The 72,089-nt window shown below is 40.7% G+C and overlaps 2 protein-coding genes across 2 annotated transcripts; both read right to left on the reverse strand.

Moving 5' to 3' along the window:
• Nucleotides 1-10,470: 10,470 nt before the first annotated feature.
• On the reverse strand, nucleotides 10,471-32,508 carry vtg3 (vitellogenin 3, phosvitinless). The gene is made up of 26 exons (XM_079505533.1): nucleotides 32,416-32,508; nucleotides 30,823-31,074; nucleotides 30,068-30,235; nucleotides 29,720-29,868; nucleotides 29,466-29,619; nucleotides 27,169-27,326; nucleotides 25,111-25,276; nucleotides 24,848-24,988; nucleotides 23,004-23,222; nucleotides 22,296-22,513; nucleotides 21,309-21,406; nucleotides 21,068-21,192; nucleotides 20,850-20,954; nucleotides 20,550-20,669; nucleotides 19,290-19,485; nucleotides 19,082-19,169; nucleotides 18,462-18,647; nucleotides 17,885-18,086; nucleotides 17,587-17,752; nucleotides 17,013-17,179; nucleotides 16,835-16,915; nucleotides 15,923-16,132; nucleotides 15,216-15,364; nucleotides 13,274-13,409; nucleotides 12,638-12,779; nucleotides 10,471-11,936 (listed from the first exon to the last, which is right to left on the reverse strand). Exons 1-26 carry the CDS (start codon nucleotides 32,464-32,466, stop codon nucleotides 11,893-11,895), a joined length of 3,891 nt encoding a protein of 1,296 aa, XP_079361659.1. The 5' UTR covers nucleotides 32,467-32,508; the 3' UTR covers nucleotides 10,471-11,892.
• A 3,247-nt stretch (nucleotides 32,509-35,755) lies between these two features.
• Nucleotides 35,756-53,336, reverse strand: adgrl4 (adhesion G protein-coupled receptor L4). Its single transcript, XM_079505332.1, has 16 exons — nucleotides 53,256-53,336; nucleotides 52,686-52,835; nucleotides 48,662-48,811; nucleotides 46,404-46,553; nucleotides 45,787-45,857; nucleotides 44,799-44,978; nucleotides 43,843-44,026; nucleotides 43,554-43,667; nucleotides 43,027-43,226; nucleotides 39,937-40,116; nucleotides 39,176-39,379; nucleotides 38,428-38,648; nucleotides 38,120-38,186; nucleotides 37,902-37,993; nucleotides 37,422-37,590; nucleotides 35,756-36,213 (listed from the first exon to the last, which is right to left on the reverse strand). Exons 1-16 carry the CDS (start codon nucleotides 53,299-53,301, stop codon nucleotides 36,151-36,153), a joined length of 2,241 nt encoding a protein of 746 aa, XP_079361458.1. The 5' UTR covers nucleotides 53,302-53,336; the 3' UTR covers nucleotides 35,756-36,150.
• Nucleotides 53,337-72,089: the final 18,753 nt, after the last annotated feature.

The raw sequence follows: 72,089 nt of genomic DNA on the forward strand, positions 1-72,089 counted from the left end.
TGGGTTTGTATAGGAAGGGGGCGTGTCAGATAAAATTAATATCCAATATCTATCTGTCTAGGATGCTCACAACAACCAGAGTACTGTAGACGTAAACATGTTTCAAAGTGAAATATTCCTTTAAAGCATTTTGGTGGGGCTGAAAGCACAGCACTGTAGCACTACCATTTGGGCCATTATGTGAAAGGGAACAATGACACATGAAAAAAAGACATGTTGAAATAAAATACACAGCACAGTCCTCTAATGATGGCCGCCCTTCTGTCCTGCATTTTTGGGGAGAAACAAGAGTGAGAAAACAAGGGGTCGTTATTTTGTCCAAATAAGAAAAGAATATACTTTTAGAAATCATTAGGGCAGACTGCAGGAGTGTGTTTTGGGGGAACTAAAGGACTACTGAGATTAAAGAGGACGACTGGAGTTGCTTTAGTTACTGTTTCATTTGACCTGAATGTGATAAGGTGCACCAGTTTTGTTCCCTCTGTGTGCCTTTAAGAAATTGCCTCATAATCAGCATAAAGGACAGTATTTTATAGTGTTAAAAAAATATATACTGAAGTGTGTGCATGTGAGTGAATGAGTGAGTGTGTATTTGTGTGGATGTGGGGGGGAGGGTGTGAGAGACACAAACATTTTTATACACAACAAGAGTGCTCAGTACTATGGTCTTCGTTCACTTGAGTGCAGATTCCTATGAATATTTGACTGAATGTTGTCACAGGAAATGGTGGAATGGCAGAGCTACACAGCATATCACTGAACAAAATAGTGACTTTGAATTTTCCACTCAATTACCTTTCCCTGGCTCAATCCCTTTAGGTAGTCTGCATTCATTCATTCAGAATCTGGTTCACAACTCACCATGTGGCACATGGAGAAATTGCAGTTCTATTTTCAGCTCGCCTTATGTCTCTGAGATCCGCACGCATGCCCAAAGAGTGGCCCACCTGTCCGTCCTGTACTGTATGTGGACAAGGAGGGGTCAGGACACAGAGGGAGTGTTCCCCCCTATAGCAGGTACAGTGGGGGCCTCAGCGTCGTCCTCAAGGACGTGTCAACAAGGATGGATTTCCTTGACCTTTGCAGGAATCAAACCTATGACCTTCCTCCACTCACACTATCTATCGCTCTAATCGCCACATCATGCTGCCTGTCACCCGCTGCTGCTTACAACTTTGCGTGGATGTTTATTTCCTTGTAAATAGGCTACGCCTGACGGGGGGTTTACTTATACGACGAAACATACGGAGGTCTGGATCATTTCCCCTTGACGACACCAGCAAATCTGATGGCATTTAAATTTACAGATGATGATTGGAGACCGGGAGTAAACTCATCGCACCTTATAATGTGTGTTAATCTCTTCCGCCCACGTGTATAAATAATTATCTGTACATTCTTGTTATATGTAGAGCATGCATGCTTGCACGTGTACAGATTTTGTGTGTGTGTGTGTGTGTGTGTGTGTGTGTGTGTGTGTGCGTGCGTGCGTGCGTGCGTGCGCATGCATGTACACACACTATACAGTGGAGAGACTCCAGTCCCCTTTATTGTTAGAATCAATGATGAACAGTGCGGTTGCTATAGCAACGGTTCTTTACAAGCAGAAGGATCACCGCTCGCCCCTCCCTTTTTTATCTTTTTGAAGCGACAGGGAGCCTGTAAAGACTGTATAGACTCACTGTAAAGGCTGCACACGAAGAAGACGCATCATCACAGCATCGTAGGCTGTTTCTTTACTGGTTGAACCACTGAGGTAGCTCATAGCTGTGTGCAGCCTCTCCACTGCTTATTATCACCTATCCCCTGGCACTTTTGGAAGAAAAAAGATAAAGCTAGTTATAGGCCTACCGTATGGCCATCCAGTGCTTGCAGACCCTTTTTAAGTTATTTTTTTCATCATCTTACTTCATTTTTTGTTTCTTCTTATTTTTCTTTTCTTTTTTCTTTTGTCTTTTTTCTGTTTGCCAATAGCCCGGGCCCATCTGGAATGAGGTCGTTTGAACAGATGCGACCAACGGAATTGCCTTTGCAAAACCTGACAGAATTGGCTTAATGAAATGAACAGTGTGCTGGAGACCATGATCACTCATAAGACACATGACATTTGGATTCACATTTTAGATGGAGTAGCCTGTATGTTGTACAATGTACATGATGTCAGTGATACTACAGTACGTTGTAGGTTGCATATCTAAATATCTAGGTCAAGTGGGAACACCAGATCATGGCACTGATCCATACAGTAGCCTACTACATGCAATATTCACAAGAAGTAAATCTAGAGTGCACAGCAGCATTATAATACACCCATTATCAAATGGTCAGAGCAACATTGCCCCCTCTTGACAATTTGGCATACTGCATCATCTTCTGTTCCTTCAGACCAAAATTGGTTGGATATATTCTGGGTGGATGGGTAAGGGTAACATTGAATTTATGGCACTAAAAAGGTTTATTTATTGTTCTCTTAAGGGGGGGGGGGGGGGGTCGCATTATAACTACTGTGTTGAGCTTGCTGTGCTGTCAGCCTGAAAGACTTGGCTTTCGAGACAGACAGTAATGGTCATAAATTTCAGCTGGTGTTTGTCCAATCAGCCAAATGTGAAGGAAACTCAGCTGTTTATGTTGCAGACATGGTCCAACAAGCGTGACAGTGTGACTTAAATGTGTTCTATAGGGCCTTTCAAATAATAAGTATAGGCCTATCACCAGTAGTGTGCATATAAACAGGGACGAAAAATAGAAAGGTCACCTCCCTGGGCAGAGGCAGACTGGGGAAAGACTGGCTGACAGGGTATGTATTCATGAAAATCTGTCACAAGTGTCTTGCTTTATACATGTCTCTGTTTTTTTTCTTTTACAAAATGATATTGTTTAGGCCGTTTATGCCTCATTCAGCCTGATAAGCAAGATGCCTGATAGGCATCGTGTGAGGAGAAAGAAAAACATTGAGTTGACGTTTTAAAAGGGCACTTTGGCACCTATGCCACAAATTATCACCATCATTAGTAGTCGTTACTCAGAATTGTGCTGGCAGAGCACATCTTTATACCTCACTGCAATGTGAGGCGTCCTGACTAAACTAAACCTCGGCTGGTGTTCTAAGATAGTGTGTGGCTGTCCTGCCTCCTACTGGTGAAATCACTTTCTGACTCCAGCCCAAGTTGAGTGTAAACCCTATCCCTGCCGGGTTTACACTTAGTCTTACAAGGACAAGGCGTTTTCACACATTGTATTTTCAACTCGGGTTGAACAGACACGGACGTGTTCTTCACGATTAAAATAAACTCAAATTGACACAGGGTGAAGGGATACCCGACTGCGGACTCCGTAGCCAGGCGACATCACATCAGATTCACTGGTCCTCCTCAGCCTCAACATGGGAGCCCCTCAGGACTGTGCCCTGTAACCCTCTTCTCTTCTCCGGGCACTTGACTACGTGATTAAATGGCTCCAACCAGGGGCGGCTAACTAACTTTTTGATCCAGCGCCGCGCCGCGCCGCGCCGTGCGCAGACATCCCCAAGTGCCTGCTGAGCCTGTGTCCTCAAGGACGACAAGTGGTGCGTATGAGCAGATCATTAAAGACACTCACCACCCCAACCACAATCCGTTCATACTGATACTATCTATCAGGCAGGAAAACATCAAGAACCAACAACAGCTCTGTGTCTCTCAGTGGTTGTCGTGTAGTTTGTCTTTGTACTATGTTGTTGTTGTATTACGCTGTTGTCGTTTTTGTTTATTTGAATGTGTCTGTAAACCCTGAATAAAAACAAAGCTGAAAAAAAGAAAAGAACCAACAACAGAATAACAGTTTTCACAGCCAGGCCTGTCACAGACTACTGGGCCTCGCCACCATGTCAGTCTTGTAGACACAAGCCATCAAATTGGCATTATCACTTTATTACTGTGAATGCACATCATTGCTGCCACACTGGCATGCTTTACTCTTTGACTGTGAATATACTATATATAGTATGTGACCTTCTCCATTCTCCATTCTTCATTCCCACACATTTACAGTGTAATACATACTTGCTGCTAAGGCGCGATTCATACTCCTAGAGCCGAATAAAAGTCGGTTCGGCTCTGTAGAGCCTACAGTGTGACGTCATTTGAGGTTCGGGGGGCGGGTACCGTCCTAAAGTCGGCTCTTCGGTGTTACTGAAAAGTATGAATCGGCCCTAAGTGGTGTCTCTTAGTTATTTGCACAAGAGAGTGGGCACTGCCTTATTTCTACATATCTTACGTATATTTGATATTATTTGTGGAAGTTTGTACAGAAGTAAAGATTAGAACCTTGAAAGTAATAGTTATGGTTCTCTCACACTGCATGGCCTATCTCACAACCTATAATCCTGAAATGTAAAGTTGCAATTACAACAATTAAACTCAGAATGCTGCCTATATGCAGATTATTGGTTAATTCTACAAAATGGATGATAAATGGATTAGGATTATGAGAGCAGCTACAGGTGAAGTGAATTAGGTGGATAAAAGGGTATACTCCCTTTTTAATCAAACCATCCATATCTTGGCTGTTGCTTGGGTCGAGCATATAGTTCAGTTCAGATCTCACAGGACAGGCCCCTGGATGAACCACAACATTTTCACAACAGCAATATTTACATAAATAGTATATGGTAATTTACAGGACATTACTAATTCATTACGGTATACTAACACTCAAGGTATGCTGCTATTGTGTATGGTCATTGGTCTCTCACTGGAAACGACCATTCAGAAAGGCTCTGCTACACTAAATGAACGTAACTTAATTAGGTGACTATCATTGGCAACACCTGTAAATCATGTAACACTAACCTACTATTTTATTACAATGTGGCTGCCGTGACAAAGGCCTATTTGGATCGGTTTAAAGGCCTATGCAATAGTCCTGTACATGTTAACCACAACTTCAGGAAAACGTCAAGAGTTTAATCAAATCTAACATGAGTTTTTGAGTGGTACTAGCCAACGGACTACCAACTATGTCCGTCTGACCGTCCCCATGTTTGTATGTCTGTCTAAATGAGTACCGCAATAGCGTTGGTTGACCACCAAGTGTCACTGTTGAGCAGCCTAACACACACACGCACACACACACACACACACACACACACACACACACACACACACACACACACACACACACACACACACACACACACACACACACACACACACACACACACACACACACACACACACACACACACACACACACAGCACCACTCAGTTCAGACGGGTCTACTGTACACCAGCCTTTTCAAAGCACTCACGCCCAGCACGTTCGGAAAGATCCAATGGATATCATTGATGCCGGCAACACAAGGCGCGAACAACGCAAGGTCGCGAGCTATGTGCGAGCCGAGCCCCAAACCGATTTAATTGATTGATTGAAAACAGTTTGCAGAATAAGCACAGGAAAGTACAGTTCTTCAATGTCTGCTAAGAGGATTAAAAACATAAGAAAACACTAAAGCTTGTTTCCATTGGTCCTCCATTTTCAATTCATCAGAACATTTAATGATAATATACAGTACAATAAAAGAAAACATCATATAAACTGTTAGAAATTAAAATAAATAATACAGTAAAGCGGTTGTATTAGGAGGTTATGCATCACTTAATTTCACTTGTCATTAGGATGTCCAAAATAGTATATTGGGCCTGAGGGTTGGTTGAGGGCCTCGTTGGTTCTATATAGCAGTGGTTCCCAAACCTTTTTATTTAATGGCATCTCTGGGACCCCAATTTATATTGTAAAATCAAAGTTAATTGAACTCTCAGAGTGTTCCATTTGTACACTGTCTGAGTTACTTACTGACCCATAAGGGTCCATTTGGTTCCTAACTATCATTTAGCTGGGGACCCCCTGAAACTCTCTCAAGGATCCCTAGGGGTCCCCAGACCCCACTTTGGGAACCACTGCTATATAGGGCTTGGTGCAGTGTCATGTAGTGTGGGTGTTGTGTTGTTGAGTATAGTGTTATGAACAGGTGTGGTGTGGTTTGATGACTCTGAGCCTTCTATAAGTGCTACCGCTCACCCACATTTCTTATGTCCCAATTAGGTTTCTACATCAGAGCTTGTGGCTTGGTAAAGGCTTGGTAAAATAAATCCATCCATATACTGTACCTACCTCCAACAAGGTCTTCTTCTACATTATAACTCCAACAATCTCCAAAATGTGTATCAAATGTTGAGAAGCATTGCATTTCCCAAGTTAGTGTGCACACTTCCACAAACTTCCCCTAAAACATAACCAAAAGTTGCCTTCCGATCAGCAATATGCGCCAGCTGAGATTTGACACAATTAACAGCTCCCATGCTGGGCATAGTTCCCAGAGGAGCCTTGTTCTTGTGTACACAAATTTGCATATCCTCTGAATGTGACTATTTTGGACATAAAACCATAATTGAACTCCAGTGGTATTAGTTAGACAAGGTTATTTCCATCCCTTGCACACTGTAATCACATAAGGATTAATATAGATGTTGTGCCGTGCCATCTCTGCCCAGCTGTTCTTACAATAAAGCACATCAACATTGTGATACATTTTCCTATCCTATGAATTGTCAAAAACTGATACGGGGATCAAATGTATGACCTTCCGTTTACAAGCCAGTCACTCTGTCCACTACTTGGCCAAGCTGCAGGCCACCTGCAGTCCAGTGGTTCAGGTTTTCCACCAAAGTGTGATATTTACTTTCCTTGTAAACATCAATATCCCCTGCATGGCCCTGTGAACTGAATAAACAAAGCTGTCGTTTTTTCTTTGTGCCAGACGGTGTTCTGGTAAACACTGTCCTCTAGTGCTCAAACTGCAATACATACAGTATACACAGCTAAACGGAACACTGAATGACCAAGGACAATGAGTATTAGGTATTCTTTATGACTTGTTCCAACAACAGTATATATTTGTACTGTTTGCTATTAGACAAACAACATAAGAGTTTAATGTGTAGTCCTATCCAAATTGTAATTAAATTTCGGCAGCAGAGAGTTTAAAATTCTTGTGTTGCAACTCATTTCGTGCAACAACACAACAATCACAAACTGTCCTTGCTTTACCTTTCATCGCCATCAGACAGTGTTTGTAAGCCACTTTATTTCAAATTATAATTAGATATTCCTCATTCTGGAATAAAGCTTTTCACTCATCATGACCCTTCTTTGTTCCAGTGAAATAAGTGGCTTCCAGTCATAGTGTGCTGTGCAGAAAAAGATTGCATAATAGCTACAATTAGACATAAATGTCTGCATCCATGCTTTAATTAGCGGCAATATTCTGATGGCTTTTAGCTCGGCTGACAGTCTCCCTTAACCCATTTTGAGCGGGAACCCCTTTTGGTGGTTACAAACATTGTTATAATTTAGCTATTGAAAAATAGCAGATCTACAAGCTCATAGCGCGCCACCGAGTGGCGCACTATGAACTTGTAGGTCTGCTATTTTTGAAAAATCGTTAAAATGTGCCTCAAATCTTCCAGAAAATGTCGACGTCAGGCTTGAATGGGTTAACGAGGCTGTAGCTATCAGACAGCATGCAACAATGAAGAGAGGAGGGCGATCTACAAATGACCTGATCCCTCTAATCACTAGAGGGATCAGGTCATTTGTAGATCGCCCTCCTCTCTGCATTAGTCTAATGCTTCTCTCACCACTTGGTTTCACCTGACCACGTCACGTTGTTGGCACCAGGTCAGGGTGATCCTTGAATCCACCTTCTCCTCTGTTGTTCTTGGCATTGAACTGCATAACAGACTGGTATTCAAGTTCATCAAGTGGCAGTGGGGAAAGGCCGCGGGATACTTCAGATGTAAATAGAACATAACGGTGCCATTATAATTGTGCTCATCGTGTTCAGAGAATGCCTCTTCACTCTGATCGGACTCCATCTGGCTAAATCAGCATTGGCAGGACAGCGAGTACTTCAGTAGGCTATAACAGTTTCAGTCGGGGTGCAGTCATTATCTTGGGGCCAGTGAGTGACACACAATGCATTTGCTTTGACACAAACGTCTATATGGTTTGGCGTGGTTTGGCTTTTGAGTGCCAAATTATTTGAGTCAAATCACAGTTAGATCATTTCTATGCAGCACACAGTAAATCAAATGGACTTATATGGGTTCATTTTGCAAAAATACCTCTCTTATAGTTAAATTGACACTCAGGGCCCTATTATGCATGTCTTAAGTACCAGGTCTTATTACTTAACTTAAGACCTGGAGGCGTGATCAATGCCATTTGGCTATTCTGAGTGGCCAAACAGCATTGACCACGCCTCCAGGTCTTAAGTTAAGTCATAAGACCTGGTACTTAAGACACGCATAATAGGGCCCTCAGACTCTGGGCAGTATACCAGGTCTTTACTTAACTAGTCTATTACTTAACTTAAGACATGGAGGCGTGATCAATGCCATTTGGCTATTCTGAGTGGCCAAACAGCATTGACCACGCCTCCAGGTCTTAAGTTAAGTAATAAGACCTGGTACTTAAGACACGCATAATACTGCCCTCAGGGTTTTACTGTGTAGACTAGAGTCTGTGTAGGTTTTACTGTGTAGACCATAGCAAGATGAGATTTGCATAAAACTTACATAAACTACAGTTAAAACATTGCCCTCTCATCCCATAAACATCAGACACTTTTATAGAAGGCTATAGGCTATGTGTAACAGTGTGTGGCGACAGCAGTTAACGTTGTGACATTTCCACGTTCCTGCTACTTGGCAATCTCTCTTGTTAAATCAGTTTAACAAACAAACAAACAAACAAACAAACAGAGGTCATCCAGACTTTGTACACATGAGCCTGTTTCGGTCAGTGTTGCCATGTCCGCTTATTAGAAGCGACTTTGGGCTTGTTTTTCTGTAAAGTTGCTTGTAAATATTGGTAGTCTTTTGGGCATGTGTCAAAAGTGTAGTTGCTTATTTCAGCTTGCTTCCTTGTGCTGTTAAAACCCATTTTGGGCGGGAACCCCTTTTGGTGTTAGCATTATGTTATGCTTTAGCTATTGAAAAATAGCAGATCTACAAGCTCGCGCTACGAGCTTGTAGATCTGCTATTTTTGAAAAATCGAAGAACCACTGACATAGAAACATAGCTTTTTCAGAAAACTGTCAGGATGTAGAAGACATTTTTAGAATCTGATCTCAGGTCAAAATGGGTTAATATGTCCACGGACCCCCCATCTGAAAATAGCAGATGGGTTATTTTCAAATATCCGATGTTCAGTATATAGGATTAACGTGTGTGTCCTATACTCGCTTCTTTTGGGCTTCATATACCTGGTTGACATTTTCTCACAAAATCTGACAACACTACTGGTTTTGGTACACACATTCAACCACATGACAGGATACATGTCGGTTGGTGACAGATGGCATTTTTCATGTCATCAATGACTTTGACAATCTTACCATTCGAAGGGTATACTTTCGTTTTTTTTTGTATATATAATTTTTATCCCACGATTTTGTAACCCATTTTTCACCCCTGTGTCAATTATCTAATGTGATCCTGGGCTCTACACACCCTCCACCAACCTATAGTCCCCATATATGGGGGACATGGGGAGAGCAACGGACTTGAGTGTCCAAGTTGCTCCTTTACACCTGACAGGGGGGAGTTTCCCTGGTTGGACGTAGCGCGTGGAAGGAAGTAAGGAACACGTTATTCCAACCAGTTCCTTTCCCCTCCATCAGGCGCCCCGGATGGCCAGGGGGAGGCAGTTTAGAGACCAGGATTACTGCATGTTTTTTGTGAGGGTACCTACCCTAGGGGACACGGGGAGAACATGCAAACTCCACACAGAAAGGCCCTTTCGCCAACCCCGCCTCGGGTATGGGCACTGATGACGCGGAGGAGGAAACACGCCGCCAGCACCCACAGCGTCCCGAGCGGGAATTGAACCCCGGACCTTCTAACTGTGAGGCGACAGCACTACCAACTGTGCCACCGTGCCCCCTCTTTCAATAAAGAGGGGGCATACTATACTTTCAATAAAGCAAGTCAAAGCAACTGAAGTCAATTTGTATTTGTATAGCTGAGCACATTTCAACCAAAAGTATAGTTGGTGTGTTATAGAGATAATCTAATGTTAATTAACTTAAATTGTCATAGATATGTTATAAACTTCCCCTGCACCATACTGTACATCAAAAAAGTGAATCTGTACTGTTGTATGTTGTAATAGTAACACATTTATTGAATAAGATTACATGATTGTTATTTGAAACAAGCCTCTGATGATTTCCAGGAATTTCATCATTCACAACTGTGCTGTATGGAGATACTGAAGTATTCAGCAAATAGACTAACAGTTATAAAGTATTTCAATAAGAACTCAGAAAGAACCAAGCTACCTGACTTGAGGTCATATTAACAGAGAAAACCTGAGGGTGTAGTAAAGAACAAGAACAAAAGTTAAAGAGAAATGCAAACTGTCTGAAATTTCTTTATTAGGAACAATCCCTTGAGATGAATCATCTCGTTTTCAAGGGGGTCCGCGATTCACAAAGTAGCTACACTTCATACATAAAGACACTTTTTACAGACAATTCAACCAGACAAAACAAGACAAGACAAAACAATACAATTCATAAATAAACAAAAACAAACAGGAAAAACTAAAAACTAAAACAAAACAACATTTCACATAACATGGACATAACGTAGACATAACACATGGATCATTGCATCATGGATCTATTACAGTGATGATTAGTGAAAACATGAACAGGTAGTCTCAAGATGAGAGGACAGCATAGTTTTAAACAAATGAAAAGATGTTATTGAACGTATATGGACAGGTAGATTGTTCCAGTCACAAGGAGCTTTGAACATGAATGATTTTTTGCCAACTGATGTGGGTATGTTAAAGTAAATCTGTGAGCAATGTCTAAGTTGATGTGTAGAAGTGTATGGTATCATAAGCTGTTTTAAATACTGTGGATAATTGAAATGAATGCATTTGAAGATGAACTGCAGCCAGTGCTGCTGTCTTCTTGAGGTGGGAGATGGTATGTTGAGGTTTTCATACAAGGTACAGTGGTGGGTCAAATATGGGCAGTCAAGGACAAATCTGCATAAACGGTTATATACTGAGTTCAGGGGAAGAAGGTTTGTTTTAGTGGCAGTCTGATACATCTGCATAGTCAAGAATTGGTAGTATGAGTTGTTGAACTAGTTTTTTTCTTACTGTAAAAGAAAAACATTTTCTATTACGATATAGAACACCAGTACTAAAGTTGATTTTCCGGACTATGTTATCTATATGACATTTAAATGATACATTTGAATCGAGCCAGAGACCAAGATATTTGCATTGTTCAACTCTGTCCAGTTGTGTACCATCAAGACAGGATATATTGAATGAATGATTGTTAGTTTGTGCTTTAATGTTTTGATTAGTACCGAAGAGCATAGTGTTTGTTTTGGTTTTGTTGATAAGTAATTTATTAGATATAAGCCATGATTCAAGATAATTAAAATGTAGTTGCAATGTCGACTGAGTTTGTGAAAGGTTAGTTTGTGAAGTGTATAAGAGAAAATTGAGGGAAGATCATTAATAAAGATGGAGAATAGAAGTGGGCCTAGGGTTGAGCCCTGTGGCACACCACGTAAACTAAACTAAACTAACACTAAACTAAACTAAACTAAACTAAACTAAACTCATAGATGTGGTCAGTATTGGGTCTTTTTGATGTAATATAAAAAGCTTTGAACTTAAGAATAGCAGCTTGTCAGAAGGAAAATGCAGTATTATTACAATAATGAGAGGGAAAAAAAAAAGACAAAAAAAAGGACAATAGTCTGAACATTCATAGGCAGTGAAATTGCTGATGGAACTTTTATGGTCCTCATATCACCTGCTCATTTTTGTACATTTTGTCTCCCCTCTGGCTCGTGATGTCTTTCTGCAAGAAAACACATATTTTGTAAAACTGCATACACGTAAAGCCTGATCATGATTTATACTTAATGTGATTAATACCAGCAGCTATGTGCTGGTGTTGTGTACTGGAAATAGCAGATCTACAAGCTCACAATGTGCATTGTGAGCTTGTGCTGTTAGATCTGCTATTTTGGTGTGCAGACCTTTGCACCCCTAAATGTCACCCACCCACACAAGAACAAAAGTTACGGGGCCAAGGCTGAGTGGGTAGAGAGGCTGTCTAGTAATTGGAAGGTCACCCTCGGTCCACCCAGTCTGTGTCACCGTCTGTCTGCTAAATCCAGCTGAGGATGGGGTTGCCATGGCAATCAATTGGCTCATTTGGGCCACGGGCAGAGCCTTTTCTAGCGGTTCTGGACAACCACCTATCTGACCGACTCGACGCCGGGCACTGCACTCCCTCGGGTCGGTCGTTCGATTGGTTCTCGAGATACATGGATTACAGACAGAGTACATACATACTGTATAGAGATCCCTGCAGTTATTGTATTATTATTCTTGTTGCTATATGTACAGTATAGAAACATATATTTTTTTGTAATATTTGAAGTTTCTCAGAACTTAGGTCAGGATTTCGAAGGTGTTTTTAGAATCAGCCTCAGTCCTAAATGGGTTAAGAAACACTACACAGAAAAAAGTTCTAGTGAATATAGTTCCGCTCACTCCGCTCGCTATAGTTCCGCTCACACCGTACATCCGAGGCATCCTGCATGGGGTCCGAGGCATCCTCCCCTTCGGGGTACTTATCAACCTGGAAGTTGGCAACTGCCAATGGCATGGGCACAGCCTGGCGCTGCAGCGTATACTGATGACAAGACACATGCAAATGACAGGGGGAAAAAATGTAAATACCGCTGTCACTATCAATTCGACGCCAAGCATGGATTTATGCATAAAGATTGAGATGGAGAATATACTGTACTCCAACCCGCACCTCTGGTAATTTGATCTTCATGTCTATGCTGTCTGCCGAGGAAGCCACAACTAAATGTCATAAGATTTTAGTCGACTAAATCTACAGTTGATTTAGTCGACTAAAATGTATTTTGTCGGGCCTTGATGCCGTCGTAATGAGTGTTTTTAGTTTTTACGCTTGCTGAAAATAGCCGATCTACAAGCTCACAACGCGTCGCAACGCGACGCGTTGTGAGCTTGTAGATCAGCTATTTTCAGCATGCAACCAAGTGTAAAATGACTTATACTGGATCTCTTGTCCACTAGTCCCTTCCTAACAGTTTAGTCTAGTTTGATTTATGCATAAAAATTGAGATGGAGAATATACTGTACTCCAACCCGCACCTCTGGTAATTTGATCTTCATGTCTATGCTGTCTGCCGAGCAAGCCACAACAGCAGAGACCTCCTGTCTGGTGTTTGCGCCGTCTTGCTGGTAGAAGCCAAGGAGGTAAGCCATGCCTGGGATGTATCGTTCAATCCTGGGGGAAGACAGAAAGCTCATTTAGCCATAAAATGCATGTGCATTTTCTGTCAGGAATGTTAACGCTGAGTGCGTGTGTGTGTGTGTGTGTGTGTGTGTGTGTGTGTGTGTGTGTGTGTGTGTGTGTGTGTGTGTGTGTGCACTAACTATACTGGGGCCAAGAGTATGGTAGAATTTGAGAAATAGGCATTGTGAGGACAAGATTCCTGCTGGTTCTCGCAGGAGAAATGGTTGTTTTATGGTTAAAAACTATTTGGGAAGTTAGGCTTACAATTTGGAAAAGATTTCAGGTTGGTTTAGGAATAAGATGAGACATTTTGAGGTTTCGTTTTGGGGTTGGGGTTCGAATTACGAACCCCACGATTTATACTTAGTTAGCACTTCACGACGCACCCATTCACGACGAGTTACACAAGTTAATTGATTGGAGAACAGCTTCCCTCCCAATAACGAGTTACATGAGTTACATTTTCATTGTTTAATTTGTGTTTTTAAGTTTTAAGACGGGGTTTCTATCGGAGTGGGATAGGTGACGCGTTCGGATGACATCACCGCAACATTTTCAGTCACACTGGCATGCAAAGGCTTCTGGGAATTTGCGGCCCAATGCATTCCAATGGCGGCGGTGGCGTGCAGCGGGGGCGTTCCTCCTCCACTCTTTGTTGTTGATGGCCACTTTCTTTGGATTATATGACAAAGGATCACACCATTTTAAAGCGGATTTTCATGAAAAGTGTGGCCTCGCGTAGCCAGCCTTCATCTGCCTTTGCAATGCATATTGCCCCAGGCAGATTAAGTCTGGCCCCTCCCGATTGTGGGAGGACTTCACGATCGAAATGGTGATGGCCAACCAGATTCGTCTGGAACCATGCTATAACCAACCAGGGCCCAATATTCAAATATGGGGCGGGACATTGTGAAAAAAAATCGAACACTGAGAGGGACGAGAGACTAACATCCACGCAGTGATATTAGTATCGCTACGCGAGACTAGTGTGTGTGTGTGTGTGTGTGTGTGTGTGTGTGTGTGTGCGTGTGTTTTATATGCGTGCATATAAATTAAGTTCTGCTTCCCATCTCCTCTGCTATCTATACTACAGTTGGGTGCCACCGATATTGTCCCTTATCATTTGACCCCTAAAAAAATCCTTCTAAATCCTCCAGTTTTCTGAAATAAATATTTTCACGATGTATCAAAAATAGCAGACCTACAAGCTCGTAGCGCGCCACTCGGTGGCGCGCTATGAGCTTGTAGATCTGCTATTTTTCAATAGCTAAATTATAACATAGTTTAAAACACCAAAAGGGGTTCCCGCCCAAAATGGGTTAACTGTCCTTTTGCGCAGATCACGCAAACCTCAGCAAAAAGAAAAGGACAATATCGATGGCCTCCAACTGTAGTACATACATACTGTAGACGTCCTTCATCTGTCTGCTTGTCATTCTTCTCCCCAACTCCCCACGTAAGCCCTATACATTGTCGTACGAAGTACCGTCCGTATACGATGCGATGTGACACGTTCATTAGGCCATGTATGTGATGTAACAAAAAACGATAATGACATGCCCGACATAGGGATGCCAGGCTGAAAGTGGTATAACTTCATCATCACAACACAATCATCCAGAATGACGTGTGTGTATACGTTCCACATCCGTCCTCCTTCTCACCAGCCGCAATTCCCTTAATCCATATTTACTCTTCACCTCCCATGGTTCCTACTTCTTCACTCTTCATCAACGCTCTTCAGAATAAAATCACCCAGAACAACTATACAAAGTAAAAGCCCTCCCTCTGCTGTACCGTCTGCCCAGGGCGACCATGGGGTCTGGGATCCTGGCCCAGTGGACAGTGGCCTGGACCGTTGGCTTGGAGCCTGGCAGGTGTGCAGCCCTGCCAGCTTGCATGGTCAGGTTGTAGGTCTGGCATTCGGCTCCCCATCTCATGTGGGCCTGTTGGACACAAGAGAACATCATGGATGAGAGCCTGCGGGAAGAGTTTGTGAATTCACCCTGCATGGTGACCCTGTTTTGGGCATAAGGTGAATCAAAAATTGCAGTAGCTTGAGCTAATAGATCGCCATTTGTTGCCATTCGTTGTACAATTTGACGAAGTATACCGTTTATGGTGGTGGTTAAATGAAATTAATTTGATTAGATTTCTTTATTATTGTTAGCATAGCCTATAACACTTCCAAGACCCAATATGTTATATCCCAAAGCAACAGTATGGCTCTGGGACATACTGTATATTTGAATGATATATTTCATTTGATATGAACTATGTTAGTTTTGGCAATGTCAAGACTCTTATTATCCTTATCCTTTCAGAAGGACCCTCATGGGTTTGTGGTCAGCTGATAAAATAGAGCAAGAGCAAAGTGCATGTTGAATCCTATAATCTAAGCTACGGTAAGCGTTGTAAAAGACATACCTATTACCTACCCACTATTTCTAAATAAATAAAATCCCCCCCGAACTCACTGTCCTTTCCTGTCCTGTATTATTTACCGTTACTTTGGCCCGGCATGTATCCACTGTTGCATCTGTGCACATCTTCCAGTTGGCCTCATCTGCCACCTGGGAGACGATCATCTGAACCACCGGAACCTTGCCCTCGTGCATGTAGTAGACCTCTGTGTGGTAGCCATCAGGCTTCGCGTTGCCACTCAAAGCCATGGCTTTGATGTCGAACACAGCTTCAGATGTTGACTCCATACCCTTTGATGGAGTATTAAATATCAAACAGGTCACTGAGTTGTTGTGGCGTGGTCCTGGCATAGTGTTATATAACTTTGTCATAACTTTGCTTCGGAACTGGAGTAAATTGACTGGAGTGACATCTGGCATAATACTTCAACTTTGCTACAGCAATGATCCGGTATAATTGGAATATGTGTCCGGATTAGGGATGTGGATTATCGATGAATGCATTAATAGTTAATTGATATGTTTTTATATGGTTATCGATCGATTAACCGGTTGATAAGCGGCGTTTTTGTAAAACATCTGAGAATCTTAATTTCCCTCAATGTCTAACATACAAATATTTTGCTGATATACAGAAATAATACAAAAGGCATATAATATTCCTTCCATAAGGATTCAATAATTTTCGATTAATTACGATTAGTTATAAATTGTTAACGACTACCGACTAATTTCTTAACGGCGATTAATCCATTAACGATTAACTATTAATATCCCTATAGTCCGGATAATTAAGCTGCTCGGTTGAAACTACTTTAGTCTCAGTAAAATAAGTCTCCCCTTGTAATATTGTTGACAAAGGCGTTCAAGCTTTTTCTTGGTGACTAAACTACTGGTACTTATTGCCAGACATACAGTAACATCTTAAGTAAAACCACAGCTGACAGGTCATTCTTTGCCAAGCATTATAAAGGAATAATTTACTTCTCTTACATGTATGTCGTGTTGGCTTTGATGAGACAAGACCCTGCTTGTGTGGTTGCTAGATGAGACACTTATCTTCCTCATGGCTTCCTGTGAACCAATGGTGGTAAAAGAACACAAACATTGATTAGTTGTGGTTGAAGAGGTGTGCTGGTGATAATAGCCATGCGAGTGCAGCCATGAATACCTCGGAAAGCCTCCGCAGTGTTTTCAGCAGTTGGTGCGTAGACTGCTTAGGTGGCCTAGTAGGCCTAGGTGTGTTGTTCCGTCTAGGTGGCCTACTCACTGGATGTGTGTTGTTCGGTCTAGCGTTTGCCTCAATGTGGATTTTGTCAACAGGTTTGATTGCATGGGCTGATGTTTGAAAGAGGATATGGAACAAGTTAAAAAGTTAAAAAATTAAATCACATAATTGTGATAGTATTCGAGTGCTGCTGCTGGCTGGGTATGTACAGTTTGTTTCATTGTATTTCATATACTGCAGCTCTCTTGTCTCTCACATTGTGCATTAAATGGTCAATGGACTGCATTTATATAGCGTCTTTTACCTCACATTCATCCATTCATACATACAGCAACAGCTGAACACCGTTACACATTGTGTGCTACAATGAGCCGGGGATCGAACCAGGAACCTTCAGATTCCAAGACGGACGCTATTTCCTGAACGACTGCCGCCGACATTGTATCTGTTATTTGACTTTGCTGTGTGTATATTGTCTTGACACCAAGATTGCTCACACTGTTCATTCTATTCCTACCTGGAACAAGTTTAAACGCAACGTGTGTGTATCCCAGGAAGTAGCACAGGGGGTACTCCTCGTTAAAGTCTCGCTTGAGCTCAGACTCCACACAGACGCCTGCACCGTAGATGTTACTCTCAGCACACATCTTGGCATGATGGTTCCAGGGATGTGATGTAACAATCTGATAAAGGACAAGCACCAGAGCATACTTTATGTTCTTATCACATTCCTCACATTTCCCTATATATACACCTTGATGAGATTTGTATTTCTATTCTTTTTATTATGGATAAGCTGATAAGTATAATGGTACCGTTTCTGACGGTTTACCGCCTGCAGTTACATCTGACCGTATACCAGGTATACCAGGTATACCAGGCCGGGGGGGGGCCTTAATGTCAGGCAGGTGGGGGGGCCTTGGGGGGGCCTTAGTGTCAATGGCATTGTACATCATTGGGGTCATTTTGGCCATAGCAGTATCTTCAATGTTCCTAGACACTGCAAACACATTGGAGCTGAGGGGTGGAAAGAGAAGGCAGCAAGTCAACATGGCTGTATTTTAGTTTGTTTGCTTATCACTGCACCATAATTAACCAATAACCATACTGTACCATAAGTAAACAATTGAAATCCTGTCTGTCTGTCTGTCTGTCTGTCTGTCTGTCTGTCTGTCTGTCTGTCTGTCTGTCTGTCTGTCTGTCCTGCCTAGTCCACAGGGGGGGGACGAAATTTAGGTCACATTGCACTTTCCATTTTTTAAGCCATTTCACAGAAGGGGAAGGCACAGCCAGAGGCCATGGCTTAGTTTAAATAGTTAGTTTCAAATTTGCATTTAAGGAAACTATATGATTTAGCCTAAAAATATAAAACCTGTCAATTGCACACCATACCTGAGTGAGATGATCTCAATATCTTTTTTGCAAGGGGGAAAGTCAAGTTCAAACTTCTTTTCTCTAATGTTGATCTTGGTTGCAAACTTCCATGGAACAGCGACTGGCAATTTACTCTTCAACTCTGTGCCACACTGGAAGAGCTCTGTGTTGATTCCATGGAAGCCCCACAAATCCAGTGTGAAACTGTAAAGACAATGGATGTATGTTTTGTTTCAAGTATGTTGGCTTGTATTACAAACAGAACCTTAATGAGAGACATACAAGTGAGGTCAGATAAGACAGCTCAGGAATAAATCCATAGCAGGATGTTACAGCTATGTTTTTGGCATATCCCTCAGGCATAAATCCAGGGCCCTGGATGGAGTCTACACAACAAGAATGCTACGAAGGGCACTAGGTGACAAATGGGTGGACCACATCAGAAATGTGGATCTCTACGGCCTGGGACCTCAAAGAGAGAAGGATGTGGTTAGCCGGGCACTACATCAGGCACGAAATAATTACCCTACAAGTAATTAGCTGCTACACAAAACATGGTTTAAGAGCACTGCTTTCACATAATGACACAATACAAATAATGCCACACAACACAGTGGCAGAACATTGAATATAATTACCCAATGAAACCATCTGTCTCCAAAAGAATTTCTGAATCCATAAGCTGACCCAGATTCTCTTTCACCGGAGGATTGATTGTGGCCTTGGCTATACGGAAACAGAAGAAATAGTCAAGATTGGTCCAGGTCAGATTTTCCCAAATCAGTTAATATTGTTTCTACAATATCTTTGGGGATTTGTTTCTTGTCTTGGAATTTGAAGCATTACCATTGACTGTGATGGCATTGACAGACTGCAAGTATTTACTGATCTCCAGTGGGAAACCCAGGGTGGTGGCTTGGATATATCGAGTCTCCAGGATCAGCAGTGCCTTGGTCTTGTGCCATGCAATGCCCCTCTGTAGGTCTTCTATCATACCCCACACTGGGCTTCCTTTGACTGCAGAATAATTAGTATTGTAAGCCTGCAAACAGTTGATCAATGACATGTCAGGATAAATAAAATATGTGACCTTACAGACATGTACAGTAGCCTACTGCAGTGGCTCAATCTTTTTTAGCTGTGACTGCCCAAAATAATATTTGAAATTGTGACACTGTGTTCACTGTCATATGGGGGGATCCCCCAAAAATCATGTGAGGACCCCCCTGGGGTTCCCGAATCACAGGTTGAAAACCACTGGCCATAGACTTTATATTCACATGAATGTGTATTCATGTTCTGTTCCTAAAGTTGTAATTGTCTTAATGTTTTTCAATAATTAACATTGTGTGTTGTTTGAGCAGCGTGACTTACTGAAGGCCGAATTGAAACATTTTAAACAATTAAGCATAATACATATTGACCTTTCAGAACTGACCTCACTGTAGAAACTGACCATTATTAGTAACTGGCCTGTTTTCTAATACACGATATAGGCTACTTATCATCTTCCGTTCCTATCAGAGCTGTTCGATTTCAGCAGAGAATCAAGCAAAATCATAATAACACAACGCAACTTCTAACTACAGTACCAATATTTGTGTCCATCCAGAAGAAATCCCAAAGTCACTTATAACAACTGGAAGTATGGATCCTATTAGAGCTGCAGTAGCCTCGGTACCCAAGATTTTATTTTCTTTCGCATTCGGCGAGCTGCAGCTGCTATTGACCAAATTAATACCTCCAATATTTACGGTAATTAGTCATGCGGATTGGATATGATGACCAAACATGTAGAGGCATTCATTGTTCATTTCACTCATCATGAACAATTATGTCTTTACTGTATGCAGCCTTTTAATTAAGGCCTTTAGAAAAGTATTTAGGCTATTTTACAACATTATCTCCTAAAGTCGGGTCACGATATTGATACCACCCAGCCTTAGTGCCTACAGACAGTAGGTTATAGCTAACCACATTGGAAAGTGTGTAGCATGTGTCATAGGGGTTACGTTTTGTTCAATATTAGTTCCAAGTCTCAATACAACAAAATAACTGGGATGAGTACGGTCTCAGATCCATTGTGAGAGCAAACCTTTGTCTCACCTTAATGACATTGTCAATGGACTTTTTGTTCAAATCAGCAAATAACATCTCTTGTCCAAAGGCCCGTACAAAGACAGACAGGAGATGCTTGTCTTCCGGAAACTGCTCCCATGCTTGTAGCTGAAAATGGCACAACTTTATCAGTCACCCAAACAAAAAATTATCAACAAATTATCAATTAAGCAAATACGTTTTTCTGATAGATTTTTTTTCTTCCTTTGAAAATTTGTTATAGCACTTATAAAATAGCACTTTTATAATTATATTTATATGAAAAATGTTTTGTGTAGAATTGCATACCAGATGGATAATATCTTGCAAATCACTGAAGCTGAGATCTCCTCCTTTGAGTCCAGCCATGAGGCCATCAAACAGTTCTTTGATTCCTTCAGCACGGATACCAAACTTTAAAATGAATTGTAAATAGATAAGTCATATGTCACAGATGGTAGACACATTAACTTAGACATAACTTACATAATGTTACTGTATAATATGGTTACTGAGCTCTACTGTACCTCCAAAAGCTGCACAATTCTTCCAATGAAATGGAATTTTCCTTTCATCATGATCTCTGTTGGTAAGATGCTTGTGGCACTCCTCAACATGAAGATCTCTGTGGCTGTGCCAACTAAGAAGTTGTCTTGATTGAAAAAGACATTTAAATGGTCATAAAATGACTTGTGAGAAATCCTGAAACTGACTTGAACTAGTATAGCATATTATGCTCCACTCTATGGTTCATTCATTTGAACATACCGTTAAACCAATCCAGATGAACAGCTTTGCTGTACCGATAGCTGAGACGGCCAAATTTAGGGGCCAGGATCTTCACAGCTACACTGCAGGCTGTTGAGCTGAGGGCAAAAAAGAAAAGTTAATGACAAAGATTTGTAGCCAGACTCATACAGTAACTGTCATCGTCTGCTCTTCTCAGCTCATTCCCTCTAACCTAGTGGTTCTCAAAACTTTTAATCTCAAGGATCCCCATAATTCTGAGAGTAAATGGACTGAAGAATGCATGGACCGTTTGCTGTTTGGTTCCATGTCTACACACTCGCACTGTAACAGTGATGTAAATAGGTTTTCAATGTAATGAGTCCCGGGATGCAGGGATGGTCTTTTAGATGAGTCCCAGGGACATTTCATGAGTTCCACTTCAACGACAAATTGAAGCATTTAACTCCCATTTCATTTTATACTGTTATAATGTGGTTATATTCATGTAGAAAACAGAAGAAGAAATGATTATTATAACTAAAGCTAGCAAAAATAAACTAGAATAAAAAACAGTACAGTAGTACAATAGTGCATCCCGTGGATGCAGAGGTCGTTGTTTTATTGCGTCCCTTAACTATAAACTACGTTTTGGGACGCAAAATGCACGCTATTTTAATCTCTGCCGTAAGGGTCATTTGGAATCCACTCAACGAACATTGAGGGTCCCTGGACCCCACTTTGAGAACTGCAGTTCTAACCTACCCTGTTGCCCAATGTTCACTAGTGTCACGTTAAGCCTTGTGTCTAGATGCTCCCTTGTGTTTCTGTTCCTTGTCAGTCCGTTGTGTCCGAGGTGTGCTATGTTTTGGCTACCAAGCCTTCATGTGACTTTAGAGTGACTTTATGTCCAGTGTTTTGACTCTTGTCTGTCCCTGGGATTTAATTCTCTCCTGCTCCTCCTGTGATAGTATTAAATCACTCATGAAAAGAATGTAAAATATCAGTCAGTTGCATTTTCAAGCTTACAGGAAGTGATTGTCAGGAGTGCTTGATTGTGCCAAGCCCCTCATGAGAGAATACGCAAAACTAGCAACATGCTGGTTGTTCTCCTCCTGTAAGAATGCAGCCACTGTGGACACCAGGGCCAGTGGGGGCTTGGTTTCAAACAGGATCATGAATGCAAGCATGCGTATCTCAGCAGGAAGCTCGGACTGCACAAACAGGCTCAAGGTAATATCCTGGACCTAGAAACAAGAGCACAGTAATGAGAAGAAATCCAGCACAACTAGTCTACGGTTGATTGTGCAGCGTCCCCCCCAACAATTTGATGAAAAAATGCATTAAATCGTCATTGTGTGGTGCATGGGCCTTTGGTCTGCACATTATAAGTAAGCCTAAATCTAATTCTAACTTTACACTAACCTAACATTTTTCAGACCATGGACCAAATCATCATGACACATTATATATGGAAGAACAGGACTATGGCATTATTATTGACTATAGAAATGTATTATTTCTAATCACAGGTTGACATACAGTACTAGTCAACTAAACCGCTATATTAAACAACATTTTCAGCACTTTTTCTAATCTTTGTGTATCTTTCACACATTCGAATCAATTCATTATTGGGACAGTTGATTCTCCAGTAGTGATCTTGCACCATGCACATTGAAATAGAAAAGTGATGGTATAATAAAGTTGGTGATTACAGTTTGACAGTGTTCTTACATTATGAGGGTCTCTGGCAGCTACAAGCCTCATAGACTGCACAGCAGCACTCAGCACACGAGGGGGGAGTTCCACAGGGTTGGCAGCCACTCCAGGGAGGAAGCGCATGATGGTCTTAAGGCTGCCTGGGTGACCTGCATTCCCTATGGCTTTGAGAGCAAGGACCATGTCCTGCTCCGAGCGGTTCTTCAGGCCAGCCTTGGCCATGTCCAACAGAGGCTACATCACAATAGCATATGCATGGACAGTAAGCAGATAATAACAATTCGTCACTGTCATTTTGGCTGATGCTGTTCAGAGATAACCACTTGAACCCTCCCTATTCTAGAACTATAACATTCTGTGAAAATAGCAGATCTACAAGCTGCGCTGTTGTCCCTTGTGTAGATTGGCTATTTCCGGCAAAGAAATGTAGAGGGAAGTACTAGCGGACCTCTGAGAGAGCCCTCTGTGGGACCCCGGTCAACTAAAAGTAAGGTTTACGTGATTAATTCCAACAGCTACTTGGCAGATTAGATTCAGATTACAACATCATGCATGGATCTCACAAGCTCTGAAAATATAGTGATATGCTTTAGGAACCACATGGCGCCACTTCTCCATTGAACGCAGCCACCAGGCCCATATTTTACTAATTATATTATTATATTTTTGATATTTTTATATTATATTATTATAGGCCTATGTGTAGATTTCCCAGAACATCCCACATGATTTTGAGTTTGATAGAAATTGTTGTATGGTAGCCTCTATGGGTAGCCTACTCTAAAATAAATTATGCAATGCAATCATAATGTTAAAATTCCAAATAAAACTGACACTATATAGCCTACTACAGATAGTACAGAAACTGTGCTGTGGTAAACAAGAAAAGACTATTTCCTCCAGTGGAGGGTTTTTTTTAAACCTGAGAACTACCTGTGGCTATGCCCGAGGCGGAGTAATATCGAACAGCTCACAGCTGTGTGGACCAGAGAACTCCTCGATCAGAATCGCGCCACTTTAAATACATATTTCCTGTGTGAATAATGCAGGACCGCCGGGATAGTGGCCGCAAGAGCAGAGCAGATCGGTGAGTAACGTTTGTTTAATTAATATTTGTATTGTCTTCAAGACTGTTAAGTATATTTCCATTTTGGCGTAGAAGACAACAGGGTATATTATTACTAGGCCTACACTTATTTTCCGCTGCCACCTTCCTAAATTCCTCCCACTGAAAAGATCTGGCCAGGTGGCAACTATTAACTATAATGAGTCAGGTTGCTTACCGGTAATTTGCTCGAGCAAAGTTAGGAACATTGATTAAGTATTTTATGACAATAAATTCAAAAATTATAATTATATTAAATGCTGGCCTATACTGGCCAGCATTGCTGGTAAAGTATTAACTAAAGTTTTCATATAATTGTAGAGTCAAAGTACAACATTTTCTCTGAGATGTAGTGGGGTAGAAGTAACATTATGGAAAATTGTAAATAGGCTACTGAAGAAAGTAAAACTACTTAAAAATTGTAGGCCTACTACTACTACTACTACTAATAATAATAATAATAATAATAATGGATTTTATTTATAATGCACTTTACATTCCATGGAATATCAAAGTGTACACTTGAGTTGAGTACATTACACCACTGCCAAAGGGGAGGCCAAACCTAGTGCAGTACTGTAGTGTAGTTAGTAGTTCACCAGTACAGTAGAGTATAAGTTTACACTCAACCTCTACAGTGAGTATATCCTTCCAACCCAATCCAGACATGTTTATAACTAATAATGTCATTCATCATGGTTCATGAACAGTATTTCAGACAGCCTGATTGAAAGAAATGTATATGTTTAATTACCTGGACAGCGGCCGATGGGCATGGTGCAGAATTGGCACAGAGTTTGTTCACCAGAGAGCCATATGAAAGCACCGCAGTGTGCCACAAATGCCACTCATGCCATGCATAGGACGCCCCAAAGGGGATGCCCCAAACGATGTCCTAAAGAAAGACAAAGATATCTGTTAACTATTTTGTCACTTCTTTCTATCTGGGGAAAAAAAAACTATGGTAATATGGTAACATGTTTCTATATACTGTGCAAATGTCTTCTTAGAGCTCACTTTGGCCTTTTCAACCAAGTCGGGGACTGCCTGCAGATGGTTGAACGCTACCAGAACAGTCTCTCCAGCTTCAGTGGGGGTCAAGTCTCCAGTCGTGAACCTCAGCCCCAGGAACCTCAGGATTCTGTCGTCGTTGACTTCAGCGATCATGTCTAGAAACCAGCGCCTAACCAACCACAGGGAAAAGGTAATACCATGGATTGTATAGAAATGCTTGCACAGATTTAAATCTTGACTCGGTATATGCATACAAACCCCCAAAAAGAGCAAGCAATCTAAAAAAAACTAAACAAAAAACAAGTCAAACACTTTTTTCCGTACAGTATATTACTCCTGTACTGTGTGAAATACATGGGTAATTCATTAATTGGTCTATTACTCTTCTACATTGAGAAATAGCCTAGTGTAGTGGTTGACTCATTGATTGGTTCAATGTGCACAGTTGCACACCATGAGCAATGAAAGCATCCCTTAAGGCCTATTCATAGTCTGGATTTTCGGTGGTGAGGTGACCACCGCACCGGAGCTGGAATAACGTTGAGCGGTGGTGAGTAAAAACAGAGAGAAGGGCTGGAGCGGTGGCGGTGGTTTGCTCTTCACCGCGGCTCGTGACGTCATGTTGTAGTTCGGTGGTCACCTAACCACCGAAAATCCAGACTATGTATGAGCCTTTAGTATTCACGCAATTGGCATTATGATTTAAATGCTAAGAGGACATTAATTAACTGTAATGTAGTCACTAATGTAGTCACTGTAATGTAGTCACTCACTACATTACAGTTACAGTTAGCATTGTAGTGAGCTGAAGATAAGACTGACCAATTGCACAGTCGAATGGCTCATTCTCTGCTCAAAGCAGAGCCAGGCTTGCGTGCTTCCTACTAGCCTCCTTCCACCACAGTGATTTTCCAGAGCTTCTGTCTGCCAGTAACGTAGCCGTGGCGTGTACGGAGGTTTCTGTGCACTGGCAACATTTGGCAGACAGGAGCTCCAACAAAATGTCATTTCCAGCAGCACCGTGTTATTTTTAGAGTTAGAAGTTCCACAGGTCTGTGACATCATCTTTACATTCTACAAATACAAGTATGCCTCTTGTCTCAAACTACTGGATGAAATGTAGGATAACCTTCTGCTGGACATGTACATATCTGGCTCCTCATGTCAAACACTGTACACAGTACACACAGATCAGGACCACTTTGACGTTTTATAGTGCCCTAATTGTTGTTTTACAGGGTACAACTCAGGCTGGGATGACTTAGACTGAGTTATGTGAATCCCCAAAAAGTGTCTTTTGTTTCACTTGTAAAATAAAATTTGTTGCTGGGCATATGCGGCATTAAGGTCTTTACACACCGGCGAATTAGTGACACAATGTTTTCGTGCGAATAATACACTTTTTATTTAAAACCTGTTAAAGTCAATGCAAACTTGCACTGACATCGGCGACAAATTTCCATGGAGCGAGAATGCGGCTGTTATTTATTCGCTCTGCTGTCGAATTTTGCGTGTATTAAAAATGTACCGCACAGTTGTTGTGAACATATCTGCCGTGATTGTGAACAGAGCAGCAGCCGGCCCGCAGCTCACTGCGAGGTCGGGACCGAGAGCCCACTTCACCCTCGCCTCTTGACTACCTCCACGTTATTAATCTCCAGAGCTGTTGGTGCACTTGCACTTGTGTGCCAGCAACAGCCACCAACGGGCTCCGCCAAACGTTGGTCAACTAAAAACTGCATTGCATCTCTGCATGTATTTATAATTCTATTTTAGACGCCATGGGTGGGCAGCCGTGGACCACAAATGACCCATTTATAAAGAAGCAGGAGGAGTGGAGTGGTGAATAATCAGAAGCAGGAGGAGGAGAGGAGATTAATCGCATATACACATCACATTTAGATGTGTATTAGGCAGACGTGTCAAAATGCGCCGGTCAAATATTTCACATTTTCAGGTTGTTTATTCGCATCGCCAATTCGCTGGTGTGTAAAAACATTTAGAGTGGCACGTTGTCTAAGAGGTATAAGTGATCTTAAATTGAGGATGAATTGAGCTCACCTGTGTTCATCATGTCCTTTCAGCTGCTTCCACATGGCCTCCAGGCCTTCAAAGGGGACCATGCGTAGGAGCTGATACACTTTAATGATGTCCTCTGTTGATGCACCGTCAACCTGGTAAATATTAGCTTCAGCCAGACGCTTGATCATTTCTACAGCCTGTGGGAAGAAATATGACACATTTTTATTAATTTTGTTTTACAACACCATTTAATCTCACAATACCATGTGTGAGTTCAATAAAATAAAGTAAAAAACAACAACCAGAAATGCACTCTGTCGAGGTGCCAACTTGTGCCTTGCACACAAGTAGGCCATACATGGCCTACTTGTGCGCAAGCAGAGCACGCAAGTACTGCTACTAACTAATGTCTATTACAACTGCTGTTCTAAATCCTTTAGACCCGTTATTGACCTTATACCAACTTTGAAACGTACCTCAGTTACGTCACCATCAACAGCCAATAAGGGACCACCAATCTTACGCCAACATACATACATACATACATACATACATACATACATACATACATACATACATACATACATACATACATACATACATACATACATACATACCCAGCCGATCACCAAACGTACCTTAGTTACCGGTACGTCATTAACAATGGTGGTCCCCTATTGGCCGGTGGACACCACTGACATACCCAGCCGATTACAGTACTTGCGTGCTCTGCTTGCGCAAGTAATAACATTGGCATTATACAATCTAGCTAACATAATATTTGACTAAAATAAAAACAATTCTCTAGGGCCATGATGACGAGATGTAGACAAATCTGCACCGTTATGGATACCATGATGAAAGAAGCAAGAAGAAAATCAAGGTAAGAACTATAGCCTTTCACACTGAAGCAACAACGTGGATAAACCCTCTGTGTTTAGAGAGGTGACCACCGAAACAGTGGTTAGTAAAAACAGAGATGTGCGGCGTGTCATGTTGTAGTTTTCGGTGGTCACTTCTTCACCGAAAATTGTACTATGAATAGGCCTTAAAGGTGGCCTTACACTAGCCGATTCTTTTCAATCTGAAATCTGATAGCACCACACACTACAGGATAATCGGAGCGGGGCAGAGCAAATATCAAACATGCTTGATGTTGATCGGGTCGATCCCGATCGCGCCCCGAGCAGATCGATTGAGTCGGGCACCCCCCGAGCGTCAAAAAATGCCCGATTATCGGCTAGTGTAAGGCCACCTGTAGTGTGTACACTGTGTGGGTGGGTGCGTGCGCCATGCCCTCTTGCCATATGCTCTGAATTTACCTACTGTCTGCAGCAATAGATTAATATAGAAATGCAGACCATTAACCTCGTTCTTAGTGTGCTTGTCCCACCATGGCTGTTTTCATTATTTTGTATGCTATAAATTGAGATTGATCATCTGAGATTGCCCAGCCCTGGTTCTCTATAATTGCTTGAGCTCGGTGATGAGGACAAAATCAAATATCACAATATGTTTTGCGATATTGTGACGATATGTTGTTCTATCAAATTTCTTTTTTATGTTTCAAACATTCTCAAAAATAGCAAATACTGTAGCCTGTGAGCTAGTCAAAGGCTATTGTAACTATAACTATTGTACTATTGTACTACTGTAACTATTCGTATATACCAGTAAGACGCCCTGAGGGCGAGAAGCAACCTCGCCATTAAGGGTGAGGTCGCGTGCACGCATCGGCCTGGGTGACGGAAGACTAGAGCGGTGCCCGTTGGAGCCTCTACAGTGGTGGCTGTTGGGTGAAATGGATGCCCCACCCAGATATTATGTCTGTGTCCCGTTTATGCCTATATATGGAGTTCTTTGTCAGGCATGCCTAAATATTGAGTCTATGCAGACGTCAGAATGATGTCAGAACAGGCCAGCTCCATATATGGACCCCGGGCAGGGGCCCTGTCTAGAGCCCAGGCAGAGGCCGTTTTGGGGCGGTTCTGGACAACCGTCGGTCCGACCGACTCGACACCGGCCACTGTGTGTCGAATTTGAAGTCTGTGGGGCGAACGGTTCTCGAGTTACGTAGATTACACACACACAGACAGAGCATGCATTTATAGATAGATATATATTACCCAGCCCTATATATATTTACAATTTACACAGCATTTTCTTCTTGCATTATGTCCTGCTTCATTGAAAGTATTTTTGGCACTCTGCACTCAAGATTATTCAACATGCTACCACTTTATTATTATTGTAAGCTGACGGAGGACTTGAGTCCTTACTCAATTCCTATTACTACGCAATTACTATTGTAAACAAAGCCAAAATATCATCAGTACCTTCAGAGCAGGGTCTGCTATATTCTGCATCACAATGGGGATATTGGCATCACTGATGACAAACTTGTAAACCAGGTTGCCCTTGTTCACCAGTGCTGTACCAACGGTGGGGTTAACAACGGTGTCGTTCACACCAAGCAGCTCTATTTCCTTCCTGTGAGACAAGCACATGAACCATACACAGTTGCCATTTTGTAGAAAACTATAAAGAGCAATAGAAACAATACTGTATGCACACATTTTGTTTGTCCTACGTTGCTTGCATCTTGAAGGTGCCACCCTTCACGTTGAAGGGGGTGAAGTGCTGTTGCTCCAGGGCGTTCGCCTTGGTGAGAAGTCCTCCCTCTGCTGTTGCTTTGACTGTGTAGATATATCTTACAGTGGAAATGATCGATTCACCTCTCTGTTATGGGAGACATAAGCAACTAGGACTATTGGCGCTTTTGTCTCATTCACAGAATCATGCCTGATATGTATACTTTGTGCATGATGTTGTGCACCGAATAGGCTCACAACTCACAAGTTTGTAGATCTGTATACCAGTATAAATCATGCTTCACAGGCGTACTACATTATAACTATAATGGGTGAAATAGACTGACCTCACTGGATATTTTGTCAACTACGGCATTGGCCATTCCTCTGTAGATTGCTGCCTTCTTGCGGCAGTTACTGACATCGACAACTTGAGTGATGGTCATGACCTTTGTTGTTTTGTTGTTGTTGTCCTCAACTATGTAGTTACTCTGGCATATTCCATGGATGCTAATCTGCAGACACAGACATATCCTACATTTTTCTCAGATAAAGGGTTAGGATTATACAGTACACTGATTACAGTATAATATAATTGCATCTTTTGTTATATTGTATTTGGTATTTTCTGTAATATCTGTAAAAAAGTATTTAATTGTGTGACCAGATTTGACTGAGAGCCTGCCATCGTGCAAATTCCAGCTTTTCACCAGAGGAGAACAACTTTTTTGAATGAGTTAATAGCACAGGCAGACTTTTCACATACTAGAGCATGTCTGAAATAAGTGTCAGAGCTGAAATCGACATGTAAATATGAAATAAATGCCTAAACATGTAGCTAGGTGTAATGTTAGAGACCACAGAAGTGAACCTTTCAAGCCTGTTTTCTCAACTCACTGTTTTCTGCAAGACATTACTCTATAAGCCATATCTCCAAAACTGGTGGGTCAAACTGAACAACCAATATGCCAATTTGAGGCTATGATTCCCTGCTTTCATATGACATGAAAAAAATGAAAATTCAAAAAAATACAATGGCAGTCCCTCAGTCAAATTTGGTCACATGTCTAATATAGGAACTTTATCATATACTGTACTGTACCTCCTCCAACTCATAGACTCTTTGGTTGGTCTTGACAGTGACTTGGAAGAAGCCAAGTATGCCTCTCACGATGTTGACAATGGTGTCAGAGACATCAGCAGGAGCGCGGATGTTGTCGACATGTCCGTGGGCATACTCGAACACGAAGGGCTTGACAAGCTGGGCAGCCAGGCGTTTTGTGAGCTTTGGAGAGGCCTCAAAGGCATTCTTCTTAGGGAAGCCATTGAACTCCGCGAAGGCTACATCTGAAACCTTTTAAACAGGGGACATAATATTCCACATTATATACATAACTGACGTGTTTAAAAGATGATCTACTGTAGTTGAAAATGAATGCATAATTTAGATATGCAGTAACTGGTACATTTCTATTTTATTTATTAGTTAGATATGTTGACTAGAAGGTTTAGTACTAAATCAAATCTCCAGACCAAATTGTACTGTATGTTGCCCATGTAAACTAATAGAATACGCACATCACTTAGTTGAGGTGCTGGGTTGGAAAATTACATAAGAAAAAGAAAAAACCCTCACACTCATCTGCTCCAGGGTAATTTATTGACAACGTTTCGAGACTCTTCATCGGATCAAACTTGGGAAGTGTGTGTCTATTTAATAATAATAATAAACCTTTATTTATATAGCACCTTTCAAAACAGGGTTACAAAGTGCTTCACAAAGAATAAAAACAAATGCAGTGCACGCCATAATCATAACAGTTTATAATAATAAAAAGATAGAACAGGCAATATACAGAAATGCAGTAGGACATTAGAACATTAAGGAATGTTTAGAAAACATTTAGGCGTTAAAAGTAGCTTTATAAAAGTGGATGAGGTACACACTTCTCAAGTTTGACCAGATGAAGAGCCTTGAATCGAAACGTCAATAAATTACGAGTTACAGGTTTATTATTTTGCCCATGCAAATTCAATATTCCCCAAGTAAAAAAAATAATCACAAAAGTATGAAATGTTAAAGGGATATTTCACTTTTGGTCATTTTAACGACTACTCAGGCTTATGTGAACACCCCGAGCAGTTCTTAAGTTGCTTGATTCAGTAATTAGATATTTGATATTCATTTTTGCTGCCCCGCCCCCTTCCTATACAAACCCATTATAACTTAAAACTTGACTGATATTATCCTTCTAATACATGAGGGGGCTGTGTTTTTTCATTTACTGTTTTCATTTATTTTTAATAATTAGTTAGTAAAAATTAATTAGGAAAAGAACCTCCTCCAGCGTCGCTCACAAAATCAAAAAGAATTATTAAAACGAAATGAAAAACCACGCCCCCCTCACGTATTAGAAGGACATTATCGTCACCAGAAAATAGGTCGGGTGTTCTCGATTAATCTATCATGGTTCAAATGGAGTTTTAAGTTGGGTTTGTATAGGAAGGGGGTGGGGCAGCTAAAATGAATATCAAATATCTAAATACTGACTGAAGCAACTTAAAAACTGTCTGGGGTGTTCACATAAGCCTGAGTAGATGATAAAATGACCAAAAAGTTGAAAGTGAAATATCCCTTTAACTTTTATTACTTTGAAAGCTATTGCTTTAGTATGAATAATGAGGAAGCTCCTACCTGAAGCATGAAGAGTTGTGCAGAGACACCAATGATCTTGACCTTGCACATCAGTCTCACTCCTGACTCAGCAAGGTTTGGCCTGCCTCGTCCAAAATTCACCACTCCCTCATATTTGTACTCGTAGGTTTTCTGATGGTTCAGGCCTAGGTCTGAAATGCATTCGCACAGTATTGAATCATTATTTATCCGTTGAATTCACAACAGCTATAAATGTTTTCCACAAGAGAAATCTAGTTTGCAATCAAATTAAAATGACAAAAATAGAAATGCCACTCATCACATTATAAACATGTAACATGTGAATTATAGTGCACTAGCCTTTTCACATATAAGACGGTGAATATCATAATACAAAAATATTGAAAAATGTAAATACTCAGCTATGACATCATTCAAGTTTTATTTTATATATATATATTATATATTATATATAATATATAACTTATTATAATTTATCACAATGTTCTGTTTTTTCCTTTTAAAAAAAAATATATATAAAACATGTGATCAGTCCTAAGCCCAAACAGACTCACAGACGGACTTACAGAAAATATACTTGTCTTTGTATATTCTATGTACAACAAATGAATTAAGCAACCACACTGCAGTGACTTACTGTAGTTCAGGTCAGTGAATTATTTTGATGAAAGCAAACTCACCATAATGGATGCTCTCACATGCTTCAATTGTCCAAAAGGAAAAAAGAAAAAAAAATTACAATGGTTATTTTAGAATGTTGGTTATTTGCGAGTGAACTAAATCATGGTCAGAGTACAATAGTGTACTAAAAAGCTATATTTGGATCCTGACTTACAGATTCCCTTTTTGGTTTTCTTTAACCCTCATAAACTCGGTATCCATAAATGATCATCTAAAGCTGAAATTACAATACCTATACTAATAGCTCTAGGATGAAACATACTGTAGAAATACTTTAATAAAAGGCCAGATATAATGATAAAGAAATATAGGAAGGGAGGTGAAAACTAGTGGGATTACTTATTATTGACATTTTACATAAATAATACCAAAAAAGCATATAGATATAACAGTATTAATGCAACAGCAGTACAAACTTACTAGCCAAGGCCACAAGGCAACACAGTAGTAACCCCCGCATGGTCAAATCCAGGAGTGGGGGCGTGTCATTCAAAAGGTTCCTTTTATATACAGTACCACCATTGTAACCGGTGTGTAAACCTTGTATGTCCAAAACAAAAAACATTTTTTTTTGCAGGAAACAACAACCTGTGTTCCAATGGATCCAATGTAGTTATTTACTCACAAGGTCTTGTTAATAATTATGTTTCATTGGTGCAATATTAATAATAGCCATAGACACTTTTTTCAGCTATTTCTGCTACTTTTGTGCGGTACTGTTGTATGAAGAAGTAGGGCAAATTTATGAAAAAGTTGACATATGGAGATGCGAGGTTTCTACCTGACAGCAATGATTTGTTAACAATGGGGAAATAGAGCTGCATGGGCCCTTGCGGGCAGAAGACAGCTTTGGCTTAGACATAAAGTAAACACAACGGGGACAAAGGTATGCAGGAAAGTATCCCCGTCAAGGCCATTCTGACCAGTGACATTGTCGGTACGACATCAGTGACATATGTGCTGGATGTGGTGAAAACAAAATGGTCAAATATAAACTAAATTGCATTATGTTACAGTCCAAAACTGTTACTTTTCACAAAATGGAAAAAGCTCATGTTAATACTTTTCATTCGTACTTATTTATACAATCCACAAACGGATATAACCACTTTCAACCTGGCATCCCTATTTTGGGCATGGCATTATAAGCAAGATATTTTTACATTACATTTTTCAAAAATAGAGAAACGCTAATTTACAAGCTCACAACATGACACATCACAATGCATTGTTAGTTTGTAGAAAGTTATTTTATTTAAGGATTTTCTGCTTAGTTTTTCTAGGCAAATGAAACTAAAGTAGATTTTCCTGGACTAAACCATGGGGATATACAGCTTGATTGACTTCACTATAGATAAAGCAAGGGGGAAACCTTTTTTTATTTTTTTTAATTGGTCACAAAACCGAGTAAACAGATTTTTCACGGTTTAATGGACCATTGCACACGGTGGGCTGTTCTCCGTGCCGATCGTTTCCCCATGCGAGGCTCAGTCAGGTGGAGTGAAGGAACGTAATGTGCTAGAAAGCTGTGCCTGTGTCCCCTGGCAGTGCCGCTAAGCTCCGCTTCCAGGCCACGACACAGTCAAAAAGTGAGGTGAATTGTCCCTCTTAGTGCCAGCTTTTTTTTCAGCCTCCAGTGCCCACTAAAGATAAAGAGAACCCGGAGGGCCAGAGAAGGAGACGGCAATTTTGAAACATGGGGGCAGAAGGGTGATGACATCAGGAAGCAATCAGCCATGTATGAGTGCCTATTCTTACTGCTTACTGTCTTTCTGGGTTACTTACTGATTGCATGAGGCAGCAGTCCCTGGTGTGATTATACTCATGAGCCGGGTCTCTCCACATTCATACATCTTTCTTTTCTAGGCCTCATTTTACTTAATTATCCTCAACGCTCATTTTTGGTTTCAGCTTCAACCAATAATAGGGTGTTCTATTCTTCTTGCACTTTCAGCTTCACTGGTGTGTCAATGTTTTATTTTTTGCAATAACCACAAGGAATGTTGTAGACATCATATTATGTGAAATTATGGACAGATGGAGTAATATTTAATAGGCTTTATTTAAGTAGGCTATATGTGTGGGGGATTACTAATTTTGTATGTTTATATATACCAGTAGTCCAGTAGCCTACATATATTTTAATTTTTAATATTATGTATATTATTAACATGACATAATAATTTATTTCTATCTGGACAGAGGTATTGATGTAATTCAATTACTAAATTGACCTATTTACTTATTTTTTACTGTGGCTCTAAGCTAGTGCCTCATATTTGAGCAGTTGAGATGAATAACCATAAGTCCATACTAATTATCCATAATGTATAAATGATGGTTAAGGGTTCAGGACAGATTTGTGACATGAGTCATGTTAGTAAATATATGAATTATGGTTCTAGAGACATTTATTCGTAGTCGAAATGTGGCTATGAAATTAAGTCCTTTTAGTGCTTAAATCCAATTTCTCGGTTCCTGGGATCAAGCTGCAATGTAGCCATGGTGTGCCTCTCTGTGTCCACTAGATGGGGCTGTTTGCCTTGTAATCAGTTTGTGATTGTAATCCAATGAGCTCATGTATTTCATAATGGTGAATTACTGTAGAGGTGATCAAGGAAGTTAAAAAGATGCACCATAAAATAACAAATGGCAAATGTTTTTTCCACATTTTTTTTTAATAATTTAGAATTAAATTTCACAAACAAAGAATCAACAAGTAGAACTGAAATGGGCTGGATGCAAAAACTGAAATGCAATGCAGATAATTGCAATGTAATTTTACAACCCAGAAATATACAATACCTTCTTTCGCAAAGTTAGATAATATCTTGAATCACGAAGCAACGGAAAAAATAGTTAAACATTACATTTTGATGAAATTGTGTATAGAAAGGCAGCTTTAAAATAACATTTAATATTACCAGTGCTACATAAAATTGCTCAGAGTAGAATCTGTACTTTTATTAATCTCTTCAGCTGTATGATGTGTTGAGATGCAGGAGATAAAAACTATTGCAAAGCTGTTGACTATTGTGCAGTGGAGGGTGAAGGGGCTTTGATTGCTTCAGTTCATCTTAGGCATTCAAAACAACACGGCACATTTTTGAAAAGCCTGTAATACTCCTCTTGAATCTGGAAAGACACAAGAAAGATAAATACAGAGTTAAAGACACATGGGAGAAGAAAGATAAATAGTTTAGTTTTTCCCAATTCCAATTTATGCACAGAAGTGTCCCGTCGCTCACAAAGCGGTAATCGGCCTGTTTCCCCAAACTGTCGCTGCCCTGCTCAACAATGATTAGAATGGAATTCTAGGATTATTAATAGTACAGTTATGTTTCCCCTTAAAGTTAGGGCTACAGATAAGGGACAATTTCAGATATTTAAAAATGGAAATTACTTCAAATGAGAAAAGTTCTCTGCAACGGAATGAATAATCATGATGTCATGAGTGGAGAAAGTTGCTACATAGTGTATTGTACTTGATATAATATTGTCCTTTAAGTGTACTTTTTAAATGTATAGCATTCAAAACAGCTATGCTCTGGAAACCTCTTTCTTCATGGCATAATGAGTTTCAGTAGAATTTAAACAGGTGCCATGTTATTATCACGTTGTAGTGTGTAATGGGGCATCAGAATAGTGTGTGCCTGTGTGACTCGCGAGTGCCTATTATTTTCTTTTCCCTCCAAATTGTATGCACAGGCTTGGGGTTGGCAGTGGCACTGACTGTACAGAGTCTGATAGAATATGCCGTGTGTGTGTGTGTGTGTGTGTGTGTGTGTGTGTGTGTGTGTGTGTGTGTGTGTGTGTGTGTGTGTGTGTGTGTGTGTGTGTGTGTGTGTGTGTGTGTGTGTGTGTGTGTGTGTGTGTGTGTGTGTGTGTGTGTGTGTGTGTGTGTGTGTGTGTGTGTGTGTGTGTGTGTGTGTGTAACATTCTCTCTTTTTTATTGATTTGTTGTTTTACATATTATTTTTCATTTAGTTTATATGCAGACAGCATTTGTTGTGTTTATCTTCTTTATATGAGGTTTAACAACATCCAAATAAATATATAACAATTTAGTTTATGATACATACTGTACACAGCTTACAAATACTTGCACTTTCATAGTCTGTAAAGAAAAAATGGCCGTGCCCTACATATGTCTACAGTCCCTCAGTGCCATCAGACGTCATACACAGTACTGTATATGGGGGCAATTGGCATAATGACTAAATTGGGGAGAAAGATTCCAATGAATTCCATGTCGATAATGCATTTATAATCGTCTAGTTGCATCCCTAGTTCAGGTCAATGTAAAAACAAAAACAAAGTCGTTAGAGAGTAGGCTTGCTTACCTTTCTGGACAAGACACAGAGGAAGATGAAGATGAACATTCCCTGGAAGGCGTTGGTGATGGTGAACAGATAGGCGGTGAGGGTGGTCTCATGGAGGATGTGCAGCACGCCAAACGTCCAGGTGGCCCCCAGCACGAACAGAAGGGCCAGGGCACCTCGGGCACATGACCTGGTGATCAGCAGGTTGCTACAGGTCAAACACTTTGGCTTGCATGATGAAAGTGTCTTTCTTCTAAAAGCAACAAATGACTAACGACTAATTTGGTATCGCGCACATGCTACTAACAAGATGATGCCATAATAATCATCAACTTAATTTTTCAGATATGCATTTGACCTGCTGTACTATACCTTGACTTCAGTATAATATTGATAGATGCTAAATTGTCCTTTGAATGCAAGCAGTTAATATAATGCCCTAATAATACAACGACACATTTATCTGGACACTCCTTTCATACAGCAAACACTCAGACCTACCTGATGTTTTCATAGTGGCTGATCTCTGGTTTCTTCACAGCAGTATGACGGTAAACTTTGTAAATAATTACTCCAAAAGCCAATAGATTAACCTGAGTAGAGGATGAACCAAAACAAATCATGACGAACACATTCAAATGATTCATTCTCTTTGAAGCAATCCGTTCCTGATTAATTCTATAAATGTTTTAGTATTCAACCGAGGCTTCTGATCTTACCAGAATAATCAAACATGCAGGTCCAATGAAACTCCATATGAAGTTGTTTTCTGTGCTCAGCCAACATCTGCAAAAACAAACAAACAAAAAGAAACACGTTGATTGACAGAGGATGTGGCAACAAGTTTAAAAATATCATAGGGATTGGATTGGATTTCCACCTTGACTAAAGTACTATATGCTGTTTTAGATTTTACACCAGTGTACCTGGAATGGATCCAGAGACAATAAGGTTTTTAGAGAAATAACCACTGATATAGAACAACTCGACAGAACATCTTTAATAACTCAAACATATTTGTACCTACACTTTATTGGTACCATAATACTTGGAGCCTAGTGTCGCTGAGATGGCCACCACCACTGCCGGGCTTCCATAGCCGAAGATGTAAAAGTTACGATGCAGGAAGCCTTTATTATAGATGACGCCGACCACTATCAAGTACAGATGGATCCCCTCGATGCACATCCAGGCAAAGGCCGACAGGAAGAAATAATGGAGCAGCCCGGCAATTATTGAGCAGAAAAGCTGGAGAGAGAGAGAGAGAGAGAGAGAGATAATGAAGGCAAGAGTGGATCAGTAAGCCAAGTCCATAAGTCACAATAATTTCCCTTTACAGTTTATATAAGCCTACATCTGTATTTTGTGTTTGTTAATTTGTGCAATCTATGTTGATATTGGATGTGCATTTTGCAATTACTGTACGGTTTGAAATGATATCATAGTCTGTTAGAGGGAGAGAGAGAGAGAGAGAGAGAGAGAGAGAGAGAGAGAGAGAGAGAGAGAGAGAGAGAGGGAGAGAGAAAAAAAGGTCTTTATCTCGCCATGCTGCCAGGAGACAGTCCGACCACTATGAAATATTACAACAAGGCAAGGATGACTGACCGCATAAGTAATCAAATGCAGAGGAGATGGAACCATACAGTACAGCATGCACAACACTTTTACACACACACACACACACACACACACACATGCACGCATGCTCGCACAATCACACTCTTACTTTCCCCACAGTCACAACCTGTGTTCTCGTAGCGCTCGGCTGAACTTACTTTATGGGTGTTCCAGTTTATGCCGACCAGGAAGATGAACTCGGCCATGAAGAGGCTGCAGCACAGGTTCTTGTGGATGGTGGTCCTGGTGCTCTGGATCTCACTGAAGAACCAGAAGGTGAAGATGCACATAGACAGGCAGATGATGGAAATGATCATTCCCAGCTGGGTGATCTTTGTCAGGACGTTGGTGTCTGCCACAAACTGAGAACACAAGCAGTGGAGGAAGAAGTACTCAGAAATATTTAACTGAACTGAACCCATTTATACAAAATAGTCAAATAAAATTCAAAATGACTTAATTAAAAGTCCAAAAGTATTGGCATCAAAATATTAATTAGGCTACCAAATGTGAAAGCATTGTCCCAATTTGTTTTCCAACCCTTTCAAAAATAGCAGTTCTTCAAGCTAGGAATGCATAGCATTGTGAAGTTATTACTTGGCTTAGAACCATTGTGACTTTTATGTGACTTTGGTGGTTTTATTAGTTTATTTACACAATTATCACATGCAAACAAAGTGATAAAACACCAATAAGACGAAGGAAAAAAAAGCCTTCTAACGCCTGATTTACACTTAGTTGCGTGCCGGTGTCGGGTGCACAACCGAGTATAAATTATGCATTAAACAGCCAACCTTTTTAAACAAATAAAAACTAAGAAACAAACAAGACAAATCAAGATGATAGGCAACCAGCCACTACTATTATAGCCTCAGTGAAAACAGAGCAACTATAATATTTCTAAAACATGGCCACTTACATTGGCCCGCCCCGAGGACATTAGGATGACAAAGTGTGTGAGGTGATTGCAGGAGCATGTGGTAGCAGTGCTGTTGGCCTGGACTCGCTCACAGCCTTGCGTGGCCCACTGGCCCTGTAGGCTGGTGGTGTCATACTTCCAGAAGGCACACGTCGTCATGTCGGCCATGGCGTCTATAGCCTTTGTAGGGATGGGGAATGAATGAAAAAGCCTTCATTATTTTTTGCAATTTTAACAGTGCTAAATATATTAAAGCTGTTGTTGTTCTAAATAAAGTCTAGATTGTTTAAGAAGGATCTCGATAAAGAGATGTCTGCTTTGTTTAGTTTAGACATGGCCCTTGATCCTCTGGTATTGCTGCAGTTGTACTAGTTAAAGAGAGAATATACATTTTGCTCACTGCAGATCACCCAAAGCGCATTTAATGCACAATAGAAATGTCACTTCTTTCTATGGTGCATTACATAATATGATGTTGGAGCCCTGCAGTTTGTTTGGGATTTGTGTGTCTCTTACAGTATAGAGCTATTTCTTTCTTTTCAAAATATTTTTATTCAGGTTTTTGTAACAGTAGCCCAGGGGCAAGTATTAAACAGACATATAAAATATAAAAATAAAACTCAATCCCCTATCCCACCCTCCCCCCACCCACAATCCCAAGGATAGTCGGAAAAACAGTCTGGAGGAAATACAATAGATACATATATCTATATACACATACACAAAAATACATGCATACATAATTACAAAAAATAAAAATATAATAAAATAAAAAGCAGATTTTTCATAGCAGAGCAGATTTTGTTTCTGTTGTGGTATAGGCATGGCACACTATGCAGTTTGTGTGTTGTGGTAGAATGTCATAAACTGGCCCCAGGTCTTGTAAAACTTTTTCTCAGAGCCGGCAATTGAAAACCTTAACATCTCCAACTCGAGACAGGACATTATATCACGAAGTCACTGACGGAGCACGGGCGGGGCAGCATCCTTCCATTTGAGCAGAATGGCACGCCTAGCGAGCAACAAGGCAAAGTCGACCATACGACACTCTATGCGTGTTAGAGGAAGGTCATCCCTTCCAGCAGTGCCAAGGAGAGCCACTAAGGGATCTGGGTCTAGATTTTGATGTAGAATGTTGGATAGAGTATTGAACACATTCCCCCAAAATGGTTGTAATTTAGGACACATCCAATACTGATGGATCAAAGTTGCATCACCGCTCTTGCACTTGTCACAGGTAGGAGTTACGTCAGGATAAATACTAGCCAGTTTAGCCTTAGACATATGAGCTCTATGGACTATTTTAAACTACACTAAGCAATGTAGTATAGAGCTATTTGAATAGAATAGCAGTTTAATTTCAGAAGTTCCCGTTTTGAAACCTTCCTCTTCTTTGTGTCTAACTTGGCTGAGCCTGACCACCTGCCGTAATTAAAGGAATACTGGTCCAGCTTTGGCCCATTAGATCAGCCATGATGACTCAGCTTAACAATGGGGAACATTTAATAAGTTATTAAATTAGCAACAATACCCCTGCAAAGCTTAGACCCCCACGGGTACAATAAGGAATAGATTTTAATTTGACTAGTACAGTTCATTACTGTATTATGATCTCTAATTAAAATACCAGTACTTTGTTGTGCAAAATATTCCTCTTTTGTTAAACTTTTACACTGGATTGACAGAAATGGCTGTCAACAGGATATGAGTTTTCATGGAGTTCTAAACTTGGTAGCAGTTCTAAACTTGGTAGCAGCATGAGCAGTACAAGATAAAATGTTTTACAAATTACATCATACAGCCACTGCTTTAGCCCAATCCTAATATTATATGAGCTGTAACAGGCAGCACATACAATATTAGGATTGGGCTAAAGCAGCGGAGAAGATACAAGGCATGCTCATTTTCTTTTAGTTTACGTTATTATGTTAATGTACAGAGCAGTTACAAAAGTCCCATGAAAGTTACTGCAGACTTTGTAGACCTAGAATGTCTGTGATCATTCATATACTGTCTGTGATCATTCATATTCTGAATCACAGGCATAGATCCCTTGCACCCGCTCCTGGTAGAAATGAAAGATGTGCGGCATAAATGTGATAAATGCTCCGTTTGTACTCGCCCATTCAATAATTCCAAAGACGTGGAGTGAAATAGTGTCCTCTAGATTCATAACCATGTGAAAGTTCTGGCACAAAATGTGCATTTTGTCAATTATCTCCACTTTTTCACGAGCTGCACCCAGACTCTTTCTCTCCGGGCAAAGGGGCCCAGAGCTGGACTTCATTTATCAAAACTTCCTCTGATCACCACAAACATCATCACCAATTGACCAGGGAAGCACAAATGTTTGAGACACACAATTGGCAGGTGCATTGAGATAGGTGCTGGGTAATTAATCACACCAACTGCCAATTGTGTGACCCAAACATTTGTGCTTCCCTGGTCAATTGGTGATGACGTTTGTGGTAATCAACAGGAGATGTTGGTAAATTCAGTCGATCGATCATTCCGGGCCCTTGCCCGGAGAGAACGTCGTCCGTGTGCACCTCGTGAAAAAGTGGAGATAATTGACTAAATACACGTTTTGTGCCAGAACTTTCACATGGATATGAAACTAGAGGACACTATTTCACTCCATGTTTTTGGAATTATTTAATGGGTGAGTACAAACGGAGCATTTATCACTTCTACCAGGAGCGGTCGCAAGGGATCTATGGCTCCTGTATGTGGAATACTGTGCCAACTGTATGTAACAACGGAGACATTCTAGGGCTACAGACTTTGTTGATTGTTACAAGGTAGGCGCAAATAAGTGCATTGTAAGAGAAAACCCTAATGTCTCTCAATGGACTAGTCAAGAGACCATCTCCTTCTAATTGATGGCAGCCGAAACAGAGAGCAAAACTTGATTTCTCTCCTACCCCGTACAATTTCTCCTGGGGTGGAAGGAAAACTACAGTGTTGGCTCAGCAAGCATGTGGAAAAAAGTGGACTCTTGCAGTAACTTATGTACAGCGCTGTACAGGGAGCGTTGGGAGAAAAGAAAATCGATGTAGTCAGCCCTGAGTGCTATGTATAAAACCTCACCTCATTGTGTCTCAGAGTGAAGGTAATGTGGTCAAGCTGGTACACGTCAGTAGGTTTGATGGCTGCTGCAATGACTTGGGAGTTGACAGTGATTTCCCCTGTTGCAGCAGAGTGCGAGTAGTCAGTCACACCTGGGTCAGTGCCTGGAGTCAGGATGTCACCGATGCTGTCATATCTCACAAACACCACTGTCACGCGCTCTGACGGACAGGAGGAGGAGGGGAAGAAAATATGGGCACAGGGGATGTAACTTTTTGGATTTTTATCAAACTTTGTATTTGTCAGACATTGTGAGAGCTTAAGAGTAATTGAGCTATCTATCTATCTATCTATCTATCTATCTATCTATCTATCTATCTATCTATCTATCTATCTATCTATCTATCTATCTATCTATCTATCTATCTAATCTACAGATTATATTGTGTCTTTGTCTACAGTGTGCATATTAATAGATGTGTTTAGTACAGCGTCTGTCTGTCTGTCTGTCTGTCTGTCTAGCCATCCAGCTATGTTTTAATTATTACCATTTCCAACTTCCTCCGTTGTAGACTTTGGAGTTATATTTATATGATCTCCTCCCATGGAGACGGACAGCGTAGGCTTCATCTGCACAACATCAAAGGTGAAGAGCTTCAATTCTGTGGGTGGGGATGGGGATGGGGGGGGGGGGGGGTTGATACGATGACAGGATATGATAAACGACAATCATCCATAACGCACGTAACACCACAATCAGACAGGGCAACATCAGAAATGGCAATTTAATATCGCCCGTACGGCTGTGAGAACTGTCCGAACTGACGACGAGCTCACCCATTTCGCTGGCTTTGATCTCCAGCTCGGCAGGAGTTTTGTAGCTGCTGGCCAGAAGTAGTGCACTCTCCTCCACTGTGTGCAGGAGCTTGGTGATGGTGTGATCCCGTTGCTCCGCTTTCATCCTGTTCCAGGACACCAGCTCATCCTTCTCCACCAAGTTGTTCACGGCGTTCACAAGTTGCTGTCGAAAAACTAGGAGATAAGATAACATGCCCTTCTGGAAAAGTTGGAGTTTAAGTATAGCATGCGCACCCGTGCGCGTGCGTGCGTGCGTGCGTGCGTGCGTGCGTGTGTGTACGTGCACGTAATATTATATAGCGTAACATTAGTGTATTAGGGAGCCCCTATCCAAAGACAATTATTTTTTTATTTTTTTAATCTTGAATATAGTTTGTGGCAGAACTTCCCAGTGAAAGGAAGGGACCTGAGTGTGCAGTCCCTTCCTTTCACTGGTATATAGTTGGCATATTAACAGTATATATAATGTTCTTTGAGTGAATAAAGGAAAACATAGCATTTAGGCCTACCATTACCATCTCAGTTAATTGCATAGAGCAGTAAACCACAAGGGTAGTACTACTGATTGAAAAACGAACTAAAAGTACAAAAGTATTGGCAACAAAATGTTCTTAACATAGTTTTGAAGATATTGTGTGAAAGGTTGTGTAAAAGTTCCTCAAAGTTGTACTTTAGTAATACATTACTGGAGTAAATGTACTCCACTAATTAAAATGGTATGCGTAGCAATGAATAGAACGAATTGCTTTATGGAAATGATCAGCACTTCAGAACACATCTTTGACCAATCAGAGAGCTAGGCTGAAACTTCTCAATGTGTAATCATATTTGATGCATGGTAATCCTAAACCTTAAATCAATGTGTAATCACGGGCGAGGCAGCATTCCAAAACGTCGCCGTATGTGACCAAGAACAGTAAACAAAAAAAGATTACAGTCAGGGTCGAGTTGAGGATGAATGGTTTGGCGCCGAGATCCTTCCCCCCTCGCCTCAGCAGGGCTGTGGACAGAGACAAGGCCTCCACGTATGAGATCACCTCCACCGAGGTCAGCGCGCCGGATGTCTGCTTGGCAATCTCCCCCAACAGACGCTGGGGCTCCGTCATGTTGCTCATCTTCAAAATCAAACACAGGCAGTTTTGTTTTAATCAGCGTCTACATTCTTCTAGCGCGACTCGAGTTGTTCTTGTTCAGACCTCATTAAACCGGGCAGGTCATGAACTGCAAGAGCATGTCCTTTTTCTCCCATAATGGCTTGGCAAAAGGCTACTTTTGCCCAGGGGACAAACATAAGACTGAATTAAATCTGAATAATTCAACAGACATGCAGACCTCCCCAAAGAGGAAGATGTGTATCAACGTATAGGCACATGCTGGAATAAAACTCTACAGATGTTGATGCATCCAAAAAAGGCAGAATTATTACAATGGCATTGAACTTCTTTATAGTTTCCATCTGCGTGGTAATACATTATAGTACATACTTTTTCTGGGATCCGCAAAGTGAAAGGAATCATTGTCAAGCAAGGCCCAACATAATTCCTGCCAATAGAGGGCAGTGTCAGAATGTATTTTCTTTTGTTTGGTTCTACCATGGTGCTCAAAGACTGCTGTCTCAAATACTGTGAACATGTTTGTGTGAATACTGGTTCACAAACATGTTCATGTCAATGACTCCCAAATTGATAGGTATTAAGATCTTGGCCCCCATTTGAAAATATTTTTATAGAGATTTTTTTTTATAGTTAGATTTGATGTAGTGCACAATTCAACAACAGTCTATACTCTACTGTAGTAAAGGTACTGGGCAGATACCAGATCTGAATAGGGAAATTAAACTGTTTTTCCACCCTCCTGGGGACCCCCTGGAAGTCCAGGGGGTCCCCGCACTTCCAACTGCTACAACAGAAGAGAGGTTCTCACATATTCAAGGGTTTTGTTCACAGTCTGTGTGACGCATCTGGTGCTGTCATGGCAGTTTTTCATGGGATGTTCTGGGAATAATGAAAACAAAAACAATTAATCAGAACTGATTCTTTGATATTTAGCAACTAGATTGTTCGGAAAGGACATCGCAATGCTGTCACTGCTGCCAATATTCATGGATTCCACTGATAATCATATATGTCAGATTTAGAATTTCACCTCACACATTGCGTCATGGGGCAAACCTTTTAGTGCATGTGTGCGTGTGAGTGAGTGAATGTCAGTGATTACGTAAGCATCTACAGATGCATTGTGTGAGTGCTGGATACAGAAGGGAAAGAGAAATAGGGCCCTATGTTGACTAAATGATACACAAAGTGTGTGTGTGTGTGTGTGTGTGTGTGTGTGTGTGTGTGTGTGTGTGTGTGTGTGTGTGTGTGTGTGTGTGTGTGTGTGTGCATGTGCGCGTGCGTGGCTGCGTGTGTGCGTGCGTTTTAGTGTACATTTGTATGTGCAGGTCATTATGTGTCCAATCTGTCCATATGTGTGTGTTTACAGTATGTTGCAGTGTGTGCGTAATGTTATGCATGCATGTACTGTACATGTGCACCCACCTTTACACCGTGCACCACTGTCGGGATGAAAGTACTTGGCGCCTGAATCGGGGACATAATCTCGTTGGCAGGTGCAATAGAAAGATGCCTTTGTATTATGGCACTGAGAGAAAGGCCCACACACCTGTTCCTCTGTACATTCATCAATATCTGAAAGACACAGGTGAAGAGTGCCATTTCAAAATGAGAAAACTGCTAGAAGAAAGAAATATTCAAAAGCATATTAACTGGGATAGTAGGTATGGTAACTTTAATCCTCTACTAGAGATCATGCTACCATCATGGTGATCATGGTGATCCTCAAATTTGCTTCAGGGGGACCGCCAAATCTTTGATAGGAACTTCTTTCAGTATCTCTATTAGCATAAAATGGCCACAATACGTTGTGAGCTTGTAGATTGGCTATTTTTGAGGAGGTTTGGTGTAGAGGGAAAAAAGAGCAGACCAAGTGCATGTTTTGAGGGTATAAGTGGTTAACCGTCTGAAAATACACATTAACATGAATCCAACACAACACTACACAATGATAGAGCTGTCAAACAAGTTTATGAAGCTATCTCTGAAATCTAATCTGCAACACACTTTTATACAATATATAAAGGAGGGTCACCTGCTTCATCTCTCTCAGCTAAGGGGTCATTGGCCTAAAACAGACCTAGCCATGTGTCCGGGGGGCACAGGGACTGCGGTTAAATTCCTCCACAGTGCTTCCAGCTTGGCCTGGCGCGCCAACTTGACTCAGTTGGCCATATTTATGGGTAGGGAGTCAGCAGGGGAATTAAGGAAATATCTGTTGCTGCACTAGTGCCTCCTACAGGTTGTCCAGCAGGGTGTGGAACTAGGAGGTGGAACTGGGAGGAATCGCATGTTACGCAAACGCTATGCCCTCCCAGTGAAGCTCCTAGTATATCACACCCAAGTGAAAATAATAATTGTTGTGACTCCATGTGGACTGGTGGAGACATGTTGTCCCCGTCAAGCGGGGGTTGGCAGAGACAGGGACTATACACTTAGGGTGAATTGGCAATGATTAATTGGGCCGAAAAGCAAAGAAAAAACACTCAAAAAGAATGGGTCCGCTATATTTTAGAATTATTCAATAGGGAATGAATTTTGAGTGTTACTTATTATTGTTGTGGATTTACACGTTTTCTACTTGGAATTGTTCTTCCAAGTAGAAACGTGTCAATCGACCACACTCTTACAGATTTATACTATTACTGTTTGTGTACTGTGTAGTGAATATGATTCAGCATGCTGCTCTGTCCAGTAAAATATGTTAACTGAATGATACAGAAACAAGCCCCACATTTCTTTAAACAATACTGTATGGGTGTACACTACAGTATTGAGTATTGAGAGGATCGCCTACAGTAGGTCATAGGACCTGATAGTACAATCCCTTACATGAATCATCATTTGTATTGAGTGGGGTAGGGGTAAACGTTTCAGGTTGAAGACCCATGCAGACTTATACACGGTTCACAAGGAAAAGATTGTGCCATATTAAATATGCGCTGTAACTAAAGACAGATGTCTAAATACATATAATGATATATATACCGTATGGTCTGCTGTCTACTCATGTGTCTTGCACTGTCTCTTGGACCTGTACATCTGATGTGTTGCTATGCCAGTACAATGTGTGTCACTCACTACTGTTACTATACCCCTGCAGTTGTGAAAATGTCTCTGCACCTTTGCCGACAAGTCAAAACCATACGAGTACTGCCCACGTACTCGTGCAGGTCATTGTAATAGACTTTAGTGTTGTTAACATGAATATGCAATAATATGAATATATAGTAATACATATGTATATGCTAATCGTCTTGAAATAGAACCAAACATTCGTAAATATTCCCATGCTCCTGTACTGTACATGGTTTAACCCATTCTGTGTTTTAAACATTATGTTATAATTTAGCTATTGAAAAATAGCAGATCTACAAGCTCATAGCGCGCCACCGAGTGGCGCGCTATGAACTTGTAGGTCTGCTATTTTTGAAAAATCGTTAAAATGTGCCTCAAATCTTTCAGAAAATTGTCATGATTTAGAAAACATATTTTTTAAATGTCGACGTCAGGCCTGAATGGGTTAAATGACAAGTGGCGAGTCTTGGTAAAAGCTGTCATCATCCAATGTCCTTAACGCTGTAAGGGCCTCTGGCAGCCAGATATACTTCTAGGCTGCATGGCAGCACGGAGCATCGTTATCCAACAAATCAAGTTGGTTCTGATTGGGATTGTGACATTACCAATGCATTCAGTGCCATCGTTGGTCTGGAACATGTCGGGTCCTGTTGATTTGTAGCCAGGGACACAGGTACAGTGGTAGCTGCCGACCGTGTTAGTGCAGTTCGCCTTGTCCCCACAGATATTTGTCACATTCTGGCACTCATTGTCATCTGTAGTAAGACGACGGGGCAGTATACAGAAGATAAACGGTGTTAGTTGTTAGGAGGAGAAAGCCTTGTAGAAACAGCCTTCAAATGAATAGTTCTCATTCCAGAATGATATAACCCCAATTTGGAAATAAAATGATAACTATTATTACAAAAATAAATAAAAAATGTTTCTTTTTGCCTTCGCTTTCTTGCTTTGCTTTATTGCGACAGGAAAGTAAGAGCAGAGAGGGGGTGTGATATGCATTGCAACGTGTTACAGCATAAAGGGTTGTAGTCTTTTGTAACTAATAAATAAATAAATAAATCTTCCTGGGAGCTACAACTCAGTGTGTGGACATCCATTCCTTTTTCATTGTAGTCTTTTGTACCAACAACTTGAGAGATGGCGTTGCGACTCCTGTTTAGTTTAGGGTTTTTTTTAGCAATGGGTTGGCACTCTGGCACCGCAACTGGTTTGTACACATACAGTACCACATAGTATTTCTGATATCCAGGGTTTGAGTTTGATTCCAGACCAAAATCAAATCCCACCAGAGCCTGTTCTCTTCTGTGTCCCATACAGTCACTTGCTTTCAGTTTTTCAACTGTCTCAACAACATTAAAACATTACATTACAGAATCTTAAAGGCTTACAGGTGTAAAGAAGTGGGTGAAATGTGTAGCTTTCAGCATAAAAGAAACTGGTCAAAAATCTGAAATCTGATTAATGCCATAACGTATGGAAACCATAGTTACATGATGGAAAAACCCATTATTATGGGTCTCCCAGGGTAAAGCCCTTTCTTCCCACACCAATAATAGCCAATCTGAATGATTGGCTTTTTTCGACAATTATAAATGGTTAGCCTATTTTCACCAAAAACAAATGTGTATTATGACATGCCCAGTTGATTTATATTAAAATGTAGGACTATAATCAGCTTTCTGTAATGAATTACTTTTCTAAAGTAAACTTGCCATCTGTGTACATTGATCTTTCTTCAGCACATAACATGTTGCAGGGCTACATTGATTCTACTAAAAGCCCACTGTGAAGTGTTGTTTGACGAAATACTAAATACAAATACAATTCAGCTGTGTTATTCTGGTAATGGTCTCAAGTAACACTTACTGTAACTTTCTTCAGTGACAGATTAGAAGCCCTTTGATCTTGACTTGGACTTTTGTTCTTTCCCTGGCTTTTCCCTATGGTGTTCTGGCTTGTGTGAATGTGTCTTAATTTAACATTTTGGGATTGTTCAGTTGCTTGTCATTGTTTGATTTATAGGAATTAAAAGCTAGTACAAATCACTAAGCCTCAAGTGAAAAACATAACAAAAACAAAACAAAAACAATGTTTGTTGCAGATGCTGCCTTTTTCTCCAATCAGCGTTTGGGAGGTTTAATAGTCATTTGGGAACTGCTGCTCTAGTTTCGTTTTCAATGCACCTTCATTTTCCAAGTTACTGGAAGTGACCTGCTAAAACTTTCCACTGTTGTGTTCCCTTGTCATGATGGACACCGCGCTCTTCCTCTCCACTGCACCTTGTGTGCAAAAGTGCATCCGGGAAGGGATTTCCTCTGCCCTCGGAATGGGACGTGACAACAATATCCAGCAGGGGAAGTAGCGTCTGACATTCCAGACCTTTGAACCCATCGTTGTTGCACACAAACACAACACCTGCAGGAATTTCATAATGTAATGGATTGATGTTGTCCTTTTTTTTTTTTTTTTTTTACACATGTAGACTTCACTGCTTTTGTAGTTCATTGTTTGGGGAAATGAAATGGAGTGTTGACCGAGTGTTGATCTTCTGCAGACAGTCAGCTTCTGTCTTGGAGTAGGATATCAGAGCTACAGTATACAGTTTCCTGCACTGGTTCTCAACGCCGGGTCCGGGGACCACCAGCGCTCCAAATGGTCTGGAACTCCCAAAGCATACAATGGGTTATCTCTGCGACGCCCAAGCTATACTGTAAAATAATCTGTTTATTTAACTCTGAGAGTGCACAAATGGAATCAAATGGACCCACAAGAGTCCATTTGGTTCCATTTGTACACTCTCGGTTATAGACTGGCAAGGGTCCATTTGGACTCCCTGGTGGTCCCATTGAGAACCAGTGGCTTATTCTACATTTTAATTCTTTCAACAGCAACCTTTTAATAGGGCACTTGCTGCTTCATGACCTGAACAATTGGTAATGCAATTAACATCAAATAACACAAGGTGCAATATTTAAATTTAAAGTGTAATTGCTTAATTTGAAGGTCTTGTACATCACATGTACTTCATTATTGTCAAAATAATTCATTTTATTTGAGAAACTTGGGGGAAACGACGACTATGGGAAGGTCATTCATCTCTACCAGTACCTTAATAACACGACGGCTATGCTGTTTATATTACTGACAGTTTAATTTACATTTGGGCCCTTGAAATATGTAAACCCCATGATTGTGATCAGGGTCCGGAAATTTAAAAAAAAAGTTCCAGGAATTATAAGCCAAAACAGGACAGAAACATAACAAAGAGTAACAATGCTGGCTGAAAGACAAAGTGAAATATAGCTGACCCACCGCTGTGAGGAAGGGGTATTCTATGCTTTCTCTCTTTGATTAACGCACGTTGAGTTTTTGGAGCCAACATCTTGTCATCGAATAGAAAAAAGTGTGAGTCTGGATAGTTTTGTGGTTATAATTAATGATATACAGTACCACCACAGAACAAAGAACATGTCCCCAAGAAACCATGTACACAATGTGACATGAAGGAGGAAAAAAATAGAGTTGGAAGAAAGATTTTGTCTAAAGTTACATTAAAACGTACATGAACAGGATAGTGTAAAGCAGAACGAGAAATGTGAAATGAATCAAGTTTTGCTACACATAAAATTATATTATAGCCTACAAAAAAACAAAACAAAAAAAACAAACAAGAGATCTCTAGTCCTTGTTTTGTTCATTTCTTTTGCCATCAAATTGCTTAATCCAGTTAGAATTCTGCGTGTATAGGGAGATGTTGGATTAACCACAGCTTGCACAGTGTACACACACAGTACACACTAGTGTTCAGAGCAACATCTCAGTACCTCACTAGCTCTTATCCAATTAACATTGTAAAAAGGTTTCGTGGCAAACGCACACAGAGGAACGATTGATTTGTGTTGCCACAACAACCATAGAACATTGGTTTATCTTCAAGTGTCCTGATGTGGCTTAGCTATAAAACATCTTCTGCTTATTATTGTTGAGTTGCCTGCACCACAGCGTTGTACTGCACAATACAAGAAGCTTGTTAACAATCCTTCATGTTATAAGAGCCTAGTTGTTTACCAACCGTTATTTCATACAGAAAGCATTTTTGCCTTCCAGGTTCCTACTCACCATAAACAGACAATAATAACAAATTCAAACGAACTCATTATAATATATCTGGTAATAATTTGTTTTACAACATAGCCTTATATCACTGTGTGTTAACCAAGAAAATATATTTTTGGGAAACACAGCTCTGGAGTACTCGCAATTAACAATACTTAATGCATACCAATATATGTCATATTTGTTATGCCTTTGAGTGTAAAGCTTTATTATTCTGGAGCACCTTATCAAGTATTCATGCTTTAAAGTTGCTTACTGGAATAAGGCCATTCTAAAATGTAACCTATTATTACCCTTTTCTCTATGGCAATCATCTGGTTCATTTTTCATTGTTGCATTTTCTTTTTTCTGTGTATGAGCAACCCTGCATATTTGTGCCATGTGTGATGATCTACCAATCAAATATTATAGGACGATATATAGGCTCCCACAAAAAAGTGTGCTTAGCCAAATATACGTATAGAAAACAGCAAACACATGAATTCAAAAAAGTATATTAATATTTATGCTCACCGTTGCAGAAGGTGGTTCCATCCCCGGTGTATCCATGGTTACAGAGGCAGGCATCGTTGGATCCATTCAGGGCCTTGCATGTCGCGAGTGGATGGCAGGAGTCACAAATGTCATAGAAGCTGCATGGGTCCACCAGACTGGAGAGCCATGCTTGGTGAACAAAAAGGCATTCGTCATATAACATAACATAACATTAACAACCGCTGTCTGGTGGGCCGTCTTATGCAACATGACTAGCGATGTCGATGGTGGATGTATTTATTTTTCCATTTTGATCTTTTAACGGTTACAATTTTACCTATATTGAGAATCCAATCCTGGGAATGTTACTGACATGCTCTGTACATTAAGCTGTAGGCCTGTAGACATTTTTGAATATGTCTCGATCACAATAAAAAGCTAATTTTCGATCATCCATAGCAGAAAGGCACATCGGTTACGTTCACCTAGAATAAAAGCCAAATAAGTTAAAGCGGGAAATGCTAAAGCAACGACATGTACTTGTTAGACTATAGGAGGCCTGGCATGCTACAAGTACGGTACTAGAGACTGATGGATAAGCGGACTTACCTGTTAATAATACAAGTTTCATCGGGGACTTGAGTAAAGACTCCATACTTTCGCTGGGACAGGATTTTACTTTTAGCAGAGGCTGTGGGGGCTGGCTGGTGACGTGGGCCGTTTCCTTGCATCAGGTTTCCTGTTTCCCTAAACCTGGCCCTTTCCTGTCCTGATCTTTAATCAGCTTTCACAAACAAAAAGCCCAGTGCACACGCCACCATCCCACCACAATGGATACAAAAAGAAAAAAAAGAGAAAGTTTGCTGTATGAGGTTTCTTCATATTTTGACGCAAGACATAAGTGGAGACATGAGTTCATGTTGAGCTCTTTTACACTGTTGACATAGTGACTCCAGCAGCCATTTTGCGTTGCCCCTGCTATATTGTTCTCAGCTGAACGTGTACAGTAGGCTAAGTAAACATGGGCCAAATCAGTCCTCAGTGACTTCACTGAAGGCCGGCTCCCTCCCTTCCTCAAGGACTGTACACAAAGCCGCACATATTCCTGTGTGCGTGCGTGCGTTTCTCTCAGTGGCCATCTTAAACTCTTCAAAGGAGATGCGTCCGCCGTTCATCTTTTTAATCCTTCCAGGAATCTTTTCAGCACCTTCATCAGGCTGATAATGATGGTGATTTGCGGTCTAACCAGTTAATTAAAGGCCTAATGTGGTCTCTAATATGTATTGGAGCATTTGTTAGATGTGGGCTCTCTTGGGATTTGCATCATGTAATGCTTTTGATAAGCTGTTGTCAGGAAGGCAGCCACAAATGAGTGAATATAGTGAAAAGTCAAGGTGTGAACTTGTTTTAAAGATATCTTTTGGGGTTTGTCTGCTTGTATTGATAGTATACACAGCATATAGACATTACATGGGGAGAGAGATACGGGGATGCAGCAAAGGTAACCAGGGATCTGGACTCGAACCCGCGACACGCTGTCAGGATGTATTGGAGCATCCTGACCACGTAGACAGTGTTCCGGGCTAGGTGTGAACTTGTTTTGACTCATATGGTTATCATCACACTAGCAGAACATATACTATAATAACCACTTCATCCCTATATACTTTATTGTACTTGACAAGAAAACGCTGCACTTTATGAGTGTGTAGATCGCCATTATAATAGCTATATTTCACCTCTTCATGCTACATGCTGTGTCCTAACTGAATTCTTCACATCGCATCACAACCAATAATATACTAACTACAGTACAACCATGAATAGATCATGTGCAAATGTTTCAAAGCTGTTGAAATATTGTTCACATGCTATGCCAGCACAATGCCCCAAAGGTAGTGTATTTCTCTCAGCATGACTGTAGTAATAGATCGATGTATAAAAAAACAGCAATGTAAACCTTAGGATATGGCCCTTTGTGCTGTGGGTCCATACTGTGTGTCTTTGAAGATAAGCTGTATAACAACATGGCTACGGCCGGGTTTTATTTTTGGTCCTTTGATACCAGCTACAGTATGTAAAAATGAGTTCTCTGTGGAGGAAATGAGCGTGGGGGGGAGGCACCGTAGCAACACTCATGGTGGAAAACTGACTCACCAACACAACCAAACGATGTGATAAGAACAATGAACCAGCAATTTAGAAGGCAGTAGTCTTCTAAAGGCCGTTTTTTCAGGCCCGTTCTTTCATCCTAACTTCTACTGCTGGTTTAATACAGTCTACTTTCAAGTATAATCCCAGTTCAATTAAATTAGACTAAAATCTATTACTAAGTCTATGTAATGTGATATTACAAGTAAGACGCGTAAACGCGGGAAGCGAACAAAGCTGTTGTGGCAGTCTGACACACACACACACACACACACACACACACACACACACACACACACACACACACACACACACACACACACACACACACACACACACACACACACACACACACAGAGAGAAGTCTATGTAATGTGATATTACAAGTAAGACGCGTAAACGTGGGAAGCGAACAAAGCTGTTGTGGCAGTCTGACACACACACACACACACACACACACACACACACACACACACACACACACACACAGAGAGACCTCTGTATCGTTCCAATCTCTTCTCTGTATCGTTCCAATTTCAGTTGCCCTCTGGTGGCGGGCGGGTGGTGATACAGCGTGACACACAGACACACAGACAGACAGACAGTTTTGGCCAGCTTCTATAGTTATTGCTCACTTCATTCGCAATCATTGTATTTAAATGAACTGTATTCTGGGTTGTGAATTCACTGAATTTCAACAGTGGTACTTTGCCACTGTGCAGACTGCAGACATTTTCCTCATCACATTTGTATTGCTTGTGAATCATGAGAATGTTAATTGTCACTTCAATCCAACACCCACCAAAAGCTTAATTGCTGGATCATTTGCCTGTATTCATGAACAAATAACTACGAACTTGTACAGTACATAGCATTAGCAACATACAATAACATTTTCACAAGTTCTTGAATTGAGGTGTTTGTTTACTGCCAGTTAAATAACCTCTTACACCCAGAATGCTACTTGATATTCTCAATGATTGATATTCACGTAAAACATTTTTTAACACTATCTGCAGTTTCTGCACCCCAGAATTGTTGCTTTTGAGATTGAATTGAATTGGTCAAGGCAGTTGGCAAATAGAGGAATTCAAGAAGTAGAAAGAGTCATAAAAGAGAAGTAAGTATTCAGGTGTGACAGAGGTCTATTCATGCCGTGTCCCACTGTGTCTGGCACACACAAACACATTCATCGATGAATGGTTCCACTTGGAAGATACGGTCTTTGTTGTCTGTATCACAATCTGTGGAGGCAGATTGAATTGCTTAGGCAAGGCATTCAGTGTTTATGGCTCAGAGAAAAGTGGCTGTCCTGGGAAAGTGTTTGGTGGTGGAAAAGCAAGCGACACATCTGAATGTCTCGCTTTGACACTCTGCTACAGCGAGGAAGGAAGAGATGTTGTCTAGAACAAACCTGTGGCTGATTGCACCCTTCCTCCAATGCTTCTTGGACTCAGGAAATCAGAAATTTATTGAGGAATTCTTAAAGCTCTTACAGGAGCCTTGCTTGCTACACAATGACACTGTAAAAAAAAAAAAAACGCCTAGGCAAAAGAGGTCTCAACTATGTCGAAGCAGTCTTGTGTAAATGTTTCCTCGTTTCCTATGCTCCCGCATGGGATATGGAAATTTCGGCAGTCTGTGCAGCAGCAGTTTTGCATGGGCTTGTGCGCGAGCTAAACTGAAGGTGATGTTTATACTATTCAGCTGGATATTGAGATTTGTGGTGTGTAGCACACGGCAGAAAACTATTTTGACACCTCACACATTTCTGCTTTAGATGCTGGCCTTATGTTGAGCCATAACGAGAGGGCTGAACAGCGGGGCACAGATGGCAGCAATTGTCTCATGAACTTCTTAAATATTTCAGTGCAAAGCTCTGGATTTAACAGACAAAGCAAGCACAGCGCTCAGGTTCAGATGAGCCAGCTGGCATATAACTGGGGGGGGATGCTGCAACATCATTATATACCCAAAATAGTGCCACCCATCTTTCTTTGACACTGGCTGCGACACACAACCCCCTGCTCCTAACTCAAAGGGGGAGAAGTCACCCTAAAACAGAAATACACGCCTGTCATTCCTGTGATCTTCAGCAGTTACAATTATATTTATGCACATGAACGGCTGTCTTCCACTCTAAAAAATGCTTTTTTACTTTTCCCCCAACCAACCAGTCAGTGTTTGCGGACAATGTATTCAAGTTTATTAATACCATGCAAGGGATACTTTGCTAGAAATTTGTTTGTTAGTCATATTATTAAAAGAAGGCCGATGCACACCAAAGGTTAGTGTCTTAGTGACACGTGCATAGGTAATGTCTAGGCAGTATTTTCTAGTTCCACACTTATAAATCGCTACTTTATAACAGTTTTTCTTTGTTCTTTTATTTGTACATTTTTAAAATAATATTGAATGAATTCTAACCCAGTCACGTCATTTCAGGGAGAAAAGAAACTAGAGGGTGGCAACAGTAGGCTCGCATGCGAATCTCGAGTCCTACAGACCTTTGCTCCGTGTCACTCCATGACTCCCCGTTTACTGTCAATCTCCACTAGTACCATCAATAAAGGCAAAAAAGCTTAAAGAATAAAAATAAAGCTGTGAATGTATGGTTGCTGACAAGAAAACACGTACAGTACGTGTCTATAACATGTGTGACATGTCACATAGATGCAATTTTTGGGCATGGATGGATAGACACTCAGAAACGGAGCAGATATCCATAAAAGGACGGACTTTGAGGTTAAATGTGAACGCTAGAGGGTGGTGGTTGCCATCCTCTCAGTGGGACCCCAAATCACTGCTCACTACTGCATTGTAGATATTACAGAACCCTGACCCGGGCAGTCCGTTGAGTGATACTTTACATGCTCGTCAATTCCAGCAGGACACATGATGTACAGTATAATTCCTGCTGGCTATAAGTTTGTCTTCACCGGTGGGGGAAAGTAACTAAGTACATTTACTCAAGTATTGTGCTTAATTCAAATTTTGAGATAGTTGTACTTTACTTGAGTAATTACACATTTCTCAAGTAAATTCCTCAAGTATTTAAAAAAAAATACAGGCCTTTTACTTTTATATATGTTCTTCTTTCACCACCGCTAATGGATGTATGGTAGCAGACTAAATAAATAAATAAAACTACATATTTTCAGTGAAGTGGTAAAAGTCTGGTATTCAAAATGTACGTATTGGCATCAAATTATAGGCTACTTAAAGTACCAAAACTAATAGTATGCAGAATCTCCCATTTCACAAGTTTGAAAATAAAGTATAAACATCGTTTGAAAATAGCAGATCTACAAGCTCAAAATAGAATATCAAGATAGATATAGATATAGATTTTCAAATAGCCAATGTTTAAACAGGGCTGAAGTGGTGTGTAGAGCCAGGGGGAACAAGGCGCAACTGGCAAGTGGTTATGTTTTCTAATGATAATCAAAATATACAAAGTAACCAACTAAAGTTTTCAAATAATTGTAGTGGAGTAAAAATACAACATTTGTCTCTGAGATGTATTAAAAATTGGAAGTATTGGAGAGAAAAAAAATCCTCAAAAGTGTACTTAAGTACAGTGCTTGAGTAAATGTACTTAGTTACTTTACACCACTGCATAATATAGGCCCACATCTGCCGACCCGGGCAGTCTGTTGAGTGATACATCACATGCTGGTCAATTCCAGCACGACCCATATGATGTATGCTGGCTATAAGTCTGTCTTCACCACCCACGTCCTGCTCTGTCCCCCTGCAGGCTCTCACCCATGCTGTGAAAAGAGCCGGCCAGTCGTTTCATGACCTGTTAACAGCGCTCAGGAGTCAGGGCAGGGCCCACTTCCTGTCACATCCACACAATGGGAGCGCAGCTCGGGGCCACGCTTCACTTTGTAGCGTGGAAGTGCATGATGACGCAGCGGCCATGTTTTATGTCGCGGTATCAAAGCCGGATCGTTCTGTGAAATTCACCCCCATCATTAAGGCTTTTCCCATCCAAGGTTATCCTCTTGTCTGTGTCCGTGATGGACTGTTCCTGTACATTCTTCAGGGGAGACCTAGTCTCGCGTAGCCAGACAACTATCCCACAATCTCCGAATGCTATATACAGTTGGGTGCCACCGATATTGTCCCTTATCATTTGACCCATTTAGGCCTGACCTCAAAATTTAAAAAAAATCCTTCTAAATCCTCCAGTTTTCTGAAATAAATATTTTCACGATTTTTCAAAAATAGCAGACCTACAAGCTCGTAGCGCGCCACTCGGTGGCGCGCTAGGAGCTTGTAGATCTGCTATTTTTCAATAGCTAAATTATAACATAATGTTTAAAACACCAAAAGGGGTTCCCGCCCAAAATGGGTTAACTGTCCTTTTGCGCAGATCACGCAAACCTCAGCAAAAAGAAAAGGACAATATCGATGGCCTCCAACTGTATAGTCTGGAACTACACCTCCCAAAATCATAGTAAGGAAGCTGCCATTTCCGTTTACGAAAATATATTTTAAAATATTTTTTTTTAAATTTCCATTTCTGCTAAGCAGCAAGCCATATATGCTTAGGTGATTTCTATTTATATTAGGATAAATTTGCGTGACCTAAAGATGAAATGGAAGTGGGGAGGAGGCTTCACTTCCGCTTTATCGCTTACTCATGATAGAGCTTCCGTTGCTCCTGACTGTAATGATGGAAGCATTTGAAAATTGCAAAAGGCAACAGTTTGGCAACGTGAGACATGGGGACTGGGAGACCCAATGCCACCAAAGTTAGCATCTGTAGGTGATAGTGGTGTTACAATGTTACAATCTTCAACCGCTTATCCGTAGTCGGGGGCAACAGCTCCACCAGAGAGCTCCAGATTTCCCTCTCCAGAACATTAGTAACTTCCTCCTGGGGGATCCCGAGGCATTCCAAGGCCAGTGAGTCGACGCAATCCCTCCATCTCAGTTATTATTCTTACTCTAATTATTTTTGTATCAATATAATATAAAATAGAGCTTAATGGTTCATCAATTGTTATATAACAAACACTGCTTTTGATTAATCAAAAAATTATCAATAGAATAATTGCTAAGGAAATAATAGATAGTTGCAGCCCTAGTAGATGATTTGTCAATCGATGAGATGTTAGGACAGACCCCCATTTTTTTGATTAGTTTATTACTTTAAGTGTTAGTATGAGTTTTATTTATTGCAATAGCCTATGGGGTATAGTAGTGAGGGGCGAGATTTGAAAAACTCTGATCTACAAGCTCAAAACGCGTCAATTCACGTGCTGTGAGTTTGTAGATTGGCAATTTTCACAATTTAATATTCAGTGAAGTGAAGATACACTGTTAGTTCTACCTTATTAGAAACCAGGTTGCTATGATATGTTGTCTTATGCCCCATTATTTGAATTAGTTTCCCAGTATATTGACATTGAATGCATGTCAGTGGAAACATACAATAGACACATGTCCTTTTGACAGGATACTGAGAAAGTGAGTGTCGTTTATACATTGCCATCCTGTGAAAGTGATTGTCGTCCGTCCATATATTGCCACCCTGTGGTTATATTAAGACACTGACTAAGCAGAGATTGAGCCAATTCATTAATGTGCTCAACAGAGCAAGGTTATTATACTAAAGCATGCAGAAGTAATTACATAATATGGTGTGAATGGACCATGAAATCATATAATGCAGCCACATTAAACAAAGATATATTCTATATTGTTATACTGTACTTTTGGCCTCACAGCAAGGCTAGATGAATGACTCTTGCTCACGCTCATGACTCACGTGACTTTATTGCTTTGACACTTTTTTTTGCTCTTGGCCTCTTTAGAGGCCGGCTAAGGCAACTGCCATTAAAGTATTTTTACTTTGGTTTGACTATTTGTAGGCTACTGTAACTCAGTCATAACTGTCATCTATCTGTTACTGCCATCCGGCCGTGTGTCTGTCTATCTAGCTATTACGCTATCTTATCTACCTATAAGTAAAGACTCTAAGAATGGCAGTGTGGGTCTGTTCACCTCTCCAACAAACAAGTTCCCAAACAACATCTCACCATGACTTTACCTGTAGCGCCACTCATCAGGATAAAACATCCGCTTGTTAACTTGTAGCTTTGTGTTACCTTCATTTCACTTTAAAGCTTGTGGTATTCTTTAGAATGTGTGTTAACCATTCTGTGAATATATAGCATACAGCAGTGGTTGCCCCAGCAAAATTAGTTCATAGCAAGCATCAAAATCAGTTTAACCACTATAAACCTATGTACTTAAGCTTTTTTTTATTTTTTTATATACTGATCTACAAGCTCACAATGCATTGTGATGCAACACGTTGTGTGCTTGTAGATACCGATATCCTATTTTCAAAATCTCTTTAAAAAATCTCTTTAAAACAACATTTTGAAACATTTGAACCCCAAAAAACACAATATTTTCTGTTTGAAAACCACACTGGCATACAGTATACTCCCACAATTCTGACACTAAAACAATTATAAATGTTCCATTTGTAGCCCCTCTGCTGAGAGGATGTCGATCGGTTCAAAACCACTTTGGTCTGGTTGGGGTAAGCAGCAGCACGGCCTCTAGGGTCCGCTAACAGGGCTTTTAGACTCTCATATCAGGGCCGTATTTTGGGGCAGGCCGTTGGTGTGAGGCACGCAGCGGATCTGGGCAAACTGACAAGGCGTGGTACAGTAGCATATATATTTCCTTGACTGCGTGTGTGTGCAACTGTGCACTGTGTGGTATTTGGGGACTCGCCGTGATGTGAGAGGAGAGGTGCTGTAGGGAGTGTATCGTTTGAAAATCAGCAGCACACGACAATTGTAGAGAAAATGAGGATCTCCGGCATATACAGTAGCAATGCACACTATTTCCGTCAATTTAGCCGGCGGAGTTTACTTTATATACACTTGTCAGTTTCACTTTGATATGAATTCCTCAAGCTGGTAAAAAATATTTTGGTACATGTTTATGCATTCTAACCAACATGTACATTACCAGTATAAGCCAATGCACAAGAGTGCAGCACGCTTTTCTTAACCACTTAAAAACCCTATTTATTGATCGGTGGGTCCCCTGGGGTCTATTAGTCCCTCTACTTTTTTTCTCTGCACCAAATCTCTCTGCAGAAAATGGCTGATCTACATGCTACAACTTGTAGATCGGCTATTTTTTGGCAAAGGTTCTACCACGAATAGGTATGCTGGGTTCATCTGGCTAATCTGGTAATGAAAGGTGGTCATCGATTGGCCATGCACTGAATCACATGTACACATCTTGCGACTGTGCTATGTTACTCAACTTCCTATCAATTGTCCTGTCCTGAAAATGCCAAAGGTCTGTCGCCATTCCCCACCCGCCACGCCGTTGACTGTGCTTTGATCTACCTCACCCGTTCTCCCAAAAGCCCTTTGTCTTGTTATATTGTACACAATTCCACATAAGATGTCATAATATTTGCATCGTTTGTGTAGCTGAGGAACGATGCAAGCATAATATCATCAACCAACCCAAATGAATGGGATCCAATGCGAGGGGTGCGACAATTTTAGAGTGTCTGCCCTGAAACTGGGAGGTCATACCAAAGACAAATGGGACCCAATGCCTCCCTGCTTGGCACTCAGCATCAATGGGTTGGATTGGGGGGTCAAATCAACTAATCAAATGCTTACCGAGCGCGGAACGGCTGCAGCTCACCGCTCCTTGGCTGCAGCTCACCGCTCCAAGAGATGGGTCAAATGCGGAGAACAAATTTCACTGCGGTAACGTGTGTGACAAATCATATAACTTTGACTTTGAACTTGATTAATTTTCAAAAATAGTGAAAATAGCCGATCTACAAGCTCACAAAATAGCTCATCTACAAGATCACATTGCATTTGTTTCTTTCTATCTATCTATCTATCTATCTATCTATCTATCTATCTATCTATCTATCTATCTATCTATCTATCTAAGTATGTCTCTTGATTATTCGATGAATCAAAAGAGTTGTTCTAGAATAATAACTATGAAGATAATGGATGGTGACAGGCTTCATACTGTATCTTCTTGCCCATTTCCATTTGGTAGACTCGACTGAGCTGCCTGAGGTTAGTGTAGCTTCTGTTTGTCACATTTCCAGGGACAGAGTAGGACTGGCTTTAATTAGTAGCACACCTGAGACAGGTGTCAGCATTGTTAAAACGTATGATCAGAGTTCCTGTGTGTGATTATGATGGAATGTTTTGGGAGAGGAATTGGTTCAACCATCTTTGGTCTGGCTTATTTTAGAAGTGCATCTTTAACTGGTCCATGTCTTGTGCAACTGACCAGCTCACAAGACCAGAATAAAATGCTCAATTCTCAATGCTCAAGTTATTTTAAAGGTGGCCCAGAGTTCATGTGGAGTAAATAAATAATAATTAATTTGATTTATCTTGCACTTCTTTGCTTGATGGTCCTTGGAACTGTGTTTGACAATGTCTGGTGATTGCACAGGACTTTACCTAATTTTCTGAATGTTTAAAAACACTTCTTGCCTCAGTTTTACTAAGTCGGTGTGTATTTCACCCAAATAAAGGTTATATATAACCTAAAATGTATATATAAAACCTAATACATACTTACATACATACTGTAAGTATAATATAGGCACAATATTATTAAACTGGGGAAAATTAGTGTAAAAGTAAAATAGAGTGATTTAGGTCAGACCGGATTACAATATTGACAAATATTTAATTATGTTTAAATACGAAGTGCCAGCCATGTGGAAAAAGCAGCCATTGCACTGTGGCAACTCAAATCTGTAGCAAAAAAATAAAACAAAAAGGAAAAAAGACCTGTGTGCAATTTACAAATGAATTTCCTAGTACGCTTCACTGCCTCATAAAAAGCGTTTGTCCTGCGTGAGATTTATCACAGCTGAGTGATCTTATCCATATTCCACACATCTTTACATGACAATGTTTTCCCATTATTCTCAAACGGAGCGCTCTCCCGCACATTTCCATGTTCTCAGGTGCAACAAGTGTTACTGATTGGCTCTCTCTTTGTCCCCTCGCTGTCAACCTCTTGTTAGGTCACCGACTGGAACTGAGTGGCGGCGGAAGCCGGCTGCGTCTGTTCCGACGGGAAAATGAACAAAAGGTTCCGTGCGGCTTTTGGGCCTGATTTCGATCTAGTCGTACGGCGGTGTCGCGCGCCGAAAATGGCAGACCTACAAGAGCGCCACAATTTGTCGCGCGCGCTGTGATGTGTTTGTGAGCTTGTAGGTCTGCTGGTTTCAGCATGTGACGGTGGATATATTGCACGTTACATTGCCAGGCTTTACAGCTTTGTGAAATATAAACATCGATATAAATGTATAGACGTTTTAGATCCAACTTGCCAAATAATAACTTGCCAAACAATTTTTATATTTATTTAATATTAGTAGTATAGTAATATAATTGTATAATAATACACAAAATGTTAACAACCAGTATGTTATTATTTTACACATAGACACACTTACATGTACATGCGCAGTTACGTGCGCACGCACACACACAATCCACAAAGCAAACAACAAACGATGACTTCATGCACCTGCCATTCACACTTCCCAACATCACTGCTCGTTTAGATGTTTTAAAACAGCACTGCTATGCCTTGGCATGACGTGTTCCAACCTTTGGCTCGCTTGATTTATGCAAAGCTAAAGGTGAAACCATTAGTTTGTCATACGAGGCCCCCGGTGCGAGGCCAATTCTGAATTTATAAAATTTCAAGGAGACCTGATAATTCCATTTGGAACGCCCTTTTATAGGTTAGGTCACCTGCTGGGCGCTCCGCAAATTGAATAAAGCTTAGTAATAGAAAACAGGATGTCAGGTGGACTCCCTGCTTATAAAATCATTAACAACAGTGTGTCCTCTCTCATAAAGCGGCCCATTCATTCTGCCAGGCAAATGTTATGAAAGTGTTGGGGAGGAACTCAATTTATTTTTCATTAGGAAATAGAAATTAACTGTGAAGGGAGAGAGCCAAAGAGAGGGTTAATGTGTGTGTGTGTGTGTGTGTGTGTGTGTGTGTGTGTGTGTGTGTGTGTGTGTGTGTGTGTGTGTGTGTGTGTGTGAGTTGTGCAAACTAATAACTATGGCCTGTGTGGCCTCTTGGGAGGAGTAGGATTCTTTTCCCCCTTTTTTTTTTAGAACATGGCATCAGTCTATTGGGCATGACAATATTGGTGGAAATATTCAAAAATGTTGTTTCCTTTCTTTTTTTATTCCCCCAAATTTCCAATAATGTAAAAAAAATTGCCAAGACATTTACCAAAAATGTGTTTGAGCTGTAACACATACGCTTGCAGATCCGCACATTTCCCTATGAAATTGAAAGTGGTCAAAAGGATGCATATTGCAGTATCACATACAGTAGTATGGGATTAGTATAGAAAAGTATGCAAATTCAGTTTGGAAACATATTCTGTTGTCCTTGACATTGTTCATTATCTGTTTTCCCCGTGAATTTCAGATTAATCTGCTCCCTTGTTAGACTGTGTAAATGGAGAGGGAGAGAGAGAAAAATACAGTATAGCGGAGACTGAATCAACCACTGTACCCCCTACGCCGGTCCCATGCTGATGGCTTTGTTTGGGTCTTATCAAAATAATGCTGCTACGGGCCCAAATCCTCTCCATCCTTAACGGGCTTCCATGGGGCCCCTGGTGCTACGTGTGTGCGCGCTCGCAGCATGACACAGGCCCAGTACCCCCAGGAGGTACGAAAACCCTGCCTAATCCCCTCATGTGCTTTCACAAAAATATCTGTATTTCCTCACGGGTTAGATTGAAAGATTACTTCCACTGCTCAGGATGCCCTGGACAATGAGTTATTATTGTGGTGATGGTGGTGGTTTTTCATAAGGCCCAGCCAGGCTCCATCCAGCGAGCAGATCCCCTGCCAGGGGTCCTGGGATTAAATGCAGTACAGTACATGATGTGCCTGCAGCACGGGCCCGCCACACCATTCCCCTTCTCGCTGTCAGTTCAGAGTATATCGTCGCTGTTGGCTGGAAACCTTAAAAAAATAACCTGTCTTCCAATGGATCCAATGTAGTTATTATTTAGCCACAAGCTCTTGTTACTACTTTTCGATTGGTTCAATATTTGTAAAACCCACAAACAGTCTTTTTTTTTTACAATATTTATTTTATTTGGAAAAAGCAGTACAATAACAGCATTTCTATGTATACATAGAAATGCAGTGCATGCAATGCAGTTCCCAGGATTTCTTTTTCACCCCTCTTCCCTCCCTCCCCCCTCCAAGTGACTCCATCTCCAGTGTCTCTGTAACATCCTTGCTTTCTTTATGGCATCAAGTCAACACTTAACAGGGGCAAAGGGCAATATCGCTTCAGAGTGTACATTTCGGAGGAGAAAAAGAAGAAAGAGTGGGCAGACAAAAGAAAAAGACAAAAAAACAACAACCACAAACAGTCTTAATCACTTTTAGTTTCAAAATCGTTTCAAAATAGTAAAAAAAAAAAATAGCTTCACCCTGACTTGTTGGGAGCTTGTAGATGATGAGATACTTTCACTATTTTTGTGCGACATATAAAAAGGCAGTTGTTGCAGACAAATGGGGCAGCCCACGGTTCAGGTGGTACAGCAACCACTTGGAAATCAGAAGGTTCCCGGGTGACTAAAAACACGTGACTCCTGATGAGTCAGTGTGTGAATGGATGGATTTAATGCACACTCTGTAAAGCTCTTTGAATGAAGGTGGGTGCTATGCTATATAAATGATGATCCATGTATGTTTGGTGTGCATGTAGATCTGCTGTTGTCTGCCTATAAAGAAATGCCTCTAATGTAGTGACACAAGGTTAAAAGTGGTTAATGGTGTTTGTTAATTAGACTTAGAAAGCACATTAAAAAAAAACACACACAGTTGAAAATGCTGTACAGAATGTGAATAAAATCCACATAAAATATAACAAATCAAAAGAAGGATATAATAAAATATTAAATTATATAACCGATATAAAATGACACAAAGAACAGAAAATAAAGAGTGGGTGTGCATGACATGGTATAAATGGTAAAGGTTCATTATCCATGGGAGAAATGGTGTGTTTTGTTTCTTGGTTTAAGTGTCCAGAGAGAGAACGCACAATCACCATTTTGCGTCAGCCAAATTTACGGGACTGTACACTCAGAGAGGGAGGACTAGCATTACCCCATGTGTAACAAATATGGTCCCTAAGAATTTCAGCCAATAATATATAAATAAATAAATAAATGGATTGATAGACACACAGACAGAAAGAAAATAGATATGTCAATATGAATATAAAAACTATTAAAAATACCGATTCATAAATTATATAAATATATAATTGTATTTATCTATTTTCCCCCCTAAAATGTAAGTCAACTACAGGGCAATTGTGGATGCTAAAATGTGGAGAAAGCACTACTATCTCCAAATAACAATTCAGCGGGAATTATGGGTAGTTTTTTGATTGACCAGCAGTGTACCTCTTTCTATTACATAATGGCGTTCATGCAGAGGCTTTCAAAACCCCTGCGGATGTTATAATTTACTCCATAAAATATGTTGCTGTCCTTTTTCCAGTTGATGAAAATTCACAACATTAGAATCGTGAGGGTTTCACCTCACAACAGTGATGAGGGGTTGCAGTCCCACTGGTGACATTATTTACTCTTTTAGCGCACTCAGAATGAAAGGCTCATACATAATGTCAGGCTTTATCCTATTTAGGCCTGAACTCGAAATTTAAAAAAAATCTTCTAAATCCTCCAGTTTTCTGAAATAAATATTTTCACGATTTTTCAAAAATAGCAGATCAACAAGCTCATAGCGCGCCACTCGGTGGCGCGCTATGAGCTTGTAGATCTGCTATTTTTCAATAGCTAAATTATAACATAATAATGTTTAAAACACCAAAAGGGGTTCCCGCTCAGAATGGGTTATTTCCCCAGCCTCCACAAATGTAGCCTTCATTTGCACAGCCGTGCAAACAATACACAATGTTTTGTCCACCATCATCTGCATACAGCATGATATTGATCGATATTCAACCCATTATTCCCACAAGCATGTGTTTTTTCTCTCAGCCTCAGCTCTATATAGAATGTGAGATATCATTATTATTTTTTTCTTCCAGATTGAACATTGAGCATACGCAATACGCATATGGGTTATTCATGCAGGTTGTGTATTAACCCATTTAGGCCTGACCTCGAAATTTGAAAAAAAAACTTTTCTAAATCATGACAATTTTCTGAAAGATTTGAGGCACATTTTAACGATTTTTCAAAAATAGCAGACCTACAAGTTCATAGCGCGCCACTCGGTGGCGCGCTATGAGCTTGTAGATCTGCTATTTTTCAATAGCTAAATTATAACATAATGTTTAAAACACCAAAAGGGGTTCCCGCCAAAAATGGGTTAATTAGTGTACTGTGCCACTGGTGGGTTTCATTAGAGGCCTGGGCTGTTTGAAGTGTTGCTTTACCAGCAGAGGATGCTCATGGCACTGCAGCATAGCTCTGGAGAGGAAGAGACTCCCTCTCTCCTCCTTATTCCCTGACAGTTCAACCACCAGGGAGGCTCTGCTAATAAGATCCCTGGGCTAAAAACCCAACCTGCTTTCATCCACTGCGATGGAATGAACTAAGGATGTGATTGCATTTTGTAGACATAACCAAGAGAAGCTCTGTGGCACGGTATTCCGTTGCATTGTTTGTGGTTCTTAATTAACCTATATCATCCCTAATCTAGGGTGAACCTTCGGCAAAAATAGCAGATCTACAATGCCTACAACGCGTCATGTTGCGACGTGTTGTGAGCTTGTAGATGGCAAGTAGATTTATGGCAAAGAGATTTTGTGTAGAGGGAAATAAAGACTCCGAAGTATAGAGCCCTGTGGGACCCTAGTATACAGTATACTGTACAATATGGGTTTAAGGGTTTCATTTCCTACTGTACATGACTTCACAAAGCTGAATAGAAATTCAGTATATCTGCTTACTGAGGCCTGTGCCATCACCTTGTCACATTCTTCATTGCTGCAGCTGAAACCTGAAATTGAAATCAAAGGGCAGTTCTAGCAGTTTTTAATATTGCCCATCATTACACAGTGACCCGTTGAATGAATCCGTTCCGAGTACTTTGGTTCACATGGTCGTATTGAAAAAAGTGGACCAGGCTCATATTTTTCTTTCTGGCTGAAAGGAGGGCTTGTCTTTAGCATTGACCTCTGAGTGGGTTGCTTTGTGTGTTCACTCAATCTTTTCCCCCCTTTCTATTTGGGGTCTTGACCGTACAGGCACAGTCACCCAATCTGCCCTGAACTGCCCACGCAGAAAGGGGCTTTAAAGGGCTTCTGTGTAAGTTCTGTGCATGTGGCGGGGCGGAGGGGGTGGAGGGGGACACAATCTAGAGTGTCTGCCCTGGCTGCTAAGGGCCAGCCTGACAGCTGTCATTAATATCATTTGTCCTCTGTTGAGAGGAAAATGGACACTTCTCTCACTTTTCAGTCAAATCTCATAATATCAGTATTACTGCCAGCAGTGCCAGAGGATTGGATTGGGTTGCCCCCAACCAGCTCATTTGACTTGCCATTTGTCATTTCCAAGGAACTTGGAAGCCAGTTCCAAGACATGGGTAGATTTAGAATTGTAATGAAATGAGCTTTAATGAAAGAGTATTTATTAACCACATGAACCATGGTCCCTATTCTGGGACTAATATTCAGCAAAAATAGCATATAAATGGCAAATACGATACAATGCACAGTGTTGCGACACATTGTGAGCTTGTAGACCAACAATTTTCACATTTTTATATCCTGAACTAAACTAAACAAACAAACTAAGAGATGCCTTTAAAATAGAATCTTAGCAATTCCAGGGAAATTTGGAGTACGAGGGAAATTCCATAATTCTATATTTGAATAAAATAAAAATCACACCTGTGTGAATTGAGCGGTGCAACTGTACCATGTGGGGGTCCCCGGGGGGGGTCCCTGCCACATTCAGACCCCCAGGTACACGCTCAGAAGGGCGGCCTGGTTCCGGCGAGCTGCCCCACGTCCAAAACCGTTGAGAAGTGACAGAGTTACGTGTGGGGGTCCCCGGGGGTCCCCGGAACATCCAGACCTCCAGGAACGCGCCCAGGGGGGCGGCCCGCGTCCGAAAGGGTCGAGAAATGGCAGAGTTACCGTGTTGCAGCTTTCCATGCTCGGACATACACAGGGACAGATACAGGGACGGACATACATACATACATACATACATACATACATACATACATACATACATACATACATACATACATACACACACACACACACACACACACACACACACACACACACACACATACTGTACATTGGCTTAAAATCTGTAAAACTAAAATGTTATGCCTACGTGTTGTCTCTATCTACTTAGATGGCTAACTTTGTTTGGGCTGGCATGCTGGATTTTTTTAGCAAAAGGCTGATGCACACCTCAAGGCTATTGACAGGTGCGTAGGGCAATAAAGCATACTTAAAAGGGTATCTTTGAAAAACAAAGAAGGGTCCCGCACACTGTCAGAAAACTTGCCAGAAATGTTGCTCTTTATTTACACAATAACTATTGTTATTGTGTCCTGTATTGTCTGTCCTGATGAAGGTCGAATAGACCGAAACGTTGAATAAAGAGCAACATTTCTGGCAAGTTTTCTGACAGTGTACGGGACCCTTCTTTGTTTTTCAAAGATACCCTTTTAAGGACTTTATTTATTTAAAAGGATATGTTGTGACAACTTGCGAACAGTCACCCCGTCTATAGTAGGAGTATGATGCCATATAGCATGAGAGGTTGTGATGACGCAATGGGAAAGTTTCACCATTGGCTTACAGCCAATGATCAGAAAGGGTTGAGAAAGTGTTGCATAAGTGTTAACTAGTTGCAGCGTCTGTTCATAGACCATGCCGCTCATCAAGCAAGCTAAAAACATTGCCTATGACAATACGCAAATATGTGTAGTAACCATCATTGGTAGAAGTGAATGCTAATCTGTTAATGTCTTTCTCTGGTTCTAAAACACGTCTCCTATCATCGAGTATAGCTTTTTGCCTCAGTGCATTTCTCTGATAGTAACAGTTGTTGACACATGTCTGGACCGACCAGAATCCCCTCCTTCATTGGACACTGCAGTCCACATGCTTGTGAAGTTATCACCTTGAACAGATCAAAGGCCGTTGGCACATTATCTATGCACACTGACAGGAGAGGCATTCAAGAGGACTCAGTCAAGCAAGTCTCCTGTGAGCCTTTATTCAGAAATAATGACTTCCCCTTTTTTTGAGTGACTGTAGGAAAATGCAGAGGCTTGGGGCTGTAAACCTTTGATGTTTTTTTTAAATATTTTCTATTAATAGTGCTGTGTCAGGCCCAAAGTCAAAAGAGGCATGTACCGTACGGTGTACTGTTCCCGAAACATAACCATATAAAATGGTCTTACGAATCTATGAAAATTCAGAGCTACTCCCACAGTAATTCTGAAAATGATCAACACCATCAATATTTCAGTCAGTTATCAGGATACAGTATGTTGTTTAACGTCAAGCTGTCAAAATGTTATTAACTTTTTATGGCTGATAAATTTACTTTTGAATTGTTTGTACCAAGTACACAAACTTGGCCTTTGTGTAGAATATAAATTCAAAGGTAACGGTCAACTCAAGCTTTGAGGTAAGCTTAGAGACTATAATCATCTCCAAAAGACAACACTCCACAGTGGTGAGCCTGGGGCAAGCATTTTTACATGCTTTGCAATTGCCCGAGATCATCGAGTTCTAAATGTTGGATTTGGCAGATATATCTTTCTGTTATGATGATATTGATTGCCTTATTTATTGACTACTTTGATGGTTGTCGATACAGTTTGGTAAAGAAAGTCTACAGTTCAAGTCAGTGCTCAAAGTCAGATATAAGCCTGAATAATACTTTGTTGTTTGACCGTGTTGCATACCGAAAATTGAAGATTTTAGTAAAAATCACACCCGTGTGAACTGAGTGATGCAACTAGCACTATCTCTCTCTCTCTCTGTTTCTGGCACAACAGCGCCACTTTTGCCCCTACTGGTACTCATAGTCACATATAGTCACATAGGTTAACACGGACATTGCTGTTCCTTGGAGTGGTTGCACCACTCAAAAACTATAAAATGTTTGGGCTTTGCCCTTAATATTGACAGTATTATCCAGACTGGTCTGTGGCACTAAAACAGTATGTGTGTGCTATA

This window comes from Electrona antarctica (genome assembly GCF_951216825.1).
Source record: "Electrona antarctica genome assembly, chromosome: 7".
In the NCBI taxonomy this organism is placed as follows: Eukaryota; Metazoa; Chordata; class Actinopteri; order Myctophiformes; family Myctophidae; genus Electrona; species Electrona antarctica.

Excerpts from the sequence above, each read along its gene's own strand:
- vtg3 (XM_079505533.1), bottom strand. The coding sequence starts at position 32,466 with ATGTGCAAGGTCAAGATCATTGGTGTCTCTGCACAACTCTTCATGCTT. Across the intron at positions 20,955-21,067 it reads GAATTGTGCAGCTTTTGGAG|TTTGGTATCCGTGCTGAAGG; the intron begins GTACAGTAGAGC and ends TTCATTTTAAAG. Across the intron at positions 18,648-19,081 it reads GAGACAGATGGTTTCATTGG|TTTCACACTGGATTTGTGGG; the intron begins GTAATTATATTC and ends TTGTCTTTACAG.
- adgrl4 (XM_079505332.1), bottom strand. The coding sequence starts at position 53,301 with ATGGAGTCTTTACTCAAGTCCCCGATGAAACTTGTATTATTAACAG. Across the intron at positions 52,836-53,255 it reads GAAACTTGTATTATTAACAG|CATGGCTCTCCAGTCTGGTG; the intron begins GTAAGTCCGCTT and ends TTGTTCACCAAG. Across the intron at positions 45,858-46,403 it reads CAGTGGTGCACGGTGTAAAG|AACATCCCATGAAAAACTGC; the intron begins GTGGGTGCACAT and ends CATTATTCCCAG.